This window comes from Cryptomeria japonica, chromosome 11 (assembly GCF_030272615.1).
Source record: "Cryptomeria japonica chromosome 11, Sugi_1.0, whole genome shotgun sequence".
Taxonomy (NCBI): Eukaryota; Viridiplantae; Streptophyta; class Pinopsida; order Cupressales; family Cupressaceae; genus Cryptomeria; species Cryptomeria japonica.
Window position 1 is genome coordinate 656,756,807 of NC_081415.1, and position 72,089 is coordinate 656,828,895.

A 72,089-nucleotide genomic window follows, 5' to 3' on the forward strand; every position below is an offset into this window, starting at 1 on the left:
CAAGGAGTTTGGATTGAAAGACTTTCACCACATCAAAAGAGGCAAGATACACCAAGCCCTTAGTGGACTTTAAGATCTTACGACTTCAATGATAAGGTAAAAGGGAAGATTGCGAGAGAGAAAGAGAGAACCATGACTACAACTAGTAAGGTTCTCTTACTATGAGTCATCAAAAGAAAAATACCAAAAATTACAAAGCAAAGACAAACTTCGCTAAGTAACCTTAAGTATCAAGAGAGATAATCATGAGTAGAGTGTATGCCCCCATGTTAAAGTGATTGCACACGCCTTGTCAGGAGAAATTACTTTAAGGTAGGATACACCCAAAAAGACAAGCATGTTATCTCAATAATTTAACCCCCAAGAGAGGACAAATCAAAGGATAATGAACACAAAACACAAAGGACGAGGTGACTTCACTTAACTTTTGGGTCAGTATGCTTTTTATGATAACTCATGTATATCATGTATATATATGTGCACAAAATTATCCTAATCTCCCAAAGAAATAAAACCACCATGGAAGAAGGGAACACATGTGTCTTTTGAGTCAACATGGAAGAGACCAAAAGATTTCTCAATGCTTTGCATTGTCCTCAAGTAGACAACACTAGGGACAACAAATAGAAGAATAGGGAAAGAAGGATCACAAACAAAAAAGAGAGAGAGGGAAAGAGAATCCACAGTGTCAATGAAGCTAATCAAGCACGTCATCCTCCCCCTAATATTATCAACCATTGTTTCGGGAAGCTGGACAACACGCAAGAGGAGCCACATCGAGTACATAATATGGAGCTATTACAAATTCCAAACAAGGACCATGCTCTAATAATGAGTCACTTTGTTTGTTACTACGAGTTAGGATTAATGATTTTGAAAATTTTGCAAATAAATCATTGTCAACATCAACATATTCATATTCATCATCAGGAATATTAGGATCAAAATTTTTTTCATTAACAACATTTTCATCCATTTCTACATCAAGATTAATAAAAATAGGAGCTCTAATAGGAATAGAACTTGAACCATCATTTGTCTTAAGCATTTCACATCTTCTGGAATTAGGTTAAACATCTTGTTTAGGAGAAAATGGAATCATGTCGACACTTGTTGTTTTAGGAGAAGAAATGGTTTGGGAAGCAACTTCACGAGCCCTAGCACAATGCCTTCATCGACGTTCTCTCACACAACAGTTTCGTCTAGTTTTGACTAAAAGTTAAGGATGTTTAAGTTCATCAGGTGTAGGCTTCTTCTCTTCTTTTAGGGAAGGATGAATGGGTTGAGGTTTTTTAGGTTCGACAATAGGAGAGGTTGGTTGCTTCGGTTTGTAAGATGAAGGAGGAGGAACCACATTGTATAAAGGAGGAATATGAGGTGTAGGAAGGAGACCGAGTCCATCATGAGGAGGAGGAATAGGTCTACCCTTAGGAGGAATAGCTTGAAATTTAGGAGGAAGATCATTTTTATCCTTGGGAGGAAGAATGGACTCATATTTAGGAGAAGGAATAGATTTTTCCTTAGGAAGAAGAATATTTCTTTCCTTACGAGAAAGGATACTCTTCTCTTTAGGAGAAGAAATAGGTGCCTCTTTGGCAAGAAAATTATTTCTTTCCTTAGGAGGAACAATAATATTATCCTCAAGAAGGGGTATATGATCTTCAAGAGGAATGCTAAGCATTGGATTTCTAGGTTTACTCAATAACAAAATCATCTCATTTTTCCAGTTTTGATATGATCTAAAGAGAGCATCACTTCTAGGTTGAAGAGGCTGGAATTTTTTGGACCAAAAGTAATCAAGACAAACATCTCCATGCCTCACTACAGTTTGATACATGCTATGGTTAACAGTTATGATTTTATCATTATGAGGAAATTTCAAACACTTATGAATAGTAGAAGCAATTGCTTTCATGGAAGAGAGCCAAGGATGTCCCAACTTCACACAAAATTGATCGGATGTAGGAATGATAGAAAATTTAACATCTAAACATTTAGTGTTAACATAAATAGGAAGTGTGATAGAACCAATAGTAGGACAGAAGCCATCAAAAACTTTAACTACCACATCAGTATCATCATATATCACTTGATGCAATTGCATAGTATAAAGAAATTCTTCAGTTATCACATTAACCATGCAAGCAGGCTCAATAAGAACTCCTCTCAAAGGTATCCCTTTGATTTTTGCACTTATGTATAATGGGCCATCAAGTGCTTTAATGGTCTCACTAGGATAAAATGTGATGAGCAAGTCCTTAGGAGGTTCTTGTTGATCTACAAGGTTCACCATATTATTAGATTTAAGGCCAACATCATTGGGAGAGAAAGCAAGATGATCAGTCTCAATCACATTAGTGGAATGAGATGGTAAAGGATTAGTGAAAATAAAGGTTTTGATTAGGAGGAGCTACAAATTTGTTTCCTTTATCATTCACACTAGACACATATATAGTATTGTTATCAATCAAATCTTGAATCTTACTTCTCGATGAAAAACACTTTTAAGTGTCATGACTAGGTTGACGATGATATTGACAAAAGGATTTAGCATCAAAGTAAGGTGAATTTGTCTTAGATGGATCAATTGGTTTGATTGGGGGAAGTTTTAACACATTCCTTTGTAATAACTGAGACATAATGCTATGCAAAGATTCATTCAAAGGAGTAAATTATTTTTTTCTTTTAAATTATTTAGACAGAGGCACACCTATAGTGGTGGCTACTTGAATTTTGTTGTTGTTATCATTGAATTTTATGAATCCTTTATTTGGTTTGAACTTCACAAATGGTTTTTGAGCACTATCACCCTTATCACTTAAAGACATGGAAGGAGATTGCTCCAACTGACTCATAGTCAATTGATAATTGTGAAGTATTGTGCACAACTATGGAAAGGAAGTAAACTCAGTTAAGAGAAGTTTATCCCTAATTTATTTTTGCAAATTAGTAATAAAAATTCTTTGGATATCTTGATCAGGCACAAGAAGAGAAATTTGAAAATACAAATGCTTATATCTACTAATAAAATCAGTCACTTTTTCTTTAACACCTTGTTTACAATGCATCAAATCGGTCAAAGTAATTTTAAGACCAATGTTATTGTGAAATTGTTGAATAAAATAATTAGCCAATTTTTGAAAAGAGGTGATAGAATAAGGAGGCAAATAACAATACCATTGCAAAGCTTTAATCCCTTGATGTTCTAGAAAATAATTTCACTAACAATCTTTGATCATGAGCAAAGTCACTACACAAAGTTTGGAATGTTTTAACATGAGCTAAGGGATCACCTTTTCCATTATAAAAATCCAATTGAGGGACTTATACATGTTTGGGAGGGAGAACTCTAACAATTTCATTGGATAATGGACTCAATACATCAAGTGTGGGTACATTATACTTAGATTGATTCATAGACTCTATTTGTTGTTGTAAGGACGATATTGGTTTGAGCTAAATTATCGATGGTAACTTTGGTAGAAGGATTGAAATTTGACATGATGGATTCACAGGGAGGAGTAACATTGTTGAATGAAGGAAGAGATTTAGAATAAGGAGGTGGGACACTATGGTAGGTAGGTATTGGAGAAGATTGGGTAATAAATGGAAGACTCGTAGGAGGAATGAAGGAATTGTGATTGAAGGAGTTGCCCCCTTGAATAATATATATAGGTGGTGAAAGTGATTGGGTAACAAGGGGAACACTCATAGTAGGATAAATGAAAGAAGAGGGATTTCCCCCATGACTAACACTTGTAGGTATGACATTTTGTATAGAGGTAGCCATAATGTATGATGTAAAGGTGGGAACACTAGCCATAGGAGTTGTCAAAGGAATGGAATGATTAAGTTGACTAGGAGGTTGTGTAAAATGTATGGCTTCAACACAACTCTTCATGGGCATAATATTAGAATCAACAATATGAGCAATACCATGCAAGATATCAACACCATGTTTATCACTTTGAATCATTCTTTTTAATCTTTCAATCAATGGGAGAGCTTCACTTTCCGGGTATTCTTGACTCATCCATTGTTGAAGATTATTAAATTGATTGTCCATTTTCACCAATTGGTCAATGGATACCCTAGTGAGTGATTCATCCTCATCATGAGAATTATCAAGAGGATATACAGGGATATATGTAGGATTGAAAGAACCACCAATATCCTTATTGAAAAAGATAGCCAAATTAGGCTCCATCTCCTCGGTAATCAAACCTTGGACAACCTTAATTCTACAACTTCTTCTTACAAGGATACTATAGGTAGGACTAATAGTAGTAAAACTCATGCACTAAGGGAGGGAAATTGGAAATTTGAATTTAAAATTAGGGTTGTCCAAAACTAACCTCTTAATTTTAAATTTTAAAATTTTGAAATACTGAAATGTTGAAGAAATCAATTTAATTTTAAAAATTAGGGTGTATGTAATTAACCACATAATTTAAAATTTTTAATTTAAAAATTAAAATGTTGAAATTTAGATTTGATTTCGACCTTAGGGTGACCTAAATTCAATAAAATTTCACAAACCTCTGGAATTGAACAAAAAAATACAGTCAAAATAGGCTTCCGAAATTTGGGGACAAAAAGTCGGGAACAGGGAGCTAGCTACTTGGTTCAACCAACTTTTTACCAAATTTTAAGGGAAGCAAGATATTGTGATTTTAAGGCGAATTCCAAAAGGATATGAAAATTAGATATGTCTAGATATGTGAAATCAAGCCTTGAAGGTCAAAATAGGACACACTTAGGATGCGTAATAAGATGATTAATTGAAAGAATGAAACAAAAAAGGGCACACTTAAGGTTAAGGGCCAACTTTTATGATGTTTAGAAGGACAAAAGAAAACTTTAGATTTAACAAAATTTATTAAATTCTTAAAGACAAATTGGGAATTGCACAAGGTTAATTTAAATTTAAAAATTAGGGTTTGTTGCATAAACCACTAATTTAAAAAAATTAAATTTGAAAATTTGAATGTTGTAAGGTGGGATTGTGAATTTTGAAATCGAAGCAAGAACTCAAACCTGAAAATTAATTCAAGATCTACACAATCCACAAGTTCAATTTTAAAATTAAAAGCTAGGGTTTTTTTTATTTAACAACTTAATTTTTGAAATTTTGTTGAAAATTGAACATGTAAATGAAAATTTGAATTGTAAAGTTAAAGGGTTCTCAGATCTGAAATAATTAATCCAATTTAGAAAAATCACAAGGTCAATTTTGAATCTAAAAAATAGAGTTTTTTGTGAGTTTAAACTCTAAATTTTTTTAAATTGCAAGGAAATTAAACTTGTAATTGAAAATTTGAATTGCAAATTGCATAACACACAAATTTGAAAATGAAAATCAGAAGTAAGGATAAGATAAGTTGGGTTCACCAAAAATGTAAAGGGGAAAATTAGGTGACTTGGCAATTTGCAAGATAGAAGGAGAAATTGCCAAATCACCTATTTTCGCTTGGAATGGGGAGATGCCTTTACATTTAAAAGAGGGGGGGAAATCCACTAGAGATGCCTTTACATTCAAAAGAGGGGGGGAAATCCACTGGATTCAATCACTAATCAGATTAAGACTTAATACTAAGTGGATTTATTGAAATGGAATGTGTTTCACCCTCCTTTGTAAGTTGACTAGTTGAATTAAGACTAAGTACAATAAATGAAGACAAATTTGAGAAAATAGTGAGTTGTAAGTTCAAGATTCATCGTGCACCTAGATCTGAGAAGTATGAGATGATTTAAAGCTATTGTACAAAGACTGCCAAAAATAAAAAGGACCGTGTGCAGGGACCAGGACACCCCCTCTTGGTCCTCTGAGATTTTCGATTGCCGAAAGAGGGTTTTTCCGTCTCTATATCTGAAACTTATCTTGAGAGTTGCAACTGCACACCTATTTTTCTGCACACAAAAGGAAAGGGAAATGTGTTGGGGATAGGGGCTTGCCTTTAGGTCAAACCTTGGTTTTGAAATTAACCAAGTGGTTGAAATAATGTAATTGAAATGATTGAAAGTAGAAATCCTCCTCTTTGAGGGGATGCTGAATTGACTGAAAATGAAATGCTTATACCTCCTTGTGAATTTTTTCTTGCCTCCACATGGAATTAGGACTTCATGAAATAGGATGATGATCTCATCTTCAATGCTTGAAACCTTGACTCTATTGTTGCTCCAAGACTTGAACGAAGACTAAAAATGCTCAATTGCTCTTGAATGCTTGATCTCTTGGATGCTCAATGCTTGCTCATGAATGTCATCTAATGATCAAATAACAGAGGGAATCCTGTTGGAAATTGACACTCATTCAGTTTCTTATGTTGTCATTGATGGCAACATATTTTGGTTCACATTAACATCCGGCAGACACTTCACTGACATCAAGGATTTCAAAGGTAACCAAAAAACTAGGTACCGGTATGGGAAGCTGACATCACTTGGAGATCTGGCAAAGGGTAGTATCTGGCAAATTGTTTTATAATTCATATATATTTGTAATGAGATCACATGTATTATCATTTTGTATGTAAGATGACATATGGCATAAATGTTTGTAAGGGTATATAAGTTAGTCCATTAGGTCATTTTAAATATAGCATTGGTGATAAGATCAGAAATGTGAAGTTTATTTATGCGAGATCATTTGTATGCGAAAGCAATATTTTGGAATGATTTGTAGATGATTTATAAGGTACTCATAAGGTGTATGTTATTCTGGCAAGGGTTTAGGGTTTAAGAACCAAAACAGTCAGAGCCTTAACCAAAACTCAATCAAGCTTAGCAGATGCATTATATGAGTTCAGTTTTGCATTTTGGTATCAGAAAGTGATTGTAGTCAGTGAGACTCTTGGTGATGAGCAGTGTTCTCTAGGCAGTGTTCCTTCCTACATGTGCAGGTCCCTGCTGTGTGTAATATCTCTTCATATGGCCAATGAATTGATATTGTGGGTCACAAATCCCACCATGGTTTTTCCTTTTTGATTTTCCACGTATAAATTATATGTGTTATGGCATTTGTTTATGTGATTGCGTTATTTTTTTCAATTATATGTATTTATGTTTACCGGTTGATGAATGAATTCTTTGATAAGGCTAAAATCTTATATTCCGATAGAAAAGTGATTCACTCCCCTCCCTCTCAATGTTCTTGGATTCCAACAATTAGTATCAGAGCCTTATGCCTTGGCGGAAGCCTAACAGCTTGAGGGAAATCCTGAATCCAAAATCCATGGAGATGTGTTTGAGGCAGCAGCTTGAAGTTACTCTTGAAGATTTTGAAGCTAAAAAATTTCAGAACATAAAGCTAGAAGATGAACTTAGATCCGCAAAAGAATTCATTATCACTCTGCAAGAAAAGCTATCTAATGCTCAAGCCAAAAGGAAGAAACTGTGGGAACAATTGCAAGATCAAAATGATGAAGAAAATGATACTCTGAAGAACCTATGTCAGAAGCTAAATCAAGAAAATGATGTTATGGAGAATGAAACACAAGCCCTAACTATGAGGATGGAAAAATAAATTGAAGACAAAAAGAAAAAGGAGGAAGACCTTGCTAGATCACTGAAGGACAGATCTGAAGAATGCATCAGGTTGGCTCATGAAAATGATGTGTTGAGAACAATATTAGTGCAATTCCAAAACAATGAACAAGAACTTGAAAGACAGATGATAATCCTAAGAGATGATCTAACTATTGCAAATGAGTATAAGGACAAATTCAAGGCTAGTTTAACACAACTTAATGAATTATTAGAGAGCCAAAGGAAGAATAAAGACTGCAGAGGACTTGGATTTGAACAAGGTTAGAGCTTCAGTATTGCAAATGAAGATTAGACATCCAGTATGCAGAATGATTAGAACAGCTGGAACTAGAGGACACCGTTAAGGAAACTCAATGCTAACAAATTCAATGGTTGATACTTTGTTTGTAATAAATTTGGTCATATGGCTAGACAATGTAGAAATAGAGCAAATCAGAATTATAACTTTCTCCCTGGTTAATGTTCCAAATGCAATAAGTATGGTCATAGGACATAAGATTGTAGAATGAATGTAAAATGTCATGCATGTGGAAAGTTTGGACATATGGCTAATCAGTGTGGGTCAAGCAATTATCTCAAATATAGCATAGCAATTCAAATGAACAATGTTACATGCTATGCATGCAGCAAGATTGGACACATAGCCAAGTTTTATAGAAGCAAAAATCCACCTCTTAACAATAATGGATCAAATGATAAAGGAAAGCAAAAGATCAATAAGATCTGACATGATCATACCAAGAGATGGGTCAGGAAGTCTGATGATCAATCGGGAGATGAAACTACTCCAGTTACTCAATCGATAGAGTAGAATGTTCCTGTACCAGCAAGAAGCTCATCAAACAATTGAGGCAGATGCCTTAGGGGTAGGCAAATTTGATGGAAATCTTTCATATTCCCCAAGAAAGAGATCTGGAAGGAAGGTTCGGACATTTAAGAAGGTTTATCCAACATATATATGTTGAATCAAGATCCAGTATGTCTCACAGGAAGGCATTTATGTCGATGACAAATTAGGGTTTTTTTGAAGGATAAAATAAAGAATTCACTTCAGTATGAGTCAAAGGCAATTCAGAGCGATCCAGAGTGAGTCAAAGGCGATTCAGAGCCATCAAAAGCAACAATCAACAATTTCAACTACATTCAAAGGAGATATCTAGGGTTTGTCATTGATGAGTATTTCCAGGTATTTTTTGTAATTCAATCATTCAAAATGGAGGTTGGTTCTTCTTCTATCCCCACTTTCATTGGTAATCCCATTGTAGTAGAGGTTAAGGACAGTCTGAGACCAATATTCAAGAGATGGCCTCATATTGCAACTCTGAATGATTCGGTCGACGCTTTTTCGAGGGTTCTCGAAGGCATTGTTTATGTTGAGGATGTCAAAGTTTACATCCATTGCAATATAGAGGACTTGGGAACAACTGAAATCAAATCAATGTACATATTTGAACTGTTGAATGACTTTGAAATCATCAAGCCCGAATTCAAACATATTGCAAACCTAAGGTTAACCAAAATCTTGGATATTCCTGAGTTTGAGGATAGAATAATCTGGTACGTGTTGAGCATAATTCATGGTGAATTTATCTGGTTGGATAGACCCCACAAGATCACCAAGGAAGCAATCAGGGCTATCACCGGCTTACCTTAGATAGGTCAAAAACCAGAGAAGAAGATATCAAATTATCAAATCAACAAGCTCACAGGTGCAACCTGTTATAGTCGGTCAATGAGAGTCAATACCATTACTGACAAGGTTGTCAAATTCGTCAGCATGATTATAGGTTACAAGGTAACCCAATCTAACTGACTTAACTAAGTTTCTATCTCTTGCATTTTTTCAGCTTATCAAATGTTGAAGAAGGATTAAAAGCATGATCTGTGTGAATGGATGAAAGAAGAGTTGATTATGAACTTAGGCAAGATCAAGGGAGAAAAGAAAGGAGTTTTTCGGTATGGAAATCTGATAGTGTGCCTAATGTTTTTCTTTTTGAATGAGATACCAGGTTTGGGCAAAAGGCAATGGGCCTTCGATATACTAGTAGGCAGGCAAATTAAGGGTGTTATCAGTGATTTGGGGAACCAAAGAGATGAAAAAGTTTGGGGATACTTCAAATCATTTTAGAAAGCCATGAAGTCAAGGGAAAGAATTCCAAAGCACATAGTTGAGAAATACTCAATAGAAATCTATTTCATGGTGAAAAAGGATGAAACTCTTATGGAAGTTGTGATACCCGGAAAGATATGGATTGAAGAAATGGGTTATGAGGTAGATGCAAATATTTTGGATGCATATGCTAATATGCTTATAGATGCACTAGTAGATGAATCTGAAAAATCATTTGGAACTGCCAAGCAAAAAGAACTTGAAGTTAAAACAGAATTTAATCAGAAGAAGAGAGAGAGTCAGCAGAGAAAAGTAAGTCAATTTGTTGAAAAATTCTCAAAAGATATTAAGACTATAATTGAAGCCTCATTAGCCAAAGAAGTCAATAAGAGGAAACAACTTGAAGCTCTCATTGCACCAATTAATTTAGATACTGAGACTGAAGATGAAACTCCTCTATCTTTCAAGAGGGTGCAGAGAAAGAAGGTAGAAGACCCAAAGGAGAAAGTTGAGAAGACAAGGAAGCAAGTGGCAAGGAAGGTAACCTTTAAGATACCGACAAGTAAGTCAACTGAAAGGAAGCCTACTTAGAAGAAAGGCCAATAAAAGAAACTCCTGCATCATCTGGCAAAAAGGAGAAGAAGAGAGACATAGATGAAGCTATTGAAACCAGTAATGTAACTATTATTCCACCTATGTCTTGTCATGAGTTAATAGATGAGATAAAAAAGGATGGTATTTTAAATAACATTCAACATTATTATAAATATTTGGATTATGATGAGCAAAAAGAAATTGAGGAAGCAGTTTTGTTACACTTCGATATATATAAGAAGGCTTTATTAGAGATTGAAAAGCAAATACTGGCATAATTATATAATAATCTAAATACTAGAAGATTATTCATTCTAGAGGAAGACCGACACATAAAGATTCAAGGATTGTTAACTATTTCTGGTTCAATTACCCCAGAGGAGGTGAATATGCATCTTGAAACTGCTAATAAAACAATTTTCTGAAGCAGGCACAAGACAATTAGCCTTATGGCAGGTAGAGTTTGTTAGACCCAACTGGTGCTGAGAGGGGAGGGGTGAATCAACACTTAATCAAAATTTCACAATTTAACTTTTATCATAAATCTTCATTCATCTAAGATCCAACAATGTACTTAATCACTAAAGTAAAATATGCAAGCATGAAAAGTTGACAATGACACCAAGGAGTTGTCTCGTGGAAACCCAATAGGGAGAAAACCATGGTGTGAGTAGTAACTCACAAAATTTTCACTCTTCTAGAGTACGCCCAGTTAAGAGCCATCTCTGTTAGGAGATTACAAAGACATTCTTAGGTGCCACCCGGTTAAGGGATTTTGATCAAGGCCGATTAGTGCCTTTACCTTGTTAAAGGTAGCCTAGTTAGAGGACTTAGAACATCAGCTAAGATGTTACCCAGTTAAGGGATTTTACAATAGGGATTTATTAAAGTCCACCCAGTTAAGGGATTTATGTTGTAGTTGTTAGTAAGCAACAGATGGATGATCTGCTAAATTAGCTACTGATAGCTTGATCAGATCTCGATATGCATTCCACTCAATACACACTAGTTGTGTCTTCTCTGCACAACACCGGTTTCCTTCTTACACCTTCGACTATTCACTCAGTCCGTCACCTCTCCTTTGGCACTACACTTTGTCGGTCCTCTGACCTTTGGCTCTGCACTCTGCCAATTCTCTTTCCTTCGGCTTTGCACTCAGCCGGTTCTTTGTCCTTCAGCTCTACACTCAGCCAGTTCTCTATCTGTCGACTCTGCACTTAGTTGATCTTCCTCACACACACTGTGCTAACACCACTTAGCACTTCCTCTCACTCTTCTCTTCACCTTCAATCACCTTCAATAAGATTTCCTTGTTTCAAATTTCACTGTGCTAACACCACTTAGCACTTCCTCTCACTCTTCTCTTCACCTTCGTTCACCTTCAATAAGATTTCCTTGTTTCAAATTTCATGATCAAAACTTTCAGAAAGAGCTCTAGACCTCTTTATACATTTTTTGTCGACACCTACAAGCATATCCTCAATCACATCAATCAAGGATTTCATAAGATTTCAAATTCAAACTCTCCCACTCTTTCTCTACACGCCTTTCAGCAATTCCACTAGGTGTTCAACCAGTTCTGCCACCGTATCTCCCAAGGATAGAAACCTCTAAGTCATGTTCAGCCAAATAAATGCAAACTAGAGAATTTGCATGTAATCATGCTTGACTGCATGATAACTAAAAGTTAAATTTACCAACAAATTATTTGGCATAGAAACAAGCTTACCAACTCATTCTTTTCCACTGCAACTAAATGGTCGATCACTGCTCCGAGATTTATGGTGACCGCCTGTCTTCCTTCTGTCATACCGGTGTATCGGTATGTAACTGCACTTCTTGCTTTACTTGTTCATTCTTTGGTTGTCATTTTGTTGTGCTAACATCATGTCTCTCCCCTGTTTTCCAGTGAGTTACTGGTTGGTTGGAGAGAACAATTTTCCTTGCCTGAGTCATTTTTTGTGACTTTACCACCACCAAAGTGACCTATCTTCTTGAGTGATAGATTGATTGACTTAATTTATCTTTCCTTGAGCTGAAGTAACCTTTGGTCATTCAATACCAATGTTGTTTCCATTCACTATTGCTTACTGAACAACAACACCACTCTACCTTTACCACTTCACTGGTTAGTGTCTTCATCGGTAAGTGTTGGACATGAATGACAAACCTTAGCACATATACCGATTTTCTAGATTGATCAGTTTTGTCAATACCAACAATCCAATAGAGTTAAAGAAATAATCAGTGAAACCCACAAGGCATGGATCAAATTCTTTATTGACCACTCTAATTTCTTTACATCACCGGAAGCTAATCCTAAGTTTGACATCTCGGTTGATGTCAAAGGCAAAGGTGTAGTGGGCAGCTCATTCACAATTTTGAAAGACGCCAAGGAATTAAATGCAGAATCTCTGGAAAAAGAAAATATACAAGATAAAGAGGAGATATCGGTAGAACAAGCTAGTGTACATAATGAACAGGTTATAGATGTTGAGGACAATAGTCCTCCAGATCAAAATGAATAGGTTGTGGATACAACAAATGAGGTACCAACAATAGCAGATGTTGCACCAAGTGGCAAAGCCACTAGTGCAAAAGAAGATGATATTGAAGAAAATAAACCAGAGGAGAAGGATAAAGAGAAAAATCAGGAAGGAGAGAAGGAAAAGGAAGATCAAACTGAAATGAGTGTTTCTGCACAATCATCAGAGAAAAAGGGAGAGAAATCCGACAGAGAACTGACAACCAAAACTTCATTGTTGGTAATTAACACTGCAAATATTGAGTAGAAGAGAATAATAGAGATGAGTTCAACTGAACTCATGATGATTGTAGCTCAGGAAAATGATCAAGGAAGGGACTAAGGAAAAGCAAACAATTGATCATTATTCCAATTTTGCACCAGTTAGTCCCAGAATGCCAAATTGATAAGGGAGCAAGCCCATCCAGTAAGCTCAAAATGTTGACAAAGCATATTTCAAAAGAATTTCAATCACTATAGTAGATCTCTAACCAACATGCTCTAGACCGGTTTGCTCAGGCCAAAAGGGCCACTTTTGATCAGTTGATTGAATTGGACAAAGTACATATAGCAGATAGATTGAAAATGATAGATGATGCTTTGAGGCAATGTACAAATATTTACTGGGTATGTTGCAATTCAAGTTTACTTACAACAGGTATAGACAAAAGCATTAAAGATATTCAAAATATGATTGCAGGCATTGTAAATAACTTTGATGGAGTAAATTCTTTAACCACATTTGTAGATGGTCAAATTTTGTTGCTAGAAGTCCATATTTTAGCTCTTGAAAGAGACAGAGACAAAATCATATGAAGAGATAAAGAGCTCAGAGGGTTAGTGAGTCCTCGGTTGGACACACTGTATGTACATAAGAAGGAGTGTATCGATATGAGGGGAAAGCCCACACCAACAGAACTCAAAGAAAAATTATCTCATGCATATGTCCTAAATGGACTTGTGTCAATTTCGGGGACATTCAAATCTAGTTAGCACACATATTTAAAATTCTTGAAGAATGCTTACTTGGAAATCTTCAAGCTCATTCAACTCTAGTAAGTATTTTGAGAGACATTCCCCTATACAAAATTTCATTGATTTATTCATTCTTTGTACCGGTTTTTGGCATTGATGCCAAAGGGGGGGTGATGTATGTGAAAATAGAAAGGAGAAATATGGTATGGATCAGATTTCAGATGGTATATATAGCTCAGGGGGAGCAGAATCACATTCAAGGATCGACAAGGTAGATTGAAATCATTTTTCACATGAGTGTGAAAAATAGAAAGGAGAAATATGGTATGGATCATATTTCAGATGGTATATATAGCTCAGGGGGAGCAGAATCACATTCTAGGATTGACAGGGTAGGTTGAAACCATTTTTCACATGAGTGTTGCCATCAATGCCAAAGGGGGATATTGTTGGGAATTGACACTCATTCGGTTTCTTATGTTGTCATTGATGGCAACATATTTTGGTTCACATTAACATTCGACAGACACTTCACTAGCATCAAGGATTTCAAAGGTAACCGACAAACTAGGTACTAGTATGGGAAGCCGACATCACTTGGAGATCCGACAAAGGGTAGTATCCGGAAAATAATTTTATAATTCATATATATTTGTAATGAGACAACATGTATTATCATTTTGTATGTAAGCCATCATATGGCATAAAGGTTTATAAGGGTATATAAGTTAATCTATTAGGTCATTTTAAATATAACATTAGTGATAAGATCTTAAATGTGAAGTTTATGTATGCAAGATCATTTGTATGCAAAAGGAATATTTTGTAATGATCTATAGATGATTTCTAAGGTACTCATAAGATGTATGTTATTATGGTAAGGGTTTAGGGTTTAAGAACCGAAATAGTCAGAGACTTAACCGGAACTCAATCAGAAATGTCAGGGGGTCCAAAATAGGTTCCCATTAGGGAGGACCAGGGCATTTTGGGATAGGATCAAGGTGGCATGTGAATAGCACTTTTAGCTAGATGTTGTTTTTGGCATGTATGAGCATAATCAGGTCTTTGATCAGGCCAAGGGGCACAAACACTAAGGCGAAGTACCAAATGTGATCAAAAATTGCAAGGGCTACAATTTTAGGATGCTACAGTTGTCAACTAAAAATTGTTTCTAGGGGTAGCCAATTCCATGTTCCTTTCTCTTCTTGTTGCCTCTTATAAAGATTTTGGATCAAAATCCTTATCCCATCCTCTCACAAGCTCCATTGGTCCCTCATTAAAAAGGACTAAAACACTCCTCTTGATGATATCAAGAACCATGATTGAGAACATCTAAAATTTTGAGATGTGTGTGTTAAGGGAACCATATTATTTCAGCTATGGAAGCTCTCTAGTGTGCAATGGAAGATCTTTCTTATCAAACCTATCAATGTGTTTGTTTGTGAACATATCGTATGTGGTTATTAGGTTGTGCCCCAATGTATCCAATCCATAGTATCATCACTCATTAGTTTTCTTGTCCAAATGCAAAGTGGCAAACTTGATTGCTTCATCCTCTAACATAAGTCTAAGTGCCAAATATTTGTCTAGCTTTTGTAACCACACTATAGCTATGTATTTCTCACTCCCATCAAAATAAGCTAAAGTTACCTTATCCAATTCTTGCTAAAAATAACTTTCAATGGCTCATCCTCTCTATCCATCTCTACCACCTCCTCTTTTCTTCCTCTAGATTGGGTAATCATTCAAGGACAAATGATTCTTAATATCATTTTTAGTTTATGATACTCTTGATAACCAACTCTCACCTCATATACCAAAGGAAGTTGAACCTATGCAGTAACATGTGCCTCCTATTTGCATATGAAGGAGGACTCAAGTAGTCTAGGAATATATCATGACATTGTTGCCATTGCACGTTCTTTTTAGTACTATATTGGTTTGTAGCATTTGTTTCACCATTTTGAAAGTACCATGCGTATTATTTTGAGCTCCCTATGGCATATTTTGTTGAACAGTACCGGAGGCTATGAGTGGGGAGTGAATCATCATTCACAAAATATTACAAAATTAAAGTGATTGTATCTTCATCATTCATCCATATTAATGAGATGAAATTAAATAGCGATAACAAGAAAAATATCCACACAATGACACCAGATTTTTACATGGAAAAACCACAGTGAGAATTAACCTCACAATATATAGGGAGAGTTTTACAATAGACAAAGGCTTCCTTCCAAAAGAGCTTACTTTCCTAGACTTGTACACTGAGACACACAACCTCAAGCAAGCTACAAAAGAGTGACTTTATCAACTAAATATCACTTCTCTAGGGCAAGATACAAAACTGATCTCATAGAGAAATAAGAATAATAGATTGAAATGTGTACAAAAGCATATGTTAGAATGCAGATAATAGTTCTTTAAATATACTCATATGTTTTCTATGTACACCTCTGAACCGTTTCTCTTAGTCACTTCACATCTACTAGTCATTTATTTCTCTCTATCTATCCATCTCACACTCACATCACTTATTCTCATTTTTCTTCATCATCCATATCTAACATACCTAATATATATCAATCAGATCCAAAAGCAACCAACACTAGGTCGACCAAAGGAGTATGTAACGTGTACATAGCATCGACCAGAAAATATATTATCTAGAAGATAAAATGGATATGTACCAATTCAGCACTCCTTCCAATCAATATCAAAAACATTTTACACCCAACTGCTTGAACCAAAAAGCATAAACTGGTACAAAAACTTGTTCTGCGCGACACATTATTTATTCCAGACCAAAAACAATTAAAGAGATTCATCCAAGAGAATCATGACATCTGTCTCATCAAAATAGAAACTTATGATCTCCTAAGATATATCCAGTACAAAAACTTATTTTGGTCCATGATAAGTTTCTCTAGACAAACCAACAAAAGTACTTCAGCACCAAGTGAAGAACACCAATCCTTTGGAAACATATTGAAACATTGTTTCATATCTTCTCATCATCACAATGTGAACCTATAAATATTTCTGCATCATAACGTCAAGAGAGAAAACATCTAGACCACTATCTACACATGAAGTGATCCTATCCAAAATTTGGATGACCAATAACATTTGGGGCAATATGAGATCGGCAAAGGTTTGAGATCAATGACAACAATGTCATCCATATGTCTAGCAATCTCCCCCTTTGTAATTGATGGCAAAACAAAAAGATATTATGTCTCTCTCCCTAATACCATTTCTCCCCCTTTGACAATAGTGACAAAGGGTAAACACCTAAGTTAAACAGAAAAAACATAATAAACCAAAATTGCAACCTTCTTCAATAGAATAATTAAGAAAACAAAAAAGAAAGGAGAAATGCCAATCAAACATTTTCAAGCGAGATGTCCTTGAATTGATTCTTCAAACCAATAAATGATTAGTTACAAGAAAGCATAGTTGTAGACATGATCTTGTTTTGAGATTCACAATCAACACATAAATTTACTACAAGATCAAAGATATCATAATTAAACACACTCTGTTCAACTTTTTCTGCATCACCCAACAATCTAACAAACAGGGGCAGTCGCAATTCTATGACATCTTTAAGTCCACAAAATAATTTTGCATAGTCTTCTCTTTGCTTGTCTCATGGCCAACCAAGAATGAACATCCCAAGCCTTGGTTCTCATGGCATCGTTTGCATTTTTGTAAATATCAAAGGACAAGGCCAACTCTATATGTTGAAACTCAATAGAGTGTATCTAATATTTGAATTACTTCATAGCCACGGGCCATCTTAGACAATATCTATATAGCTAAGATGTAGTATCCAACATCTTCCTAAAATTAATCAAATTTAATTTGAGATCATGGTGTGCCTTCAAGCACCTTTTGGTCATCTTCTCCAATACATTATCTTCATTGAAAGGTTCGTTGGATTCATTTTCTTTTCTAACGATTGTAGTCATCCTCTCACTCAACAATTCTATTAATACCTTGGCAACATCAACAACATTCAAAGGAACAAGATTGTTCTGGAGCAAATATGTTTCACAAGCCTGCTCAATAGTGTCTTGATCATAGGACACAACCGTGAGATACAACTCACCAACTCTTTTAAAATCATCAGGCTTTGAGACGATTCAAGAACTTTATTTTCATCAAATATACCTTTAGGGTAGGCAATCACCAATTCCATAACTGAAGCACTATTTTGCACATTAGTCTTCTCCAAATATTCGTCATCACCCTCTATTGTAACAACTTTTGCAAATCTCTTTGCAATTCTTTTACCTTTTGACACTTTGGAGGAAGAAGCAGATGCTTCATCAAATGATCTTTTCATTTTCTTTCCTTTTGCCACCAATGCAGTTTTGCTAGGTCTTCTTCCGTCAAACTTGCCCAGAATCTCTTCAAAATTTCAAAATATTTTTGCATTCACATCCTTAGGCATCTTAAGGAAAATTTCTATAATGTTTAAAATCGTCTTCCAATACCTCATAAGGAAGCTTGTTAACCCATGAAGTTCTAGAAATAACAACCCCAATAAAACAGTTGTCTTTATCCACTAGTAAAGTAATATCCTCTTTGTACCACTTGACAATATTTGGAGGAATTTGATTCCTCAAAATTAACTCTTTCCGAATATCCAAAAATAATTTATGATAGGCAACATCACAATCATTCAAGTTATCAAAATATCCTTTTATCCAAACACAAACCGAAACATCTCTTATCCAAGCTATATTGTTCATTCTAGGTAAAGCATTAAGAAAGTAAAATACTAAACACACAATGAATGATCCATAGTAGAAGGGATATAAGTCGATCTCCATTAGTCAAAGATTATCCAGCAATTGATGCCTCAATAATTAACACAAATCATAGTCAACATTCTCCTTTACCATCTTATGTGATAATTTTCCAAGATCTAGAGTCAAATTGATAACACAAACAAGAGAGAATAAAATGTGACAATAAAAAAAAATGGCATTCCTATCAATGATGCAAAATACCCAACTGACTGAGTTGTTTGAAATTGAATGGATTACATACAATGTAAATAACCCTGCTTATAAAGGCAAGGCCATATGGATATGTGAGTACACAATAATGACATGTGGCTCAATGAGAAATAAGGGTAGGTAAGGGTAGGTAGGAGAAATAATAAAATATTCCATAAGAGGTGGATCACCCACTGAAGGTGGAATGTAACAACAAGATGAGACCACAAAAGGTGTAATTTCTCCTACATACATCATCCCTATGTGTACACTTGCCTAAGTGTCTCATATCCAAACTACTATGAAATGCATTACCCTAAGTCAACTTAAGTAAAGTGTAATTATGAGACATAATTTACACCAACAATCTTGTAATCTACATACACATCAGTAGAGGAACTTGAATGTTCCCAATTCCTATAGTACACTTTGTACATGAAATACCCATGTTTGCATATTTGACAACCAGTTCATCAATGGTGTAAATTTGTAGGGCTCTTTTATCAGACACAACAACAATTAGCTTGTTCACTTCATTATTATTGACAAAATTCAAAGCAAACACGGTTCTAAGTGAATATAAACAAGTCAAGTCACTTAGGGATAATTTTGAAGTTTGATGTGGTTAAATTAGCCACAAAAAATCCTCGTGAATTCTACTCAAAACTATCTTTATAATCTCCTCACAATGAAATATAGGATAGTCACTCATGCATCCAAAACCTTTTGCCCTAAAATAGCATGCTCAACCCTAAATCCTTATGTTTCATCTACTAGATGAATTTTCTTGAAATCCCTAACCATGCTATGATCATATTCTTCCAAAGGAACATGAATATAATTGAAAATATCTTCCTTGCATACCACATTGTTGTGAATAGCAAAAAATACTCCAATTTGATCGCTTGATGCTGAAATAAATTTTCTAAATTTTGAACTAGGTTGAGCCTTTTTGTTGTTACTAATAATTTTAGGATTTGACATCTGAGAAAGTTTCAAACAAGAGAAATTCCTTGAACAGTTCTTCTTCACTTATCCTTGTGCTCTACTACCCTTCTATCTTATTTGCACAAATTACTTTTGAATAAGAAATATATTATCTTCAATTAGGGTTTTTACAAAAAGATGATACACTGTACAACCATAACTCCCAAAAATATTTTGAAACACAATAGTTACTTAAAATCCACTAGAAAACACTTCCACACATCCATAGTGTTGAGAGAAACCCAACACCAATCCAAGAGGGGATGAAAGATATGCTTTTAAGGTCTCCCCCTCAAACACAATTGCTTGAGATAATTACCAGAAGAAGGATCTTCACCCACAGAAGGTGTGGATCCATCCTTAGTCTTTTGTTTTTGTAGCATCCTAAAATTGCGACACTTGCAATTTCGACCGCATTTGGGTCTTCACGATGGCGACACAACACTGAACCTGAATGGAGACCCCGAAACTTGTTCATGGCATCAAAAACTGCATTTTTCAGTACCCTGGCCTGATCCTCCTTGCACCCTGTTGTCCCTAGAGGTGGGACCATGGCGCCCAGCGCCCTGGTCCTTCAGGACTAGGGCGCCCAGCGCCCTGGTCCTTCAGGACTAGGGCTCCCAGTGCCCTGGTCCCCCAGGACCATGGCGCCCAACGCCCTGGTCCCTGGCCCTATTTTGGGCCCAGTCTCTTAAGGGGCTTCGGGTCTTTTAGTTTGCAAATTGGAAAATAAGGTTGCTATGTCGGCCCAAGGTCGGAAAAATCAGTCTTTCAACCCTAATTAACAAGTATATAAACTACATTTCCTCTCCCATTTTGAAGAGGAAGGACATATGTGTACAAGACACGGAAATGATATTCAAACATTCAAGCATTCAAGCATTCAAGCATTCCTTCAAGCAATTGATCATTCTAAGTCTCCATTCAAGGCTAAGTGTTGCATTCAAGACAAGGATTCAACCATTGAAGAGGAGATCACTTACAACATACAACAACAATTACACCTTCGCATGTAAGAATACAAACATTCTTACAACAAGGTGTTGGTACTTTATTACATTACAATCATTTACATTTGCAGCATTTCTCATTTCTTGGTTAACTCCAAAACCGGGGTTTGACCTAAGGGCAAACCCCTAATCCCTAACACCCCAATCGTCCTCTCTTTTCTATGTGTAGGTTGCAGGTACGCGGCTGTAATTGAAGATCTGGAATCCTTGTGCAGAGACGAATAGATCCCCCTTCGTTTCGCGGATTTTTCGGAGGACCGTGTGCACGCCGGGCACCATCGTCCCATCAACTTTCGCTCAAATTTGCAAGACAGCGTCGTCTCGACATTTTACTGCTAATTCCAGGTTCGCAGCTTCATCCCATATTCCTATCTCTGTTTATAAGTGAATCTTTCTCACTTTCTATGCATTCCTAGCTTAATCCTTCTATCTACATTCTTTACAAAAGAGGGTAGCCTTGTTGTCACAACCCTTGAAACTCATTTAGAATCCAATCTTGCATTGTGTGGGATTGGATCTTGTGGGTTTCGACCCCTCTTTTGAATGTAAAGTCTCCCCTAAGTGAAAACCGTCAACCCTAGTGACCCCCTTTCTCTCTCCTTGGAGTGGTGGGGGGAACACTTAGGGTTCGATCATGATTTTCCGCTTTACAGTTTTGTCTCAACATCTAACTTCTTCACCCATTTCATCTTTATCTTCTCCTTTTCCTTATCGATGTCAATTTTCCTTTCTGGACCATTAGATCTTTATGTTCCACTTCTGTAGTTTCTCGCAATATGACCCATCTTATTACAATTATGACATTTTAGACCTTTATGAGGTTGTCTACCATTCATCCTAATGTTCCCAAAGTTAATGTTTTTCCTACACTTAACACCTTTGTGTCCATATGTTTTGCAAGCATAGTATATTCCATAAAAATTATTAACATATTTCAAATTTTGGTTTCTATTCCTCATTATCGTACTTTAGCAAATGATGACCTTATGTCCAAACTTGTTGCAAGAAAAAATTCTCATACCAATTGACTAGTTTTTGTTCTGAAATATGCAATCACTAGCTCTATGCCCAAATCCATTACAAGAAAAACAATTACCATTAAAAGAAGAATACATGATAGGAACAGGAGGAGCTCTCTAAACATTTCTTGAATTTATAGAGCTTTAATTATTTTGATCTTTATCTTTATCCTTAACCTTGTATTTTCCTTTGTCCTTTCTTGAGCATTCGCCTTCCTTAAAGCCAAGTCCACTCTTATCTTTATTCTATCTTTGAGAATTTAGAACATCTAATACTTCACTGCCACGTTTGAGCTTTAACCCATTATCAATCTGGTCTCTTGCAATTTTTAATTCCTCCTTAAGTTTAACAACTTCTTCAACAAGATCTTCACATTCCCTGGTCTTCTCATCGAGCTTAGTTTCAAATTCATCAATAACCTTTATTCCTCTATCCAACAAAGTTCTTAAAAAAGAAATCTTTTCAACTGCCTTCTTATTCTTTTATCTACTATCATCTAGATCTATCAAAGACAAACTCAGTTCACCTTTTATGACAACTATATCATCCATATCATTTCATCCTATCTAATCCATATCATCTATGCCATTCAATTCTTTTTCAAACATACTATTCAAAATACAAGATCTACCTCAACAGTTAAGCTAACTCTTCAGGAACCAGAGCTCTCATACCAATTTTTGAACACTATCGGAGGTTGAGAAGGGGGGTCAATTGTAAGGAAAGTAGAGTGCGGAAAATGCCTTCCTAATGTCAATTTATTAGAGAAGTAAAATAGATGTGTGTTTCAATTCAAATTATAACAATTAAGATACACAATACAAGATAAATTGAGTACATGAAAAACATAAACACAGAGATGTACACCAAATTTCACGTGGGAAAACCCTTACGAGAGAAAAACCCACACACCAAAGTAACCCGTTGTATTACAGTAAAAACAATTACATACAAGTTCCATATATTTGATCCGATCTCTATTCAATGAGCAGTACAGAAGATTATAATCTTAATCGACTTTTCAATTCAGCTTTTACAGAATTACCAATCGATTGCTACAATCCTCTTTTCAGAGTGATAGAAATCATCATCACACAATCCAACATTTTGCAACTATTTTTCAAACGTTTTTATATGTCTTTGTTGAAAACAGTTTATTTCAGTTGCCCAACTATCAAACTTCCCAAACTGTCAATAACATGCATGTTGTCTCCATCGCTTCCTCTGAGTCGTTCTAGTTTCCACCAATCATCAACAAACAACTCAACAAGTCAAATGAGTCCATCGTGGTCCCCACCAAATCTCAAAGGTTATTGACATATCGACACCTGATGGAAGTGTAACTCATTAGTTCTTCATGCTTTGTTCCACCTAATCTTCGATCCATGATAGTGGGTCCTTCACAAGTCTCTTATCAATTGATCATTGCCTGATGGAAGTGTAACTTTCATTATCATCAAGTTTGTTCCACTCGATCTGCGATCCGCGATAGTGGGTCCCTCACAAGTCTTTATTGGTCGATCACACTTTGTCATAAAAGTGACTTTGGCTACCGAAAACCCATGTTCGATCGATAACACTTTTGCATGATATCAAAAAAATCGATAATAGTATTTATCACCACAGAATGAGACTTTCGTTTCCTCCTTTAGCCAGTCTTACCAAAGCCCCAAGTTACATGGAAATGGTCTTTTTCACCCAAACCACTCTAAAATCTTCCTGACATTGTATCTCATCGGAGAAACAAAGTGACTTTGACCAACTGCTTGGAGTATCTAGTGACATCAAATGTCACGTTGAAACTGCTTCATGTCAACTATCTCCCCAACATCAGTAAGAGCAGTGACTTCTCTGAACTGCCTGGTGGAGTCTTACCGAACTCAGATGCTATACCGAAATCACTGCTTCTCCAATCGAGTGCATAACATGAAGTTTCTCAACTACTAAATGAATAACACAAAGGTTATTCGGATTGAACTACTCATTCCAGAGACCAAGTGCCATCTGTTCGAGATTTCAACCAGTAAGTTTGAGACACTCATTCTCAACATCAATCAACATTCACAAAATATTACCAAATTAAAGTGATTCTATCTTCATCATTCATCCATATGAATGAGCTAAAAGTAAATAGAAGTAACAAAAAAATATCTACATAAAGACCCTGATTTTTAGAAGGAAAACCCAAACTGAGAAAAAGCACGGTGAGAATCAAACTCACAATATATAGCAACAGTTTTACAATAGACAAAGGCTTCCTGCCAAAAAGAGCTTATTGCTTCGGACTTGCAAACTAAGACACACAACCTCAAGAAAGATACAAAAGAGAGACTTGCTAAGCTAAAGATCACTTCTCCAGGGCAAGATACAAAATTGATCTCATAAAACAATAAGAATAATAGATTGAACTATATACAAAAGCATCTATTAGAATGTAGATAACATTTCTTTAAATATACTCATCTATCTACTTTGTACACCTTTGAACCACTTCTCTTACTCACTTTGCATCTACCAATCATTTATTTCACTCTATCTATCGATCTCACACTCACATCACTTCTTATTTTTCTTCATCATCCATATCTAACATACCCAATATGTATCAATCGAATCCAAAAACAACCACCACTAGGTCAGCCAAAGGAGCATGTAACGTGTACAAAGCATAGACCTAAAAATATATTATTTGAAAGGTAAAAAGGATATGTACCAAGTTGGCACTCCTTCAAATCAATATGAAAAACATTTTACACTCAACCACTCCAACCAAAAAGCATAAATCAATACTGTAGCGTCGTAAAATTGTGACACTTGCAATTTCGACTGCATTTGGGTCTTCATGATGGCGGCGCAACGTTGAACCTGAATGGAGACCCTAAAACCTGTTTACAACATCAAAAACTGCATCTTTCTACACCTCAGCCTGATCCTCCTTGCACCCTGTTGTCCCGGGAGGTGGGACCATGGCGCCCAGCGCCCTGGTCCCTGGCCCTATTTTGGGCCTGGTCTCTTATTGGGCATCGGGTCTTTAAGTTTGCAATTTGGAAAATAATGCTCCTAGGTTGGCCTAAGGTCAGAAAAATCAGTCTCCTAACCCTAATTGACAAGTATATAAACTACATTTCCCCTCCCAAAAGGAGGAGGAAAAACATATGTGTGCAAGAGGCGGAAGCGATAGGCAAACATTCAAACATTCAAACATTCAAACGTTCAAGCATTCCTTCAAGCAATTGAGCATTCTAGGTCTCCATTCAAGGCTAGGTGTTGCATTCAAGACAAGGATTCAACCATTGAAGAGGAGATCACCTACAACATACAACCCACAACATACAACATCATTACACCTTCACATGTAAGAATACAAACATTCTTACAACAAGGAAGCAGTACTTGATTACATTACAAACATTTACATTTACAGCATTCTCATTTCTTGGTTAATTCCAAAACCGGGGTTTGACCTGAAGGCAAACCCCTAATCCCTAACCCCCCAATCGTCCTCTCTTTTCTGTGTGTAGGTTGCAGGTACGCGGCTGTAATTGAAGATCTGGAATCCTTGTGCAAAGACAAACAGATCCCCCTTCGTTTTGCGGATTTTTCGGAGGACCGTGTGCACTCCGGGTGCCATCGTCCCGTCAACTTTCGCTCAAACTTGCAGGACAGCATCGTCTCGACATTTTACTGCTAATTTCACGTCCATAGCTTCATCCCGTGTCCCTATCTCTGTCTACAAGCGAATCTTTCTTACTTTACATACACTCCTAGTTCAATCCTTCTATCTACATTCTTTACAAAAGAGGTTATCCTTGTTGTCTCAACCCTTGAAACTCATTTAGAATTCAATCTTGCATTGTGTGGGATTGGATCTTGTGAGTTTCAACCCCTCTTTTGAATGTAAAGTCTCTCCTAAGTGAAAACCGTCAATCCTAGTGACCTCCTTTCTCTCTCCTTGGAGTGGGGGAACACCTAGGGTTCAATTTTCCGCTTTACAAATACAAAAACTTGTCCTACACAACACATTGTTTATTCCAAACCAAAAATAATTAAAGCAGTTCATCCAAGAGAACCATGAAATCTATCCCATCAAAATAGAAACTTATAATCTCCTAAGACATCCGGTACAAAAACTTATTCCAATCCATGATAAGTTTCTATAGATAAATCAATAAAATTACTTCCGGACAAGGTGAGGAACACCAATCCTCTGGAAACATACTGAAAAATCATTTCATATCTTCTCGTCAACATAATGTGAACCTGTAAAAAAATTTGCACCATAATGTCAAGAGAGAAAACATCCAAGCCACTATTTGCACATCAACGGATCCTATCCAAAATCTGGATCACCAATAACATTCGAGACAATATGCTATTGACAAAGATTTGATAACGATGACAACAATGACATCCATATGTGTAATATATTTTGATTAAAAATTGCTAATATTTGGGATATCATGTCTAACATGGTATCAAATTTTCTCTCAACTCTTCAATCAAGACTGACTAAACCAACTATTCTCTTTCCTTTCTCAACCATGGATTAAGGTGGATTTTGATTTTTAGAATGTGTAGAACTACCCTTGTCACTAGAAAAACCCCCTTATGATATTTAATCTATTGAGAGAGGATCAATAGCTTGTGTTTGTTGGATTTTTTTCTCCTCTATTTTTTGTTCTTTGGTGTAATATCTTATTTTGTTGTCACACATAGATGATATGCAAGCTACAACCAAGATTTATAAGCATAGACTAACATGAAAACCAACTCTAATACCACTATAACAACCACCTCTATTTTTTATTTTTATTTTCCAATATAATATTACATGTTTTCTCAAATAAACAATCCACTACTGTCATAACTATGATATGTTATTTCAAGGTGTAAGACATTGTCGATACAAATTTCTTAATGAATAAACATTTCAATAAGTACTTCAATACATGTAATGGACAATTTCGTGAAAAAAAAAACATGAAATGCCTTATGATTGATACAGGAACAAGTATTATAGATCTGAGATTGAATATATAATGTTGTTGCAGTCCAAAAAATATAAATAATCAATCCATTAGACTTCTTATACATTACCTACTCCTTCTAAGGGCCAAAATTGAAGTTGCACCCCAAATAATCACCTCCAAACACCTTGCACGACTAGTTGCAATAAATGAGGAAAGGTTTGATAAACATTTATGAGGCACAAGGTAGGTTTGTATTGGCTTGGAAAAGTAAGCACAAAGACTTGTATGACTCAAAAATGGCTTCATATGGCCTCCAACACACTTTATACATCTTTTATAGCTTTTAAACTCATTGGATACACCAAACAATTGTGAAAATATAATAAAAAGGACTCAAAACATGCCCTTCAATGCCCAAGTTTATCTACCATGGTATGACCAATTGAGTGTAGTGGTATAGCCCCCAAAAAACCTCCCTTAATCTCATAAAAAAATAATGTCAAAGTTCATATAATATTCTTTTCTCACATAAATTCCCTCAAAGTGCAACAATTTAGTTTCTTATTCCAACACCATGGTTACTAAGGCTCTTGCAATCTATATGACCTCACCTTGGGATTTGAGACAACCTAATGATAGAGAAAATATCCTCCAAAATACTCTTAATCAAATTGACCAAGTAGAAGTTAACCTAAACAAACCTCAGATTTTTTGATCACTTAACACAATTTCCCAAGCATGAAAAATGGTACATTTTTGCTACTACTTCACTTGGAAATCATAATCTAATGGCCAATCATAGGGATTATGAAAAAAAAATCTGAAATACTACCAAAAAGCTCAAGAAAAATATCAAACATCAATCTCAAAACCCTACAATCAAAGACTTTCTAAATATTCATCTTTTCTCAAAACCCTTGTCTAAAACTCTATAAATATCAATAGTGAACCTTGTGTGGAATCATTATAACTAGCTATGAACCATCTCTAAGATATAATGATAATAATTTGATGAGTGTTTCCATCCTCAATTAGTCTTTGGAAGAACTATTTGGTTCAATTTGATAACATCATGTTATGTGTGCTCTTTGAATCATGGAAATGATAGCCCAAGACCTCCTTTTATTTTGTAGATGAAGGAAATAGAATCTAAATCAAAGATTCAAATTTGTTCTATCATCATAACAATGGAGTACCTGTCAAATAAAACACATGCAAAACAAAATAACTATCTAACACACACATGCATTCAATGGATTTCTGACTCCATTGCCCTCCTATCAACCAAGATCCTATGTTTGAAAATTTTCTCCAATAGTACTATGCACAAGAAGCTACCGAGAATGAAGAAGTGTAGGGGAAAAAGTGAGATTGGGTATGGAAACCCTAATCCCACTCTCATACACACTCATGGAATACGAAAGAGCCTAGGGAGGTGACACACTTCGGGCTACTTCTTGTGTGGAAGAGAGAGTCAAGGATCACCTCTTAGGTTTTCTATTCCTTTGTTGTAAATGAGAGGAATGATTCAAAAATGCAATCTAACCTAGAATGCAAGTAAGCAAGCAAACCCTAATCTAGAAATGCAGATCAAAGGACAATTGATATACTGCTGAAAAGTATAGATTAGGAGGAAAAATAAGAGGTGCACCTGTGTTTGAAATTTGAGCAGAAATGTTTGGGACCAGGGTGCCACGCCACTGTCCTGATTTTGCAAGTCTGGAGCTGAAACTGACAAAATAGGTTCTGGAGCCTACAAGACACTGTTCTACCAAATCCTGTTGACAGAGGGCAGGACCAAGGCGCCACGCCCTTGTCCTAGACAAGACCAGGGTGCCATGCCCCTATCCTTAGGGTTTCTGATGAGATCTACACCTAAGAACTATCTTTGTGCACTCTTCCAGTCCTAAAACTTGTAGCAATGCTCGGATCCAAACTCGTACCTGAAGCTACAAAATAGGGTTTTGGGTGGCCATATAGGGTTTTGCCTTAGTCAAACCCCCGTGTTGGTGATTTCCACCTCCATAAATAGCTGATAATGTACTGAAAATGTGTGTGCAAGATCCTAAAATGAAAGCAAACAATCTAGATCAACCCTAAAGAGTAAACCCTAATTGCTTATAATTGACAAAGTAAATGCTCTAAATCTGTGATGCAAAGTGATCTAAAGCATGCATATGAATCAAAATGAAGCTTATGCAAAGACATGAAAACAACATGAAACCATACCCAACCCCAAGGGAGAGGTACAAGCCAATCTTTAGTCGGTAATCTCCTATTGTTCTCCTATATCTTCAAAAGCCCCCAATTGATGAAATGATGATTGATGAATTCTTGATGGATGAATGTTGAATGTTGTTGAAGACTTCAAAGATCTACTCTTTCACTACAAAGAAGGTTCTTTATGCTCCAAAAACCTGCTCTTAGATTCTTAGAAGAAGACCCCTTCAAATGAAGAAAGAGAGCTCTTAAGTATGAAACCCTAGATCTTAATTTTGTCTTTAGGCCGACCTAGGATTTGAATTTCCCACCAATATTTTGGGGTTAAGTGTTATTATATCATAGGATTATGCTCCCAAAAATTCAGGAAAAAACCGAGGACCATGTGCATTCCTGCCACGGTCCGAATGACTTTTCACCAAATTTATGGGGTCATTAGATATGATGATATTAGAGCGCATCCCAAAGTTACAGTTGATTTATAGATGTTTTGATATGCGAAATCGAGCCTTAAAGGTCGAAATATGACACAATTAGGGTTTATGATTAAATGATTTATTGAAGGAGTAAAATGGAAAGGGGCATGCTTAGGGTAAAGGGCCCAACTTTATAATATGTAAAGTGATAAAACATGACTTTATATTTAATTTAATTAATTAATTAAATGCTTAAAGGGAAATTAGAAATGCAAGATGCAAGACACACTAAGGTGGGTGCTAAATTAAGTGTGAAATTGTACCACCCTAGCAAGGGTGTACAATTTACAACACTACAAAAGATTTAAATGATGAATGAAAAATGATGCGAAAAAAAATTGAAAACAAATCAAAGCATGAGAAAGAAAGAGAATGCAAAAGCAAGATTGCAAGAATGCAAGAGATATCTCAAAAGATGCCAAGCCTAGAAATGAGAGGGGAAATTGATTTTATAGATGTCATGAAAGGGTGGATCCAAATATCGAAATGAATGTGGGAGAAAACAAGTGTATGGAGCTATAAATGTTTATCCCACATTTACTAAGTGGATGTAGCTAGTGAAGGTGGAACAAGATAAATAGAGGATAAAGTTGATATGAGAGGGATTAGGGATAATATGCATTTAATGGAATAATGGTAAAATATATGTTATTTAATGGATTTAATGAATTAATGGAGAATAATAGAATATATTATTAAATGGATTTAATGGAATAATGAAGAATTAATATTATAAAATAATCAAGAATAGGAATATTATAAAATAATAGAAAATAAGATTATTGAATAAGGATATGGATTCATTTGACAAATGGAAAAATTGAGATTAATTTAAGAGGACAATTTTTACATGTCTACAATTTTATTGGGGGGAGGGCATAATCTAATTTGAATTTAAAATAAAAAAAATTCCATCTAAACACCTTTCTAAAATGTTGAAACATCTTAAGTGCTAGTCCCCTTCCCCAAGGTGTCCACTTTAGGGGGACACAACGTTACTTTATAGGACTAAAATACTAAAGTACTATGAGTCTTATAACTTCAATACATAATTTAAATATTCCTCACCAAGATATGAAAATCATGGTCGAGTTACCCAAATTTGATATTAACCATGCTAGAAAGAAACTAAAGTTGAGGAATGATGACAGATGCTAAAACAAGAACTTACTAACAATTGACATATTTTCTAAGAAGTGTGGAGAACAACCCAAGAGGACAAAAATATTTCATAGAGAATCACAACAATCTAAATCACAAACTGAGCACAACACCACAAATGGAAGTTAAGAAAACTGAAACTAAGATCTCTAAGAATAATGTATTCTCCTAACCACCACCAATTAGCCTACAAGAACTCAAGAATAGGCTAATGATCATGTCTACTAAATGGGTCCAAGAAGCGGGCATCACATTAAGACATTGTTGGATTTTTGTTTATATCATAAGAAAATTAATGCATTTATGATGACTGGCCAATGAGCACAAAATACATGTTTGGGGCAACTCACAAGAGAGTCTTGGAAACTATGAACAACATATTGCATGTGAAGTGACAAAATGTAGGAAATAGGAAAATATTAAAAAAGAAAGGTGTTGTTGATCATCAATCTCCTCCTAAGGTCTTAGCTAAATATGTGGAGTTGGCTCTAGATGTAGCTAATGAGGAAGAAAGTTTGACAAAGAAGGAAAATTCTTCAAGGTTTGAAGGTATTTTAGGTTGTGATCACCTTGATATTTCTAAAGAATAAAAGAATGTTGATTAGTTAGAGGCTTGCATAGATAAGGGAAGGACATCATTTGGACCAATAAGAAATGAATAAACAAGAATTACAACAATCTAGTGAGGGAGAAAATTTGATTTTAAAGGAGGTTCCTTTGGAGACCCAAGGTAAGGAAGGGGAAGTGGAAAGAATATACAAGAAATTTAAGTAGAAAGTGTTTTAAATCATAATGACTCTTCAACAAAGGACAATCTTGTAAACAATTTGGATGTTTAATCTAATACACATAAGGAAAGGAAAGATATCAAGTCTATGCAGAAACGTGAAATTGTTTTTCTTACTAGAGGAATTGAAGAATCTCTAACTTTTTTAGGATTTGGGGTAGGTTCTCTCCCTTCCCCAAGTGGAACTTAGAGAAAAATATTGAGGTAGAATGAAACCTTGGTAAAAGTACAAAGTTGTGTCACACTTCTGTCCAACTTATCAACACAAGTACATTTAAGCAGTTGTAACTAAAAAATGATTTTGGACAAACACATGATCTAGCTAGATTCATTCTAGCTAAGTTAGATATACCCACAATGTTTCCAAATAAAAGTTTTCACTAAATACAAATGTAGCACCACTTTGAGGTCAATTTAGTTGGTGTTTCAACAACTCCTCATTTAATTAACATATTTTTTAAAATATAAAAATACCCTTTGTAGATCTATAAGTGTAGCTTTCAATAAAAAAATTATTATTTATATTTTATATTTTACTTTTACTAAAAGTAGGCTATTAGCAGTAGAATATAAGGTCGGTTGTCATGTCAAGGAAAAACAATATAGCTTATTTAGAAATTTGAAAAAACTATGATGCACTAGATAAAAGATTCTATGTCAAGATGGTATAATTTTTTTTCAATTTTAGATAGATAATTAAAAAAAGATGGCATCCCATGAAAATAGTTGCATTTTCAATTCATGCACATTTTAATATTGATTTGAAAAAATGTAATTACCAAAATTGAGGAAAAACATATTTTATAAAGAATGGCATCTCATGTAACTTCGAATTGCAACATTTATTGTGAACTAAATTATAAAGTCAAATTTATAATGTGTGTGTGTGTGTGTGTAATTTTTCATTAAAAAAATCATAAAATACAGTCAAATATATATATTTTATTAGTTTACATCATATCAAAATTCAAAACATATGTCACTCTTTAGTGATTCAAGTTTAAAACTTTGATCACTATTGTTTGTTTCATTTATAAAAGTGTGACACAACTTTGTACTCTTCCCCGTGTTAATGGAAAATAGAGAAAAAAGAAAACAAGATGTGAAAGGGGATAATAAGCAAGGAAGGTCTTCTCAAAGGGAAACTAGAGCTAGAGAAACTACAAGAGTAGTGCCTATGGGGAAGCAAAAGACCCTAGATAATCTTTCAGGGCCTAGGAAACAAAACAAAGAAGTGGAGAGGGAGGATGGGGATGTTTCCCCATTTTTTGGTCAATTGAGTGTTTCAATTAAAGATTGATTTGATGTTTGTTTTTTTGTCATTTTTTTTTCTAATGAGAATTCTCTCTTGAAATATTTGTGGACTCAATGGTCCTTATAAACAACATCGCATTAAGAGAAAATTATGAATAATAAATTTGATATCTTTATTATTTCAGAAAGTAAAGATAACAGAAACAATTTATTTTCAAATTGCTAAGAATGTGTGGCCTTTTGTTGATTTTTGTGTTAGCCCTACTGAATGTGCTTTGGGGGGTACTGTTGCTCTAGAATTTGGGCATATTTGTGGGAAAGAAAGTTAATCAATGTAAGAATATTTTAATTGTTAATTTATAGATCTACAAATAATGAGAAGTGGAATCTTATCAATATATATGCTCCTAACTCCAAGTTTGATAGAAAATAGTTATGAGAAATTCTTTGATAGCTACTCTAATGATCTGATTGATCTTGTTGATTTTGTATCCTATACTAGCCTTATTGATATTGAGCTCTAGGGTACTAATTTTGCTTGGTCTAATAGAAGATAAGGAAGTAATCTTATACAGGGTAAATTGGATAGATTTATGATTTCTAATGGATGGAACATTCTTCTAGATTTATCTCTTCAAGCTCTTCTTAAAGTAGCACCTTATTGTAACTCTCTTGTTTTGCAATGGGGTGATGCTACTAGAAAAGGTATATTCCCCTTCAAAAATGAAATAATGTGGGCTACTCACCCATATTTTAGAGATTTGTTTGAGAAGTGGTGGAACACTCGAGTGCAAGGAACCCTTATGTAAAAGGGTGGAATACAATGTCCTTTGGCAATATTTTTCATAAAAAGAACAAGACTTTAAAATATCTTAAATATATTCAAGATGGAATGGAGAAGGGTGATAGTGAATTGAACACTTTTATTGAAGAAAAATATTTAAGAGATGAATGGCAGAGACTTATGAGGAGTGAGGAGATTTTTTGGAAATAAAAATCCAAGATTCAGTGGTTGACTAAAGGTGATAGGATTACTAAATTCTTCCATCGGTCCACTCTAAAACATGGGAGGGGTAATACTATTAGAAGCTTAACCCTTCAAGATGACTCCATTCTTACCTCAGAGGAAGATATTGCTAATGTTTTTGTTTCTTTCTTTAAATAAACCTTTGTTAACAATAATCAAGACCTTAGTAGATTTCAAGAAGTATTGGAGGTTATTCCAAATGTGTTGGAAGAAAGAGAGAATGTTAAAATGGGTAAGGTCGTTTCCCTGGAGGAAGGTAAAGTTATTTTTTTGTTTTGGTCCCTTTAAGGCCATGGGTCCTAGTAGGTCTCCCCTTTCATTATTTCAAGAGTTTTGATAAATTGTTTCCTAAGATGTTCTTTTGGCTGCTAAAGATTTCTTCAAAATGGATAAGCTCTTGAAACAACTTAATTTCACTTTTATTGTTTTGGTCCAAAAAGAGAAAGTGGATGCTACTATAATGGATTATAGGCCTATTAACCTTTGTAATACAATATATTAAATTTTATCTAAGTTGATTGTCAATATAATTAAATCTCTCCTTCATTGGTTGATCTCTAATAATAAAAAATGGTTTATTCCAAGTAGGCAAATTCTTGATGTTGTTCTTACTACACATGAATACATAAACTCAATGGAAAATAATTAAAAATATAATTTGGTTCTTAAGCTTGATATCTATAAATCTTATAATTGAGGGTCTTGGCCTTTCCTTATAGTTGTTCTTCAAAAGTTTTGCTTCCAAGGAAGAATTTCTTAAACTTGATCAAGGCTTGTGTGACTACTCCTAAATATTTTATTTTGGTGAATGGTATTTTCGGTGATTCTTCTCTTGTGGTAGAGGTTTAAGACAAGGGGATCCTCTTTCCTCTATCTATTTATTATTGTTGCTAAGGTTCTTAGAAAAAAATAATAGTTTGATTTATTATAAAACTCTAATATGGGTTGAAGATGCTTCCTATTTATCCCCTCCTTCCATCAACATTTTGTGGATAATACAGATCTTTTTGGTGTTACTTCAATTATGCAAGCTAGACATTGGAAGATTTTATTGGATGATTATTCTATGGTTTCAAGGCAATACATAAATTGTAATAAGAGTGGTGTGCATTTCTTCAATACTAATGTTACTCTACAAAATATGATGTTGAATTTTTTTGGGTGTCAATTGGTTGCCTTTCTTGCTACATATTTAGGGCTTCCTGTATCAATGAATAAATTTTCAAACAATTATTGGAACAACATTGTGGAAAGGGTGTAGAAAAATTGTTCTATTGGGAAGGTAAGCTTTTGAGTCAAGCTCAAAACTATTAGTTATTGAAAGCTTCTTTGCAAAAATTCATGTAAATATTACCTCTCTTTATTTAAGTTTCTTGTAGCTTTTATAGTTGACTAAATATAGCAAAGACAAAGAAAGTTTATGTGGACATGAGTAGAAGAGAAATCCAGAATTGCTCTAATAAATTGGGAAAACATTTGAAAACCTAAAAATAAGGGAGGTCTTGGTTTTAGAAAACTACAGTTATTCAATAAAGTTTTTATGTATAAAATTGGATGGAACCTTCTTGAAAGAAATAAGGACTACACTCATATCTTTAAAGCTAAGTATTTGGTGAACAAAGTTTAATGTTATTTTTTATCTTCTCCTTCTCTTCCTCGGGTTTTAGTTATTGGAATAATTTTTTGAGGATAAAAAATGTGATTAAAAAAGACATTTTTTTGGAAGATGGGTAATAGTAAAACTTTTGTAGTGATAAATGAAAAGAGGGACTTTTTCTATCTTGGTTCACAAATTTTCTCAAATTAGAGACACTATGATAGGTCTATATGGAGAAAAAATATATGGGTATATTATTGGAATGGACCGCAACCTAAATGGAAAGACTTTGGAAAACAAGTGATTAGGGGAAGACATGGTGGTTTGAGGAAGAGTTAAAGAAATTATTTGAACAAATTGGGAATTGTCTTTTTTATTCTTTGGACAAAAAGATGAATGTATTTGGTTTCCTAATCCTTTGGGGGACTTTTTTGTAATTTCTACTTATGGTTTTATATTGGGATAATGGAGGTCGTTCATTTAATTGGAGGCAGGTTTTGAACAAAAGGATGATCCCTAAGATCAATTTCTTATGGTGGTTTTCCCTTCACAATAGTATTCTTTCCATGGACAACCTCAAAGGGAGGGAATTTCAATCTATTAATAGGTGCAATTTATGCTATATGGCATAATAAATAGTGGATCACCTATTCTTTCATTGCGATTTTGCTAGAGGAATATAGGAGGAGATTTTGAACAATCTTAAGGTTAACCGAATCTTCTCTTTGGGCCTAAAGAATTTTTTAGTAGCTAGAATCACTTTTATCCTTTTGGTCACCTAATCATTAAGGAGATTTGGATACAAGCCCTTCTCTTTGTGGCTTGGTGTGTCTAAAGAGAGAGAAATAATACAATTTTAGAGATCAAAAAAGGAATAACATTGAAGTATACATAAGTATTATAAAATTATTCAAGAGAATATTAATGTGTTGAAATTTGGATATGCAAAAGTAATGCCTTCTTACATTGAGTTAAGGGTTAAACAAAGTTGGGGGGTTACTCAAAATCTAACTAGCATCAATTGAGCTAAGATCCTCTTAAGAAAGAGTGTGAAGTGGAGGACCCCTGAGAAGGGGTGGGTCAAACTAAACTTTGATGGTTGTTCAAAGGGAAATCCTAAAGATGTTGCTACTAGGGGGTGATAAGAGATAAGAAAGATTGTTTGATAGAAGAATATACTAAAAATATAGAATGAAGATAAAATAGTGAAGCTAAGGCAAAGGCAATTTGGTGGGGGGTGAAAAGACTAAGGTTTTTAGTTTTCCAAAAGGTGGAAATTGAGGGAGACTATAGAATTATAATTTATTTATTACAAAGTAATCAATCTCCCTTTTGGAAGATTAGGAATATAATAGAAAAATGTATATATACTGTCTAGAGCTTTACTAAATTTCATATAAGGCATATAAATCTCTTCTCATTATCAAATCATCTACTCACTTTGGCCATGAGAATTGTCCTAATTATTGTATTTGTTTTCTTTTTTCTACATAATTCCACTTGATTGCATCTCATCAATATTATCAAATGTGTTATTCATTGTATGACATGTGTTACTATTGTTTGAAGTGTTTTACAACTCTCTTATGATATTGCTATCAGGGTTCAATTGTGTAGTTTGACTTGAACCCTGATAGCAATATCATAGTTTGACTTGCTGTGAAAAATACCTCCTACTTATCAACTCTCCTATTTCATATATTGATCGCCAAACTTTAAATTCTCTTTCAAAAGGAAAACTTTGGATATCATATGTATCTAGTTGTAAACATCTTCAAATTATTTAAAACTTTTGTCAAGCTCATTTCTAATCTTTTATTTCAAGAATCTTAATGCATTAAAAAACTCTCTCATCTTTCATTGATCCCACTATCAAGATTTGGCATAGAATGAAAAGTTTGAAATATTATGATATTGAATCATGTATATTTTACTTTGACTTAATATTGCCCATTTAGCTTTGGTATATATCAATCTTGGAAGGGATTGTCCATGATTTTAAACTATTTGATCATTGATGTTGCAAAATAGGACTACTTTATAAACTTTTATTTATTTATTTTATAATTCCTCCCAGATGTTTTCCATAGAATTTTAAACTTCTAGGAAACTAATTGGTCAATTTTTTTATCTTGTTATGAAAATCAAATGGTTGATGATTTATCTAGTATTGAGGATACACAATAGACATGACTTTAAACAATTCATCTCAAGGGAATCAATCTCTATTTTTTGGCAAAAGATATCTCACAATAACATTTAAAGTAGCACTTGCATAGTTAACAATTTTGGTATTATGCCTAACCCTAAGAAATAGTGCATTGGTATTTTATCCCTATATAACTTAGATATGACTCCTCATTTGCATTAAACTATAAAAATAACAGTAGTATTGTCCATATTTTTGAACAAGTGTCATCTTTAAATAAATCTTGAACTTACGAATTATTGTTTTGGTAGAAATAGATTATCAATGAGTCACACATCATTTAACGTAGTTTTGTATGTTTTTAAATATAGATAATTCATTCTTAGGTTTTTTCACAAGAATGTTCATTTTATTCAACATAAAAAAAATATTAGATAAATTTAGAAGTGTATTTATGTCACTTAACCTAAATAAGAGGTCAAGAGATTTATCTATTGTCAGACAGTGATTATACATTACTCTAGTTAAAAATTGATATTTTAAAAAAAAAATTGTTCTAGCACTTGCAAAGGAGATCCATCCATTATCAACATCCTTCAGAAGCTTATTTCCTATAGTTATTCTCTTAGAGAAATGTAAGATTTATTGAAATTATTTGATTTGGAAAATATATGAGTGAAGCTCATGGATTAGACCATCAAATTTTGATACTATAGAGAACTTGCTCACAATTTTTAATGTTAAATTTGTTTTGCAGGTCGTGCGGTGAATGATATTCATGTATGGTGAATGTGATGTTTGTAACTTTACAAAAAAAAAATGTTTCTACAACCTTGCATTATTGAAACTTCATCCACCTCCACACAAACCAATTGTTTAGCAATTATGTAGGTTTCCCCCCTAATTTCATTCAAAATTGTCTTAACTAATTTATATAAATTATATGATGTTTCATTTAGCTTCATTTTATGAACAAAGACTAGATGAGATTGGTAGAAATGATATTGTATTGCATACACATGCATACATGCCCAAGAAGTATTATCTAAGATAATGCAAAACAATTGACTATTTTATTTTTATTTTTTTTCAATACGCCAAGGGTATCCCGGCGACCTAGTCCAGCGACCCAACCTGCCTTACCTTGGGCTTAAGTTGACTATTTAATTTTATCATAAACATCTTATTTTTCCACCTAAGCAAAATAACTTGTCCATTCTCGTGCATTATTTTTTGACCAATTTGTATTAAGATAGAAATGCGTATAATATTCAATAAACTAGTATATTCTTGGTATTTTATCACATGATGCCCTCTACTCAAAATATGAAAAAACAAGTTAACTGAACAATATTTTCTGTTTGCGATGCTCCCATCATCTTTCCAAATTGGGTTTTAAATGTATCTTCACACATAAAAATATTTGTATTATTTTGAATATGCTCCTCAAATTCCATGGCATACTTAACATGAAGGTTGTCTTCTTCTTTTGTTCATCTTATCACCAGCGTATCCTTTATTGACTATGATTTATTTTTCACAAACTTTACAAAGATGTTTTTTATGGTGTCAACTTTTAGCTACAAATTTATTTCCCTAAAATATTTCCAATAGCAAATCTTACACTTAGAAGGTTCATTTTTATTTTCATGCCCACCGGTTTAGTGAATGGTACTTCGACACCTAATCAATCTAAATTATTTTTGACAAATCGGACATGTAAGCCATTTTTTATTTTTCTTTTATTTTCCCTTATATGCACAATCTACATTTTCATCATCACTCATTGGGGTTGGCTTGTTAATATTATTATTCTTGCTATGATGGAGATCTTTTGGAACATCATCTCTAGCATTGTCACATGACTTGTTACAGTTTCTTGTGAGGTATTCTTTTGTTTGTTAATAAATGATACAAATCTTAGAGTTGAAGGTTATTTTTATGGACCACAAACATTGCCAAAGTATGGCATTACGTTTTTACACTTTTATGAGAATTGTTTATTACTTTGAAGAAAGTGGCTCCTACTTGACATCTCTCATGAATAAGAAAGTGCAAACAATGTGCTTGTGTTTAAAGTTCACAACACAATGCTCAATATGATCTATAATAATGATCTAACCCATTTTGTATGAATATGGAGAATTATATATTAAAAAAATATCATTTGTCTTTCACTAGCTTTGGGCATTGAAGAAACCAAAGAAAGGAGTCCAAAGAAATATTCTTAAAAGGATGTAAAGGTTCAATAAATAATTAAAGAAAAATTGAAAGAAAAATAAGTTTGTAAAGAAATTCAAAATTTTAATTATGTTTATATGCATTCACATTTGGTAAATCTCACACAATTTAAAAATGGAGCAAAAATTTGATAAATCTCACATGATTATAAAATAGTTGATATAAATGTCGGAGTAATTTAGATCATGATCTAAAATATATTTTGTAATTTTTAAGGCAATTATCTTTGTATGACTAGAATGGCATTGGTAAAATTGGTCCCCCAATAAATGATGAAATTTTTATCTTATTGGCAAATATATTGATAAATTTTAACTATCCCTAAAAATTAAAGGCAAATTGTCATCGTAAATGCATAGTTTATGGTGGAAAAAGTATTAATTATAAATGTCTCATGAATAATTTATGGAAATTTAACATTTGCTTGATTGATTTGGATCTCATATAGTTCCATTATAGTTGCAAAATTGAATTAGGTAAATGTGAATTATTCAGAAATTGGTGATTTGTCACTAAAACAATTGTTTATTTGGAGAATTTTGACATAACAATAACTTAGTATGAAGTCTCCATATCAAGTACTCTATATACAGGAGAAACAATACATGAAAACGTCAATAGATAATTAGGAAATAATGAGCTAAAAGTGTAGAAAATGTGGTGTCACAATTTTTAATTATAATTCAATGCTCAAATTCCAACAATTTATAAGAACTAACTTTTAATTTAAGAAGCAAATTAAACTCTTTTTTTAAACAAATTAAACATTATTATCTATATGATCATAATCAACTTCAAATAAATTCTTGTCCTACACCAAAATTGATCTTTAAAACCTTTAAAATAACATATTTTATGTTTTTATACATAATTTTTTACCTTAATTTTTAAATTGTTTTATTTACAATTATCTTTCTTAAAAATTAAATAATTTGATAATAAAAATAATATTTACTATTTTAAATTAACAAACTATTTAATACTTGAAATATTAAAAGCACCATGTCTCTACTTTGAATATCAGTATTTTAAGAGTAAAATAAACTAAAAACCTTTATTATGTTAATAGAACATTTCAAAAGTATTCATTCCTCTAGTGCTTGCCAAACAATAAGGAGATCACAACTATAGTACAAACAAGAATGGCCGTTGTGGGGGCCTGTTATAAATCAGCTTGATCAAAATCTGGCCCACTTATGGTAAAGCAAAGTTTATTCAGAAAGTTTTTCATTAAAAATTGAATTTAATTTAAAAATTATCTTTTTATAAATATAATGTGATGATTAAATTGTCGTGTTATTATTTTTCTCATAGAGATTAAAATCACAGTTGTTGAAATATTATTATTGAAAGTCCTGAAATCCTCTGTAACTCCAAATCAAAAATATTTATCTTCACAAAAAGAATGCCTTGTCCATCTGTTAAACAAAATATAATTCAAACATTGAGCTTTCCACACCCATTTCAAGCTGAAAACAACTTTCAACCCCACATAATTTATCATATTCGAAAATATGACTGTTAAAGCAATTGAGTGGTCTGGTCTGGTTGTCACCCATCAAAGTAAAATTTGAAAATTACTCCCTCCTTCCCACTCAACTCAACGATCAACTTACACACCATTCATAAACCCATTCTCCTTTCTCACAATTCCCCCACTGCTGCACATCAACAAACAAAGTTCATGGAGTCCAAGGGATTCGAATTTAACACCGGAGACGACAACTGCGAGAACTTCAATGGCAATGGAATGCCATGTTTTTCACCACTGTCAACAACATTCTACCGCTGGCCTCTGCGTGATATCTCTAATCTGTTTTGCTTTGAAGTAAGCTACTTTGTTGATTCATGATAAAATTCAAGCTCTGGGTTTCGAACCTGAGACGAGGCCCAATTTGTTTTACCCTTTGGGCTTTCCTTACTGTTTGTTTTCGCCTGTGCAGGTTGGAGATATTCTTGAGCCACGTGTAACGAACACTCCAGCTCGGCGTACCGACGGGGGCACTTCACTTGCCACATCAGCACGAACGAATGTCATCGTCAGCCCCTCGATGTCCAACTCCCACAAGCTTAGAAAGGGCTTTAGGTGATTCGTCTTCCTTGTCCTACGCCAGCTCAGCAGATGATTCTTTTGTTTGGGCCAAGTCAGCATTTTTTAAACTTATTAATTAATTATTTGGGATTAATTCAATATGGGGATGAGTTTGACAATGTAGTTTGATTGATTGAGTGAAATAACTGGGTGTGCATGTTCAGTATAATTTGTGACAGAAAAAATGGAGGTGGTTGATCACACCCCATAGTGATAAGCCATTTGTAAGCCATTAGTGTGATTGGATCATACATATTTGTTAATATATGATTGGTTTCTTCATTGATTAACAGGCTTAGTTAAAATTATTCACTTCTTTGATTATTACTCACTTTACTCGAGGGATTGCATTTTCATCTATAAAATAAAATTTTGGTTTTGTTGCTGAATGGCGGCCATTTGATTTAAGGATTTTGCTTTCTTATTGGGTATTAGTAAAATTTAGATCACAGAAAAAAAAAATTAGCTACAATCTGTTTGAAATATGAATGATTTTGATCTCTTGTGGAATGTCAGATACATCTTCATACGTTAGAATTCTCAAATATTCAAATTTAAAATACATCTTGATACATTAGAATTCTCAGACATTCAATCCTTCTAATTTGAATGTTGTTTCCAGAGAGTGCTCTGTTAATAAACTGCATTTTGCAGTATCTCAAGGCATTGTACATAAAAAAAAAATTGTATGCAAATAATTACATAACTTTCAAATCTTTCATAAAAAAAAATTCTAAATTCCTTTATGTTTTGAACAGACTTCTTATCACAAAAAGGTAATTTCCTTCCGAATTTCATAACTGTGCCATACATTAACTTATTGATCAACTATCTACCTTTCTTTTGAGTTATGATTGATTGCAATCAACTAAATTTCTCTAAATTGTTTGTATATTATTTAATGTTATATACCTCTTCAAAATAAAATAAACAAAAATATATCTTAAATCCATCCATCTAAAAAGTCTGAAAGAAATAGAGTCTCAAGATGCCTACTACGACATCATTTAAATAAATATATTTAAGATATCTTTGATAGTCCACACTTCAACACTGGCATCTACACGTCATGGCATCAATCATGCCTCAGAAAATATTGCTAGTTGAATTTTTTTCTTAGACCTAATATGAGCATCATAGTAAGCCATGATAAAATGGACCCACAACAGGCAGCACAACCATCTACAAAGCTAACTAGGCGCGGGGTAGAAAAAAATCTAAGCAATCACCTCAGAGAAGGCGAAATGAATGGGATCACATGTTTAATTGTCTGGGAAATAAGTCATAGTAAACTATATAACCAAAGGGAGGGAGTTCCAAGCAAATCTGAAATGCACCGTGGCAAGCTCCTCTTGCTTCTAGTAAATTGATTCCATAGGTTTGGAAATCATAGCAGAGCACTTGTCTTCCCCCTTTTCATGTTCACATCCTGAACAACATTTCTTATCTAGTTGTAATTTGCATGTGTGTTAATGGACCAAACTTTGTAGCGTTCACCATTTCACTAGAAATTGAGTACCACCCCAACATAGATTGTTCAATTTTGTAATATAAAGTTCCTTTTTACTTTATCCTAAACATGACTTTTTGTGGAATTGATTCATGGCAACAATCAATTACAATACAAGATATACAACGTTTTGTTGTTACACTCTCTCTATTGTTGAACACCAGTACACTTAAATTGAAAGCCAGTGCTTTGAGAACATCATCAACTTTGCAGATCATCAATAGAAAACAAGCATCCAATTTGCATGGCATACCCTATTAAGTGTGACCATGTCATTAGAAATCAAATGTAAATGTCACATTCTCTCATCTTGACCCTTAAATGTTTCTGATTAACTATAATATGGAGATGGTTATTAGTTCTGCATTTGGAAAATGGAAGTACTGGCAGAATTAGTAAAAATAAAGTTTCTGCTGTTGGTTTTCATTGAAGAGATTGTATCTCCAGACATTCTGCATGGTTCATTAGGTGGCGTTTACAGCTTGATGACAATATCCATTGGTGATTTTACCATTGTCTCAGTCAGAAACTGCTAATTGACAAACTAGCTATTATTGTGTCAGGTTAGAGTAGTTGAGATGAATTGTTATTCTTTTAAACAACAATTCAATTTGAAATGCACAGGTGCAAGCATGATGAATTATGCTACATGATATACAGCCAAGTCTAAATATATAATTAATTTGGTTATATAGAAGCTAGCAGACCAATGATCCATCAAATGTATAGGCATCCCTCTACTTCACGGAAGTGTTGATCAATGAATCATGTTCTACTGAGAAAACGTGAAGAGTTATATTATTCATATTCTGTCTCTATAGAGGTACATCACTTGGGTAATCTTCTTTATGTCGTGCAACCATTTCACGGAGGTCTTTTTCTTGTTCCTGGAGATTTAATGGAACTTTATCATACACATCAGAGAAAAGATTTTCTATGCCTGGCTTTTCCATGCGCTCAGCAACCTGAATGGCCTGTAAAATCTGATCAGACAGAAAATGTGAGTTTTACAAAGTTAGGTGATAGAATTGAGAATAACTAAAAGACAAGCAAAAGAACAAAACCAAGGTCTAAAAGCAGTTATAGAACATTGAAAACTGTAAAATTCTTTAGATAGAGTATGTAAACTCCTCAGATTTACCTTGTTTCGTATTTCATTCCTAAGTTCTAATTCATCCTTCTCATTCCACCAATTATTTCGATTCAGCCACTTTCTAAACCTTGAAACAGGATCATGTTTTATCTTCCAGTGCTCAATTTCATCTATTCTACGATATTTGGTTGAATCATCAGATGTTGAATGGTGACCCACTCGATATGTAAGTGCCTGAGCACATAATTGCAATAATCTGTTAGAGGTTTCTGGGCATATGTTTTCTTGTTTTCTACCATGTTTTCTACCATCTAGGTGACAAATTGCAACTTTAAATTCAAATGCACACATTAAGCTTTAGGCTTGTCTGCACTTGCAGACAATTATGATTCAGCACAAGTACAAAACACATTGAGTAAAAAGGATGTGAAATAGAGCAAAAATTTGTACCTCTATTAATACAGGTTTGCACTCGTTGATTGCAATTTGTCGCGCCATTCTAACTGCGGAGTACATGGCAAGTGCATCATTGCCGTCTACTCGAATGCTTCTAATCCCATAAGCATGCCCTCTAACAACAATACCATCACCTAAAAATTGTTGAACAGGAAGACAACCGGGAAACAAATAATAAATTAAATCAAGAGGAGGCTCTCAAAATAGATGCAATAATTTTAACAATTGACTATAAATCCACAGTTCAAAAATCAGAGCTGCGAGTTACTTCTAAACTGTTCTGAAGATGGGGTGCTGATTGCCCATCCATTGTTTCGGCAAATAAATATAACTGGAGCTTCTAGAACTGCTGCAAAGTTCAATGCAGCATGACAATCTCCCTGGTAGAAAAAGGAAGAGTAAGACACAATGAAAACAAAAATTGAAATAATTGGGCATTCATTTGATTGAAACTAATTGTGCGTGTAAAAACAGATAAAGTTTGAGTCTGACCTCACTAGATCCACCATCACCAAAATAAGTTACTGCACAAGCTTGTTTCTTGTCCATTTTTAGTGAATATGCTGCACCTACTGCCTGAGGAATCTGTGTTCTGGCAAGCATAAGGATAAAATGAGATTTGGAACCGGTCGTGCTAGTTATTCATAGCATGATGTGATGAAACAGTATTCATCTAGTAACTAGTGTAGTAAAAAACTGCCAAAAGTCCACAGCACTATCAAGGAAAAAGTCAAAATAAATAATGCAATTGCATAATTAGTCCATAAAAATAATCATCATTTGAGTAAACAAGATCCTTACGCTATAGGTGAAGATATAGTAAAATAATTTAATGCATTAGATCCATAATGTATAGGCATCTGCCGGCCCTTGCCATAATCAGCCGCATTCCCAAAGCACTGGTTTGCAAATTCTTGTAATGTAAAACCACGCCACAGGAGAACACCTGGCTCCCTATACTGTACATAACACAGACAAGGTCCAGCTGAGTAGAGGCCCCCCTTAATGCATGAGTGATGTTACAGTATTTTCAGCAATAGAAACAAGTAAATAACAATTCCAGAGGAATAAACAATATACAACTCAATCTGCTTCTTAAAGTGATTTCGTAAAAATATAAAAAAATCTTTCTAAAAATGTAAAAAAATTAATGTGTGAAAACAATCCTGGCTTAAGAAAAGATATACCACTGGAATTTCATGCTTTTTGAAGCCTTATGAACCCAACCGACAAAAAATTCTAAATCTAGATATAACTAGTTAATATCAAGGCAAATGAGTTATTTACCTGAGGAAAAATAACATCATCAATACTCAAAGCAGCTGCTGATGAAATATTGATAGCCTCTTCCCCAATAGATGTTAGATAAAAAGAAATTCTGCCTTGTCTTTGAGCTTCATAAAAGATGATGTCCATTACCTGAAGAGTTACCATACTATCGTACATTTTCAATGCCAATTCTTTGTTAACCTGCCATAGTGTAAAATCCTGTAGATGAGACGTAATTCATTTCCAATAAATTTCATATCTTTTGAGTATTTCATGTCATATGTAACCTATTCAGCATTGATAATATCTTCATCAAATTACTCCACATAACATGTAAAAGATTCTCGTAAAAATTCTTAAAAGTCTTCACCTCATATATACCATCAGTTGCAATCTGATGTCCATAATTATCCAGAATTCTGTAGCAAGGTACACGAGTATTTGAAGACTCTGATATGAAGCTCATTTCAGAAGTAAATTGAACTTTCCCACCTGGAAACTCCAGAAACTGTCCATTCAAAAAAAAGGCATGTAAAGTAGTGCTCTACTTTAAAGCCATCCACTTTCTAGGATTAAAAAATTGAATTCATATTCAGCAAATAAAAAATATCTTCTCTGAATGGCCTTGGTTCTGTATTTTGATACAGGCCTCATACTCAATAATGAATATCAAACAGAATCAATAGTTTTAAACAACATTATTATGAAATATGTTGGGGTGTTATTCACACCTTCTCCCAAATGAACCACATTAGTGAATTGCAATTTCCGAGTTGAGAATTAAGATTGCTGTTCAGATTGTTTTAAATGACATCAATTAATCTTTTAGATGTTAAGGAACATCCAAGTTTGTAAGTGGATTGTGAAGCTATTTCTTTCACATTTTGATGTTACGTCGCATGCTTAGGATGGAATATGAACCCAGGTACACCCCCTAGCCAATGGGCTATTGCACTTCTAAGCTACATGTCCTTTCATGACAGACCTAGAGTGTGGACTGACACCCCCAACACTGCATATATCAGGCTGCACTTGGATAGATACCAACAGTGACTAGCCAAACTTTTAATTGTTTAGTCGCTCACAGGAAATTACTACAACCGAAAAAATGGGGGTTCTAAAGTTTCAGGGGTAAGAAAATTTTTAAGTTTGTCATCATTAAAAAATTTCAAAATCTTAATTATCTTCATAAAAAATACAGTCATTCAACTATTTACAGGTACAAAAGTATATATATCATCTTGAGCTTGAAACTTAACAAATAACAACCAATGATGTTCACCCAGGGTAACTATGGTAATTACTACATAATTTTACTTTCCACAGATGGTATCCTTCATTCAGAATTAAAATGTAGAGTATCTTTGGAAGACTGATTAAAAAAATGTATGTCCGAATACATGATTTCATATGACAGACCAAAAGACAGAAATTATGACAAATTTCAATATTAGTTTTTCAAATGTTTGTTTTTTCTGATTTGGCAAACGATTGTTGCAGAGAATAAAGAGCCTAATTAGCACAACTTCCTTGATAAACAAGTTTAGGCGTGACAGCCCTAGGTTATTTGCCTTTCGGTAACATTGTATAGGAATGCCGTATTAAGCTCTGCAACAATTTCTATCATGCGTGCAAAGGACTTTACTATATGGGAATGAAAGTAATCCATGACTCTAGTTTAGCATTTGACACTACCCAAAACTATATCTACCCCAGAGGATGCCTAACTCCATATGGGGTTCCTACGCTTACTCCCTTGCCATATGGAGGCACTACTTGATGGTAGCCTGGAAACGTATTGAGCATTATTTCTCTTTAGAAAATGAAAATACTATGAATATATGCTCCCTTCTGCAACAAACACAAATTTTAGCATTTTAGCAGTTTAATACCTTCGAACCTTTTTAATCAACAGGGATTTCTTGTCATGTTACCAAAAGACAGATAACCAGAATGATAATAGACTAAAATTTCACACTTATTCCAATTTCCAGAAAACAGACCTGGTTTTCGCCATCATCTTCCGAAGCAAGCTCTTGGCTGGAATACTCAGCCACACCTTTCTCTGCTTCAGTTCTAATCCCACAATGCCTCCACCCACAATGCACCGATTTGCCGGAAGATTGTAAAGCTTCATGGACCAAATGCTTTTGAATTGGGTTCTGCTTTTGGGTTACAAAATTCCGGCTTTGTGTTCCAGAATCCCATCTTTGTGCACCCAAAGGTCTCAAAAAACTATAGGGCCCTGGCCCATTACAGACACCATCAGAATTATTTGATATCCTCTGCAACAAACGACTTTGCACAAGCGAATTCCACCATACTCTGGAAAAGGAATTTGATGGAAAAGACATCCCAAGGCAATTTAGTTACACGCAAAACCAGGAAGAGAAATATACTGGTTTTGAAAACCCAATGCGGAGCACTCCCAGAAGGCAATTAATTAAATAACTAACACATTACAGTATGTACATTTTAACTTCCCTCCTCTTGGCTTGTTATAAACAAGAAGCGCTTATATTAAACTTTCTAGTTACTATTAAATGGGGATAAGATCTATGAATCCGACAATGCATATCGAGGAAAAAGATAGATTCCAATGAAAATACCCAATTCTGACACCGTAGTGTACAACGTTTTCCTCCCGCCCAGTTCTTTGGAATGATTCCAATGAAAATACCCAATTCTGACACCGTAGTGTACAACGTTTTCCTCCCGCCCAGTTCTTTGGAATGATGCATTCGCCTATCATCTTTCCAATAACCCCCAAATAATGATAAGGCAACTCCATTAAAAATGCCCAGTTCTTTGGAATGATGGATTGCTTATCAACATCCCATAACTACCAAAAAAAAATAATAATAATTGAGATTTGATGGAACAATGTGGGATAGAGTTTATGACACAGCAATTTTGAGTCCCCACGGTATTTCCCATCTTATCTTTCAGGGTATAATCGCAATCATGAAAATTGAAAAAGTGAGTCAGCGGATTCAATTAACAAGTGTTGCTCACAAATTTGGTTTTTTTTTATATTTTAAAACATAAATCAGTAACAGGGTATTTTGGTTTGTAATGGGTATGTCCAAAACGTGTGAAAGGTGAATTAGTAATATTTTATTTATTTTTATATATTTATGTAGTGATTTGATCAATTGGTATAGGATTAAGCAAATCGTATTCTATGTGAGGGTTTCAATGGACAATGATAGCTTTGAATTGATTATGCGATGGACAACGATAGCTATGAATTGATAATGAATTCATATATATTAACTTTATATATTACCTAATCTTTTTAAATTTAGCCTCCTAAGAGTGGCATCTTTGGAATACAAAACAAAACAAATAAAGAGTCTTTTTTTTTGGAAATATGCAATTATATTAATAAAATAAATAATATACAAAAGAGATGTCTTTCAAGAAAAATACCTTAAAAGAGCAATAAAAAAATTGACTACAACTAAGTTATTATATATAAAAATACCCTCTTTTTGTATATCTCTCTCAACCTCTCTTTATGTCTCTCTCAACCTCTCTCTCCCTCACTCCTATCTCTCTTCTCTATCTTGGATATAAAGAGTGAAATGAGTTTATGTGCCAAGTGCCATCAATTAGATGTACATTCATAATGCGTAGACCAATTGATTGCATGTTAGTAGTGTAAACTCCACATCTTCATAACTTCTTACAATTGATGAACAGAGTCCTTAGTATATGACATTTGAATATTTGCTAGTATATGAGTATATCATGTAGACACCTAAAATTGCTAGCACCTATGATGCAAAACTTTACTAACTTTCTTCAATTATTTAATTAATCTAGGCTTTATTCCTTTATTTGAATTCAAAATCAAAATTTCCCTCTAATCCTGTATTATCTAATTTTTCTCTAATCTTAATTAACTAATTTTATCATTATTTAGTCAATCTTCTCTTATCCATTTTAATTAAACAATCTTTATTATTTAATTAAAATTTCTATTACCCTCACACAATTAAATAATTATTCCAAACTATTTAATTTACCAATTATGTCCTCTACAATTAAATAAACTATATAATTGTCCATCCCTTTTCAAAAATCAGTTTCTCCTAAAATAAATAAAATGTTTATTTTTGTATTCTCCTACAACACATGTTTAAAATGGTTAATTATCCCCTCTTTCTAACTGCCACTGACTTCCACTTTGACTCCCTATCAACTTTTTTTTTACTGAATTTGTCAATCCACCTCACTCCCAATCAATTCAGTTAATAGTCTAGTTATCTCTCTTGATGGATCAATCAACCAATTTCAGTCACACGAGCAATAATCTCTCAATCAACTTGTTTCAACAATCCTCAACCATTGCTCTTCCTACTTAACTTTCAATTTGAATTGTCAATCAAAATTCCAAAAATTTGTAAAAGAAACCTCAATCTCCTATCATCAACAACCACAATCTTCAAATTCTTGTGCTTTCATGTTGAGGAAAGGTGCTAAAATTTTGAGAGCCACCATCATCTACAACACAAGGAGAAGAAGAGCAATGGAGGCACTTGAATAAATTCATCATTATTAGTTTGTATATAGTTATTTCATTTATTGCTTTTGTTGAATTTGATCACTTCCTCTATCGATTGCATTTGAGAATTTTATAATAGGTTTGGGTTTATGGTTATTACAGTTTCCCGATTTTCAACATGAACTAATGCCTTAATTAAAAAAAAATTGTGTTCTCAAATTGTTGTAGGTTACGGGTTTCACGTGTCGCATTCATGGAATTTGCACCACATTCACAAAATTATTTACACTTACATCTTAATTGCTAACGCATTTGTAGCTTCCTATAACTGCATGTGTAGAACAGAATACCACATACACATAACAGAATACCACACAAGCAAGGTAGAATACCGCATCTGTAGAAATTGGTGACGCATACGTTGTGATCTGTTATGCATTCGTGGTAATCAATACCACAATTGAATGTCTAAATTAGAAGGTAAAATTCATGTTTTTTAGTCATTTCCATTTTTATTTTCAAATCAAAGGTTTCTATTTTTTTTGTTATTTTCTAGCTCATAAGGTATAGGTTTCTAGTTCTTAATTGATTGTTGTAGCATTGTGGTGAGGAAAGTGCAAAGATCTCTAAATTGAAAAATCTAGCACATGAGCATTGAAGATGGATCTTTACTAGAACCTTAAGTTCTTGTGATTTTCAGAGCAAATAACATTTCATTTCTTAAGGTAAATTTACAATTATTTTTCATGTATTGTGTACTTGCACTTCTATAGGGTGGTCCCGAACTGTTGGATGCATATCCTCTTCCCTTGCCCTCATGGATCTTAGGTGCAAGAGAAACATGTAATGACACCCAATGCATGGAAATTTCATCACCTTAGGTTTGACCTCAAGCACACAACTCCAATGGGCTATATAAAGGGACGAAAGCAAAAGCTCAAGTCCAAACCTAGCATGTATCTAGCATATGTGTCCATGTGTTCCATGGTGATGGAGGACACATTTGGGTGAGGACCTAGGTTTGGTTATCACAATCAAACATATCCTAGGTCTCCACATGTATAAAAGCTCAAGTGCAAGTGTTCTTAGAGCCCATACTACAAACCTTTTTTTATGTAGAAGTTGAGTCTGATGGTATGATGAAAGAATAAGTATCTGGTAGATTACTAAGAGGGGGGGTTGAATCAGTAAATAGAAAAACTAATACAAACTTTCCCAATCTTAATCTCAATCACACAAAGTAAACTTATCAATGAAATACCACTGTCATGATAAATACTCATAAGAAAATTGGTTGACTGTTATAGCAACTTAACAGTAAACAACATTAAACTTGTAAACATCCAAATGCTTTATCATATGTCAACATACTTCATTTCTCAATGCTTCTGGTTATCATGCCTTATCAGAAATAGTTAAGTAGTTAATCAAATCAACCATAAGATCGTAACCACAAAAACATTCACCACATGACACAAGTATTTTTGATGTGGAAACCCAAATAGGTAAAAACCATGGTGAGATGGGACTCACAAGATAATATATGAACTCTTCTGAAGTTCACCCTATTAGGAGCCAAGCCTGTTAAAGCTTTTACAAAAGTCCTGTTAAGAATTAATCCTATTAGGAATCACCCAGTTAAGGGCTTGACTACAAATGCCTTGTTAGAAGCAAGTACCCTATTATGAGTAACCTCAGTAGAGGATTTGAAAATCCAATCCAATGGACCACCTTGTTAGAGGATTTAATAAGTAACCAAGCTTGTTAGAGCTTACCTGATTAGGGGATTTCAATTTTGTTGTAATTGTTAGAAAACGACAAGAGTTTGTTTGATCTATCTGAATAGCACTACACTTGCTTGATCATATCCTTTTAAGCTCCTATCTGCCTTTACTCAAACTGCAAACTCATTATCTGGTTTGGCAACCACGCACTCAACTAATCTCTGCCAACTCTACAACTCTTTCAGCTGAACATCATCATCAACCTTATAAACAAATCAATTAGGTCGCTAACATAACAAAAACCTAATTCTCTCATAGAGATTACAAACAAGTCGGTTCAAGTACGACCGTTGGATTACATAGCAATCTCTACACATCAATCAAGAAAACCTCAACCGCTCCTTGATTACTACTCCATTGAGCTCAGTAACTCATCAGGCGCTTTGCATTAGATGCAATACACTTTGCTCATTCCCTAGACAAACAAACGTGCCAAAACATTTTGAGCTTGTCTTCATACAATGACCATACGTGTCACCATCATTACCGCTCAACATCATATCATAAACCAACATAACCAATTCAACAACCTTAATCGGTTAGGGTTTAACAAAAATAACTGGTAGGGTTTACCGGTTACATTACATATATAGGGTTTAACCTTTTACACCAGTTACCGGTTTAACTCACAAACTTACATACTGGTTTACAATATCCTTCACAAAGTTCTTCCTCGTACAGGTTACAAGACAATATCAATAATAACAACAATATCAGCAATATCATTACCAGTTAATTGACATCAATGACAACATAACATATCATTAATGCAATCTTCATGCAAATGCCAACAGAGTCCTTGTAATCACTCAATTGGTTTAGGGTGTGCAAATGATACCCCATAGATACTCCTCATGTACCTGTCATACTAAGACAACAATTCCTCGGTTCATAAGGTCTTTAGACCTTTGAGGTAAGAGGAAAGGTGAGCAAGTGTTAGTTGAGCTTATGCTACCAAGCTCGTGCCACTGGACCTCTCTTTGTCAATTGTGGATGGGTATTTTATTGCAACGGAAACTCTAATCAAGTAGTATTGACCCTTGAGTACTAGGTTATACATGCTAATGATTGTTTTCAATGTGGATACAAGTGCTTTTTTATAAATATGGTATAATATAGGCCCCCTAGTCAAACTCTGGATTTCAAAGTGTTAGAGGTTACATCCAACCGTATTTTGTGTTTTCTAATTGTCTGTGAAAGTCACATTGATCAAAAATTGAGCCAAAACCTAGGAAAAGCTAGAGTTATGCATGCTTGAAATCTTCATCACATATGTTCTAATCTTTATCGCATGTGTCCAAATTGGTATCACATACATCTATCATTGTGTCGCATTTGATTTAATCTATTGTGCATTTCCTAGTGCCTATGATGCATTTGATTGACAAGATTAGGGAGTCCAAAATTCATAACAAAACCTTCAATCTAGATTTGTGTCAAACTTTTGAGACCACTAAGACTTTCTTTTGTGTCTCATTTAGGCATTAAACTCTTTAGGGTTATGTCTTTTAGGACTTGCATTAGTCAAGCCTTTTCACATAATAAATTTTAATCCAATTCGCATCATTAATCTTTCAGTCACCAATATAGGATTGGTCATTTAGCTATTTTTATCCAAATCAATCCTGCATATCTTAATCTTAAGTTTGCACATGTTAGCTTAAACCAATTTTGGAGACCTAGGAAGTAAGTTTTGGATCAATACCATAGTCATTGTTAGGATATTTTGACCTTATCAAACCTCTTTTATCTTTTTCCAATAATAGTCGAACCCCTAAGGTCATTAATCTAGTGAAGGGCAAGACTTTATCAATCCTATAACATGTCACTAATTCCATACTTAAAATAAAATAGATTACTATCTATATAAGATGATGTTAATAATCTTATCATTGATTTCAAAAGGATGTTGTATACACATAAAAATGGCTATGAGCGATTAAATAAATATTTTATATTTATTTAATGTTTATTCTTCTATTAAATAGTTAATTTGAAAAGATTAATTTATTTAATTCATTTTCGTGTCTTTCTATTAGTTAATTTAATTGAAATAATTTATTAATTAATTCATCTATTCTATTCCTCTAAATAATTAAATATCTAATATTTAATGGTTATTCTCCTATCCTATAGTCTCGAATATTAAACGATTTCCTAAATTATTTAATCCCCCTTTTCCAACTCACCTTCCATCTCCACTTCATCTTCCCCTTTGCCAACTCATCAAACATGTGGCTAAGGAAATTAATATTTCTTAAATATTAATTCATCATTTATCTTCAACCTCCAAACTTAATGAATATTGTATACGCACACATATTTCATAACCTCCTTATATATTCTCTCCAACACCCCCTACATCTTAGGAAGGACTTGAGTCCACTTGTCCTATCATGCCTAAATCTTCTCCAACCATCCTTAGATTCCCTCAATCAACAACCCAGTCAAGGTGAGATGAGTGACACTTGTCTTCTCCTTCCCCCTTTCTCTCAACCTTCACCTTTGCTCACAACCATCCAAATCTGCAGATCTGATCATGATCGTTGATCTAAGCCACATCATCTCATCCTCTCAAGGTTTATAAAATCAAGAGCTTCAATTGAGAGAGAGTTAGTCTTCAAGTTGTTTTTCAAAGCTAAATCATTTGTAAAACTTATGCATCTGTGAGTTTTAATCTTGAAGCAAATAGCAATTAGCATTTTAGCATAATCATGTAGTATTGCATATCATAGTATTTGTGAACTATCAGTTATCAGTCCATTCTTCATATGCCATCTTGGAAGCTATCAGTGCTCGTCTGAGAGCACACCATCTGCAACCAGGAATAGTGGAGTTAGGACACAATGAGACATAAACCATGAAGGTAAAATTAATATTTTTATTTTATATGTATTTCATGTAGTTTCATTGGTTGAGATTGGATTTCCTGTAACATTTCCATTGGTATTTTGTGAAACTAACATGTTGCAGGTAGCATTCTGAGGATGAAATTCAAGTCGACACATTTTGGCGCCCACCGTGGGGCTCATGGACCTCGCATATACCTTTAAAAATCTTGAAAAAGTAAAATTAACGCATTTGTAATGCAGATTCACGCATGTGTGAATTCTGACAACGTTTTTATTCAATAGGTTAGCACATTTGCATCACAGGTTAGCACATTTGCATTGCAGGTTAACGCATATGTCATGTAGGTTAGCGCTTTTGTTTGAAAAATCTGCGCATTTGCATTACAGGTTAACACTTTTTTCCTTTAGGTTAGCGCACTTGTTAAATAAATCACGCTTTTGAGTCCATAGAGTAGCGCTTTTGTAGTGCAGGTTAGTGCTTTTTCTTTGCAGATTAGTGCTTTTGAGGTGAAAGATAGCGCATGTGTTAGAATAGCGCTTTTGTTTGCAACTAACAAAATTTTCTTGCAAGTCCGAATGTCCAAGAACTTAAATTTTTCAAACTACTGACATGCATGTGCAGGATTGTGTTTAAGGCAAATTTTATGCATTTCCTCACCTAGTTCATTAAAAGCCTTATTTTGGGAACTAATATATATCATGTCTTGCTCATTTAGTCTAACTAAGGGGATAAATTGATAGCATGCAACTTGCATTTTGAGTAACTTCTCTAAGATAGTTGCACGTAGACTTTTAAAAAGGCTAAAATAAATACCATGCTTGTTGGAGCAACATCTCCAAATAGAAGATAGATCACATTGCTATGGAAAGTTTAAAAGAACACTTATACTCTGTGTCTCGAAAGTGGTAGGCATATGCTCTCCCCTTAATTGGGTGACCAAAAAGCCAAACCCACTCTTTTATGCTTTCTTTACTTTTAAGCATTAAATCCTTTAAAGGGCCTACCTTCCAGAAGCCTCAAAAGGGCTAGTGAGAAGGGTACGACCCAAGTGGGCAACGACTTTATCACCAAGTTTACCAACCCACTATAATCAAATGTGGAGGCTGATGAAAATCTCCTCCAACAAAAGTGTGCATTTGATAGCCTTCCCTAGTATCCTTGTGATACAAAAAGCCTTTGTTTTAAAGGTTGGGAAGCCTCTTAATTGAGTTTATCATTTGTCGCGTTGAATGAAATCCTTACTATGAACCATAGAAGTAGAAGATTGGAGCCGAGTCAGTTGCCATACATTGACAATATCATAGTGCAAGGGTGGGGAAGAATCCACCCCCAAGATTACTCACCATATATCTCCCAAGATAACTACCCAACTGTGAAGCAATTCACTTTGGGTTAATTTCTGGCAAAAGGCAAAAAACTAGGCACCCTCTAGGGAGTGATAAGGTTGTTTGAGCTAGCAAAGTATCGAGACTAATGGGCTATGATATTGTTGATGACCTTTAAATAAAGTGTCTATCTGATGTGTCCTTTATTGTAAATCAAACCAGTGAAAACATTGAGGATTTGAAAATATCCTCACAAAAACATATACTCAATGTTTAGCATAGGGATGATCATTGTTTTCATGTGTGCTATGTTTTCTTGTTATGAATATTAAAATGTCTTGCAAATCAACCAATACAACAATCAATTCAAAACAAAGAGAAAAGAGCAACCTTAGAGAGAAAAGAATTTCCAAATCCAACAAAGCACTTTTTTGAGGTGGTTATCAATTTTTCAACTATCTTTAGGCAAGACTTTCATCCAATAAGATTAGGGGAGTATCAAACCAAGTGATCAAGAGTTTATCATCCAATTATCTCAACAACAACAATACCTAGCTAGGTATTCAAGTTAGTCAAATCAAGTTTCCATATCAAGAGACTTTATCCATATCATTTGACGTACTTTGTCATAGGGGCCTATCAAACAAACCCTCTATTCGACTTAGTGAGCTTGAGTATCTAAAATGAAGTATCCATCAATTCAACAACATCAACCTATCTAAACTGAAACTTTGATCACTCATGTGACCATCCCTTATTGCTTGAAAAAGAAGAATCTTAATCAAAGGAAATGAGTCCTATCCTAAATCAAGATCAAGATATCATGGCTCTCCAATCTAATCCCATTTTTTATCAAGATCCTACCTATCAAGAATCTTATGATGATCCCCTAAAATTTTGGTATTCCATCCACGATGATCCCCTTTTATCTCAAGAGCAGAGTCCCATTCAACATCCACCTCCTAAGGAAGAGCATGGTATCCCTTCCATTTCCTTCACTAATCTAATTCAAAATCAAGTGAAAAACACAAAATCAAATGATCCTACTCCAAGTCAAGATCAAGATCAAGAAAACTCTTCATCCTCCAAATCCATCTTAGGTCCTTCTGTTCCAAAGTCAAACTCTTCATCCTCCAAATACATTATAGTTCCTTTCATTCCAAAGTCAAACTCTTCATCCTCCAAATCCATTTTAGGTCCTTTTGTTCGAAATTCAAACTCTTCATCCTCCAAATCCATTTTAGGTCCTTTCATTCCAAAGTCAAAATCTTCATCCTCCAAATCCATTTTAGGTCCTTTCATTCCAAAGGCAAACTCTCTATCCCTTCCATCCATCTTGGGTCCTTACTTCCCTCCATCCACCATTCCATCACCTCAAATGATCCATAAGAAAGATCAAAAAAGGCACGCACCTTTGAAATTCTTTAAAACAACTATCTAAACATCTTTTCAAAACTATTCTTCCATCATTTTCTTTATCTATTTTGGGTTCTTATGTCCCAAAATTCAATTTTGTTCCATCTTTTCATCACTTCTTAAGTTGTGTACCAACACTCATCTTGAATACATTTCCATCTATCCTCGCACAAATCTTCAAACATTCTATCTATTATCTAGCACATCTTTTCTATCCTTCCATCCCTTTCACTCAATCCTTTTCATAAATTCATCATCTGTGAAATAGGCATTTGTGTCATTTTGTCACATGCTTGCCCATGCTCGAATCTCATGTTCAGTACATTTCCTAGATATCTATTCATGATACACTTCAGAATCTGAGGTTATTCCTCTTTAACATTATCTTTTGGTTGGGATAGACACTCAATCCAGAAAAGAACCACTTATCGTATCTTTGTATTGACATCTTTTGATTACTATATCTCATACACTTAATCAATTGCTCTAAATCATTGTGATCTCTTAGTCGAAGACATGGCTAGTGAAAAATCTAAAATCTTGCTTCAGCGCCACTGTAATTATCAAACCCATGTAAGTTTAATTACTTACAAGCCAATGCAATCAAAATAAGAAAAGAAAAAGACAATATCAAAAAATCCAAAGCATGATTAGGAAAAGAAATATCTAAAAGAAGAAAAAATGAAATATCAAAAGTTTTGCTATGGGAATATGTGAGTAACTCCATTGGGGCTATGGACGCTTGGCTAGAAATGGAGCAATATTTGTGATATTAGAACAATAACCTCATTAGAGCTATGGATGCTTGCTGGCATCAAGGCTCTATCCAGGATGCTTTTGAAGTCAGGGTAACTCATGTAGCCAGCCACGTTGGATTCTGAAGATTACAATGATCATATGAGCCAGAATGAACTCAATTACACACACGTGGGTAATCAAAGACTAAGTACCTTGATCCAGTTTGGGATTCTTCTTCCCTTTTGAGTCTACTTCCTAGTTGCTAGATATGTTTGGTTGAATTTTTTGGAGGTTCTAAGTGTGGGTTGGGTCTCTATCTTTGAAAAGTTCAGGAAAACTTATTCAAGTGGCGCTAAATACTATGACAATCTTACATATCACCTCTTTACATATGGAGACCTCTATACTTGGGATCAAAGTTTCATCCACTCTATTCTTCATACCACATCTCCCATTATCCTTCCTCCAATATCCATTACTCTATCTAAATTCATCCAGTGTTATCTACGATCTTGCTTCATGCTAATCTATATCATATATCCTAACTATTCATTTCTTCCATCATCTATCACTATCTATGACCTTGTTTCTCATATCCATATCCTATCTCTATCCATATCCCCTTTTCCATCCTTGATCTCGATCAAAACTAAGGACAAAAACATGATTTCAAAAAATCTCTTGACGTGTCTCCTCATAAGCTACCTCCATCTTTCACCCATTCATCTTTAGCTCAATAATTCATCCATTCCTTGTCTTTCTATACATTGGGGCAACCAAATACATCTTTCTTCTAATCCAAAAAGCTCCAAAAATAAAAAATATCTGAAAAACTAAAAATTGACAAAATCAAATACAAAATTGAAAATCAAAGCATGAGCGCATGGCCCATCCATCAAATCAACAACAGGAAAACTATCGAAGTCTACAATCAAACTGATCAGATGTATTTTTAATCAATTCATCACTCAAAATCTATCAACATCAACATGTCTTATATAGGGATAGGTACACTCGAAACCAAATAGGTCGGTCTTATACGGGGTACTCACTCTTTGAAACCAAATATTATTATCAATCGTCGAACAAATCAAAACAATGACATAGATTAGTATGACTCCTGGATTTTTTTCTGGTTAGTCTTATCTTTATCAATTGATGGCAGGACATGTTTCATCTCTCAAAAATCATGAAAGACAAGAAAAAAAAATCAAAAACAAATCAAAATATGAAAAAAAAACAATGCAATAAATTTAGATAGTGAAAACCTGGTAAACGGGTGCTATCCACAAAGTAAGTTCCTCCATCTATGAGATCGCTTTGCGCACTTATCCACTCCATCATATCCAATCTATCGCTTCCTAGCTTATCCATTCCATCTTTAGCATCCATTTCTCTGAACCATTAGCAGAAAATATGCAACTTACCAACAATTATCAATCTTTGACATACTTGTCACAGTCATTGTCTTAGATTTTATCAGAATCAATCGATCTGCATTTGTATCCCGCCATGGTTTGGATCTTGATCAATTCATACATCCATAATAAATTTTTGTTTCCGCTGGGGGGAAAAATCCTAATTCCTTTTGCTAAGGTGATCTTTTGAATCTTTGAAAATCCAAAACATTCGGAAAACTTAGAAAAACCAAAAACACCTAGGCTTTTGAAACAGATAATGAGCAACAAAGCAACAAAAATCAAGGCATTTCATCGACAACTGAATCGTGAAACTCATAAAATGAAGAATCAACCAACAAGTAATAAACGATTATCAAAGATCATCCATCAAGATGATTATAACAGTTAATGACCATAAGAACATGTGAATCGCATACAAGATTCAGTGTTTATATCCTGATTTTATTGCTAATCATGTACTCTATGCGACTCAAGGATGTCCATGACTAGAGAAGCTATGATGGGGCATGATTATTTTCTTTGATTGTTGTATGTGGTTTATCTCTTACTAAAGTATGCACTTGTCTCAGGATATGATCGGCAAAATATCAAGGAGGACGTTCCAAGTCATGCATGAAAGGAGATAATCCTTGTTTGTTCTGCAAGCAATACTCAAGTCAACTTGATCCATTATATCAAGTTGCTTGTATTAACTTGCTATATCAAAATCCATGTAAGAAATACTCAAGTCATCTTGAATCTTTATGTCAAGTTGCTTGTATTTTCTTACAACATTTTAAAGCTCAATTATGAAATCAAGCATTGTTGTAAGATAGCATATGAACAATGATAGTATGATTTTTAGTTGGATCATTTTAGATTAGCTCATTATTCATCTGCATTATAAGCATTCATTGTCAGTTGCATTATAAGCATATCATTTCATTAACGGATCAACGATCATAAATAAAGATTGAGTATACTTGGACAAACAAAAATAATTTGCATTTGACCATCATAGGTGCATTCATCTTTAGAATCATTTCAAATCATTTAGTTGCATTTCAAAAACTGCATTAATTTGCATTCATCATAAGTGCATTTCATTAATCATGTAGTCTATCATCATTATTATTTGCATTATCATTCCATTTCATTTAGTTGCATCTTTGCACTTAGATTCATAATCATTATAAGCATTACATATAATAAAAAAAACATTTGAATAGCATAGTGCATAATCATTCATTTGCATTCCCATATAGATCATTGTATTTGCATCATTTAAGTTAGTAATCATTTTCAGTTGCATCAAAATCAAAAAAAAAAAAAACATTTATCATTGCATCATGTAGATCATTATCATAAAGCAAGGAAAGACAATCATCATCATATCATCATCTATCTAATCAATGCATATAGATCATAAAATAGAGTAACATGCATAATAAAGATCATCATCATATAGAGTCCATGTCTGCATATAGATCAACATAAAATAATAAGTCCAAGTATAGAATGATATCAGATAAACAATACAAGTGCCTCCAAATCAAGTCACGGTTGTCCTATATCACTACCACCTAACTCTATCCATCTCTATGGCTGTGGGTGAGAAGATCCTCCAGATTCCTGTCTCCCATGATCACCACTCCTCTGAGGAGCTCCCATGACTCCACCACTGCTAGTATCCATCAACACGGTGGTATGATAACTACCTGCTTTTTGGCTCTCTGTGACTACCTCCTCATATAGTTGTCACCAATGGGAAGTCTCCTTCCTGACCCGAACTAGTACTCTAATAGTGTCAGCTGAGAGAGTACCCGATCCAACCTGTTGAATATGATCAAGAAGGCCCTGAGTATGATGATGTCTCCTAACAACTCTATCCCTCTTAGCTATGAAAGTCTGTACTTGTGCTCGAAGCTGATCAATCTGTTCTCTAAGACTATCAATGGTCTCCTGCTCTAGTAAATCCACATGAACCCCAATCAACTCCTCACCACCTCCATGTCCACCTACTGGAATCTCAGTCCGAGTAGCTCTCAGAACTCGTCGTCTAATAAGTGGAACATGATCTTCTGGATTCTCATCCTCTCCACCATGAGCTGCAATAACCCTAGGGTCTGGTTGAATCTGACCAAAATCAATGCCTCTCCCGCAACCCCATCCACTCCACTCATCCTGCCTCCTCCTGTCAATGGCAACCCTCTCGGTGATCTCATCCCTGCCCTGCCAGTATCCCTCCCAATCCATCCAACATCTCTCCCACCCATAGGATGTGGTCTCCCAATCCTGCCCACTGGTCCAAATGGTCCTCCACGGACTCTCAATTGACCTCCTCTCTGTCCAGGTCTCCTACCACCCCCACCTCCATCCCCACCCTCATCTCCATCTCCCCCGGCCTCTTGAGAAACTCTAAGCTCTCATCTCCGTCTCTGTCTCCTGACACCTGGATCATCTGAATCATCATCCTCATCCCCTGAGCTAGGAGGAGGATCTACTGGAACAGTAATATGAGGACATGGATGTGCTAGTATATACTGAGCATACTCTGCAGTAACACTAGGATCAAGAATGTGCAATCTCATATCATAAGCCACTCTCGGAGTAGCAAGAAACTTTGTGTGAGCAATCTCAAATGACAAAGAAGGTCCCCAATCTCACCTATCTTTGTACCGTCGATCATATATCGTCACACCAGTAGGAATAGGCTGAATGATACCAAACTGTTTAAGAATGCGGCTAATCAACTATCGCTCAATAATGTAAGGAGTCTGACCAATGAGATATCTACTCTGCATAATAAATGGTAATGTCTGTGCATCATCCATCCATGGCTCACAATCAACATATGGTCTCCAAGTGATACTATCTAATGAATTAAGCACCCAACGCCAATACTACATCTTACCCAGCTTATGCTGAGTAAGGATACCTGCATATAGATACACATATGGTTGCCTCTCTCCATGAACTTTGTGATGGATAGGCTGACTAATAGCAATGTGCTCCCAGCACCAAATTTGCAATAGTTTGCATCATGTAGACAAACTAGCACTCTCATCATACACCACCTGATGAAGATCGTGATATAAATAAGCCAGCATACAAACACCCCAAGAATATCAAGTCTGATGTTGCATCATACTCTGAAGAATCTCACCCCATCAAACAGCAAAACCTCGCGATCGCCTATTAGGACAAATGAATCCTCCAATCAAACCAGCAAGAATCACAGGGAGAGTCTCGTAATACATAACCATATCCTCCCATTGGATCTCTCCTATAGAGATGCTCTCATCAGCAAAAACAGCTCTACAAGCCTCTATCCCAACATGATCATGAACATCATACTGCACTAACTCGTCGATCACTGGGATGTGCAGAATCCTATAGACATCCTCAAGCGTCACACTAATCTCACCCGTGGGCAAGTGGAAAGTGTTATGCTCATTGTGCCATCTCTCGGCTAACACTATCAACAATCCTCTATTATGGGTAATCTCAGGCATATATAATAGATGGCATAAACCACAGGCATCTATATGTCTCACCTCTGCTTGTGTCAACTCTGGCACTAAATGATGTATCATCGGGAATTTCTCCCGACACTGGAGAACATCAAGTTTCTCTTATTTACCAAGAGAATTAGATCAATCATCACTTATCTATCTATGAAATCAATCAAATGAAACTGAAGCAACTTATGCTATCAAATCAATCAAATCAAACTGAAGCAACTTACATTATCAAATCAATCAAATCATTTTCAAACCTATCAATCATGGTTTTCTATCAATCACTGAGTTCAATCAAAACTCTGCTAAGCTCTTACATCAGAAACTAAATCGGTTTCTTAGAGCTAATCTATCCAATGAAATCAAATCGATCTATCAAATGACATCAATCAATCAATCAAATCCCTATTCATCATACATGCGCATCAAACACGTTAAATCTAATCAACACAGTGATTTTTTTGGCTTTTGCATCTATCAAAAACATTCATTTAAAGCATATGCACTATCCTATTGAACATAAGCGCTAAACAAAGCATATGCACTAACTTTTTCAACAAACACGCTAACCCTAAGCACGTATGCACGAAACTTGCAAATGCGCTAACACACAATGCATATGCGCTAACAAATGAAACATAAGCGCTAACCGATGCATATGCGCTAACATCTTTATCATATGCGCTAACAAAATGAGCATAAGCGCTATCATAAGCAAAAGTGTTAAACCTAATTGCATATGCACTATATCTAAATGCAAAAGCGCTAACCTAATACCGAAAATCGCAAAAAAAATTTAAAAATTCAAAAAACGTGCCTAAAACCATGAAAAGTTGTACAACAAGTTGAAAACAAAGCTCGGGATAAGATACATACTGGCAACCCATACTCAGGTGGTCGCTGATATCGTCGAACACACTCAAATCGATGGTTCTCCACAGGAATCACCATTTCGCCACCTCACCAAGACAATTTTCTTTACAAGCTGACAAGGATAACAATGAAATTAAAATTAACCTTGGTTAATTTTATATTTACTATTTGAAAGAGTAATTAATGCTATTCAATGGGGCAATTTAATTTGTTTTTTTCTTACAAATGAATTTAATTGACGAAACTTATCAATTATCATGAGCTCAATCGTTCAAACCAAAGTTTTCAACAATTTCACGATCAATCTCCTCAGGGGGCACACAATCAAGATTTTTATCTCCATCAAGCGCACTATTGAGACTTGATTTAATCTTTGAAACAATGTTGTCTTGATATTATTTCAAAGATGAGCAAAATGTATACACGTAAAAATGGCTATGAGCGATTAAATAAATATTTTATATTTATTTAATGTTTATTCTTTTATTAAATAGTTAATTTGAAAAGATTAATTTATTTAATTCATTTTCGTGTCTTTCTATTAATTAATTTAATTGAAATAATTTATTAATTAATTCATCTATTCTATTCCTCTAAATAATTAAATATCTAATATTTAATTATCCTTTTAACCAAGTTAATTAAATATCTAATATTTAATTATCTCCTCCAAACAATTAAATATATAATATTTCATGGTTATTCTCCTATCCTATAGTCTCGAATATTAAATGATTTCCTAAATTATTTAATCCCCCTTTTCCTACTCACCTTCCATCTCCACTTCATCTTCCCCCTTTGCCAACTCATCAAACATGTGGCTAAGGAAATTAATATTTCTTAAATATTAATTCATCATTTATCTTCAACCTCCAAACTTAATGAATATTGTGTACATACACATATTTCATAGCCTCCTTCTATATTCTCTTTAACACCCCCTACATCTTAGGAAGGACTTGAGTCCACTTGCCTTATCATGCCTAAATATTCTCCAACCACCCCTAGATTCCCTCAGTCAGCAACCCAGTCAAGGTGAGATGAGTGACACTTGTCTTCTCCTTCCCCCTTTCTCTCAACCTTCACCTTTGCTCACAGCCATCCAAATCTATAGAACTGATCATGACCGTTGATCTGAGCCACATCATCTCATCCTCTCAAGGTCTATAAAATCAAGAGCTTCAGTTGAGAGAGAGTTAGTCTTCAAGTTGTTTTTCAAAGCTAAATCATTTGTAAAACTTATGCATCCATGAGTTTTAATCTTGAAGCAAATAGCAATTAGCATTTTAGCATAATCATGTAGTATTGCATATCATAGCATTTGTGAACTATCAGTTATCAGTCCATTCTTCATATGCCATCTTGGAAGCTATCAGTGCTTGTCTGAGAGCACACCATCTAAAACCAGGAACAGTGGAGTTAGGACACAATGAGACATAAACCATGAAGGTAAAAATAATGTTTTTATTTTATATGTATTTCATGTAGTTTCATTGGTTGAGATTGGATTACCTGTAGCATTTCCATTGGTATTTTGTGAAACTAACATGTTGCAGGTAGCATTCTGAGGATGAAATTCAAGTTGACACACGTGTCTTTGAGATGTAAAATGGTATGCACCTTTGAGCAAAACAAATAGTTTATGTGCATAGGGAAACAAACTATGAATAATGGTCTTGACCATTTACCCCACATTAGTAGTATGGCAGCAATATCAAGTTTTTTTATAAACTAGTGAGAATAGGTTAAGCAAGCAATAGCTTGCATGTTTTTGCTACCCGACTTGGAGCGTGTGTTGAGGTGACATAAACTACCAAGTGCAAGATCACAACCATCATAACAGACCATTAGAAGAGGCTATGAAGTTGCAATGGAACCATAAGAGTTAAGATGAAGTGTTAGGTGCAAGATCACAACGATCAAGACAGACCACCAAGGGAGGTTGTGATGTTGTAATGGAATGTCAAGCACGTGATTGCAGCGATTAGGGTTAACTGCCAGAGGTGGCTGCGATGTTGTGATTAAACCATAAATAGTCACAACAAATATTGAGTTGCATCCTCGCGGCTTGGAGGTAATAGTGGAATGTTAGCCCACGATGTGGCGAGAGATTGTCACGCATTGTGCTAGGGCCCATACAGCTAGAAGGATAGAAGAAAGTACAGCTTCACAAGGTGTGATGATGTAAACAAAAGTCAAATCGCGATATTGCAACGCAGCACCATGTATCCCTGGTAGTTGAGGTAAAGTGAAACTGACTCTCTGGAATATGATATAGATGAAGACCCAAGGAGATTGTGTAGGATGTAATGTGATGTGGCGCATGGAATTGCCATAGTGGCAACAATGACCAAATATTTTTGGTCAAACCAAGTGGATCAATGATCCAAATTTAAAGGATCTAGAGGAACTTGTTTTGGTGTGATAACTAAGCATTCTGGGAACTTGCACAAGTCGACTTTCACAGCTATCTATTGAATGCAATTGGACAATTACAAAATGTGATGGATTCTCTATGTTATGATGGTAAGAACAGACTGCAAATTGACTAAATAAATGATCCTATTGTAACATAGAAAAATTGTACATATCATATTGCATGAAAATGATGAAATTAGTTGCTTGTATGATCTGTTATGTGGTATTGACCAACTTTTTGGAGGTTAATACAGAGCATATAAATAGAATGAAAATCGATACAAAATTTGTTGCAATGAGAAGAAAGATTGAGGAGTTATAGAGAAGCAAAACGAAGTGAGAGCTGATATTATTTTATCAATCTAAGCACCAGAGAAGAAGAGTTGCAGATCTGAAAGAGTGTGAACCAAACTTCTGAAGAGGTAGATCAGAACTACAAAGGTTCATATTTATTCATTCTTCTTGTATTATATCAAGATTATAGTCTTATATGCTAGTCTGGAGGATTATTGTCTCCTGAAGGTTAGTGCCTTCAAATTAAGTAATTGTAAGGGGGTTAGTGCTCCTTTGGATTGGTGTCCATAAACTATAGGGTTTGGTGTTCCTTTGGATTGGTGTCCATAAAGTCTAGGGATTGGTGTCTCCTAAAGGTTGGTGCCTTCGATTAATAATAATTATTTGACACATTTGTGAGGCTAGATCTAGATAGTAGCTCCAAGCAACATTTTCTCACCGTGGTTTTTCCCATCTTGGGTTGTCCATGTATATCTCGGTGTTGTGTGTTTTGTTATTGATCTACAAATTCTTCTGCATTATTGAAGTAGTCACCGATGAGGAGGGACCTCAAAGAGATCAATCTGGACCGATCAGGAAGAGTAACACAACGGAAACACAAAGATATGATGGAGGCAATGTTGAACAAAAAAAATTATTGCATGAAAATTGATTACAACCAATCGGTAACAACCGGGTTACAGCATAATCGGCTCACCGGCCTGGTAGAATATATAGAATAGGTCACTACCGGGACCTTGAATCTTAAGATCTATCTTCTATGCATAGTCTCACTACTTCATTCTTGATTGATTGCATTCTAATGCGCAATTACAATTATATATACGATCCAAAGGATCCGGTCAGTTCAAAAAAGGATCAAAACCCGAAGAACAAGACCTAACATGTAAAATAAACAAGGTCGGCCCCCACCAAGAGATTCCTCTGAAAAATCCCAAGGATGAAATGTAGATCATGATAAAAGGTCAGCCACACACGCCAAGGAACATCAAAATCAACACCCAAGGATCTGCAAGCTTCAGAAGGGGTTCTGGTAGATCACCAAAATAGGTCCAGGCAACTAGTAACAAGAACTGTCAATCGGTAACAGGAAACTGTCAAGGAAACTGATAGCAATAACTTGCTGGAAAATGATCCAAATGCAATGTGGTTTAGAAATAAGAAAGATGATCAAGTCTTCAAGTAGAATGCAACTCCACAGGATCCAGTGAGCCAAAACCGGGACACAGAGAAAGAAAAGTTGAAACTGCAAATGAAAAGCAAAACATAAAGAAAATATTTTTGGTTGATGCAAGATTACTATGAACTGGGGATGCTCCTGCATCAATTATATGGTTAATTACTTGTGAATGTTGAAAAGTGGCTTTAGAATTATTTAAAAATACATTGATTAAACCCCCCTTCTCAATGTATTATTGTGTTCAACAGATAAAACATTGGGCATTTCACAATAAAACATAACTACTTTAGCTAAAATTGAAAACTAATTAGCTAACTGCTCTTTACCATAATAAGAATCTAACTAATTCAACTGAAAGTAAGGTAGTCTTCTAGATGAACTAAAACATGGACCATGATCTATTATGCAATCATTAAGGAAAGTTAATTAATATGATCATTTCATTTTTCAAAAGAAAGAGAATAAAGTTCAGAAATTACAAATCTTTAAGCTTTCTAACTAGAATTTTTCTTTATCAAGCCTCAACATGGTCTAAAAGAGTGAGAGCATCATCAAGGGCTTTACCTCCAACCATATACCTAGCAGTCTCCCACACACATTACAACTAGAAGTAGCCCTACCCTTCACGAGGGTGAAAACTAAGGACTAGATCTAGTTGTCATCTTGACATTTGAGCCTAGTGTTTAGAACCTACACAAATCTAGTCGGTCTCACACTATAGGTACCCCCTTACTAGTTGATCTTCTGACTAGTAGGTGTATCTGATTCATGTGAACTGACAACTCCATGCATAGATAAGCTCCACCTTGGCCAAATTTTCAAATTCAAGCATATTAAATGCGGTATCAATATTCACCACCCTTAATCGACTTGTACAAACTAGAGTTCAACTAAATCTTTAGATGCTTAAAATTTGGGTGCAACTATCACATTGGTTCTCTAACCAATTAGTTATTTAATTTATATCATGACTACTATCATTAATGGTCTACAATGACCACATTCACCTCGCACATGTGGCATCAAACTCTCAAGTCCAATCTCTCTCCCATGATGTCTCCCACTCAAAAGTTTTCAAATTCTCAAGTCCAGTCTCTCTCCCATGATGTCTCTCGCTCGCGTCATGTCCTCTGTTATGTTCGTTGCATATGGTGACAATGCTCAAAAGGCGTTTGGTGTGGATCCTCACGCTGAGGGGGCATCTTCTAATTCTAGGGATGATGCCTCTCGGCTGTCGGCCGCCCTTGCAGGGGATCTGGATGCCAAGGGATCCTCCTCAGTGATTGATTCCTCTCGTCCCAGTGTTGCTAGTGTGCGACCTGGTGGGCATGGTGTGACTTGAAACCCACGGCCTAGATACTAGTTGGTGGGTTTGTTCTGATAACTAATGTCATATCCGTCAATTTGAAAGATGATACAGCAAAAGATATTGTTTATAATTCTTCTATCCTCTCTTTACATGGTACGATCTGTCGGTTTAAGGGGTTTTGGCCTTCTCTTCCTCAGCTGCACGCTTGGATATCTTAACATTGGGAGCCTCTTATCATAGATAAAGTTCATATTTTCCCCATGGCTAAGGGGTTTTTCATTTCAAAGTTTGATAATGCTCAAGATAGAAACAAAATTTTATGTGATCATTTTTTAGCTGGGAGGATAAATTTTTGTTGATGATTAAGCTTCGGTACTCTGATTTTAACCCTTCTATTGAAATGTTTAATAAGGTTCTGACCTAGGTTCAGCTTCCTAATATCCCACTTCATTTATGGAATGATTCCCTTTTAGAGGAAGTGGGAGATGCCCTTGGTGATTTTTTGATGGTGGACGTTGAATCCTCTGATATTTTCCACTCCACCTTTGCCTACATACTTGTTGATCTGGATATTTCAAATGGGCCGCCTGCTTAAATTTTACTTAAATCTTCAAAGGGTTCTTGGGTCCAATATTTGGACTCTGAAGGGATTCCCTTTCCCTGTAGAAGATGTTATAAAACTAGGCATGCTGCTGAGCATTGCGGTTTTGAGAAAAAGGCAACTAAGGCCACATGGTGGAAAGGCACTTCTGTACAACATTATACAGTTTCGAAGATATCCGATCAACCTAGGAGTTTTTTTGAGGTGGTTGCTTTGGAACCACAAGATCTTGGGGAATCCCCTCCGGTTGTCTCTCTTGGTGGGGCTACTGAAACTATGCAAGTGTCTCCTTATGTTTCCTGAGTGAATGGGACTTGGGAGGCTTCTTCTCGTGATAACGATTTGGCTATCATTCCTGGCATCTCTTCTGAAAATACCAAATTTGTTGACTCTTTTGATATGGCCTTGTCTGTTTTGTCGCCTGCTGATGTTGGGGTTTTGTCGCCTGTTGGTTCTGGTGCAGTCGTGTCTGTCGAGCTGAGGCGGACTGGTGATGATGGGGTTTTTCCTTTATCGTCTGTTGGTTCCGATGAGGCTGAGACAGTGGCTGCTGAGATTCATTCTTAGGATTTTGGTGCGCTGGATTGGCATGTTAAGGCAGCGCAAGTGGAAGAGGGATGGATTTTTGTTAAGGGCAAGAAAGCTAAGTTCTCTAAGCCTTCTTTTGACATGACTCTTTGATCCCATAAGAGCAATTCTAAATGTAAATATTGATGGTTCTTGGGTGGGGGATGGTTTTAGGTTGGTTGTTGGTTGTTCTTTTTGTAGCTTTGTTTTAGGTTATGGGGGCCTATTTTTTTAAAAACCCATGTTTTTGGTTATGGGTGTCCTTTTTACCCATGGTTGTCTGGTGCTTTCTTGTTCCTTTTGTTTGGACAACTTTCTGGTTGAGGGTTCCAGATCCTCTCAAAATCTATTTGTAAAGGGTTTCGAGTCCCTTCAAAACCTATTTTTACTCTAATAAAAAATGGTCTACAACAACCTTCATGGGATTTTGACATCTTGGGACTAGTCAACCACTTGCTATCCCCTGACCCAATCAAACTCTACTACCCACCTAGGTGAAACATCCATGGTTTCCAACTTTTTAGCTTAACTTAGATTTACATCTAGGGCTTGACTGCAACTCAATATTTAATATCACAATAAATATTTATTTGATGCAGACCCAAAAGATAAATAATTGATGAATGTAGTTAATTGATATATGCAATTGATTGATATTCAAAGGTTTAAAAGGATCTATGACTTAGATCAATATTGACTATGAAATGCATAGACAAAAAACCAACTCCTAGTTTTTATTTCTTATCATATCATAAATGATCAATCTTGACTTGCTCTGAGATTCCTTCTCATGGTTGTTCCTAAATTATAATATGAATAATTATACAAACATGATGATCCATAGTCAAGTTTTTTACTCGGTATTTAATGCTTCTAAAAAATTGAAATCTATGCTACACATTTTATCATAACACTCTTATTCATTTTCCTTTATCAACTATAGTAATGCACTCCAATACATGATGCTACTGAAACATGATATGATTGTTTGTCTCAGCTAATAAAATAAACAGAATGAAAAACATGCATGAAAATCAACGATGTTGAAGATGGAAGCCTTCACCTGATGAATACAACACTTCAATACACCTTGCAGACACTTAATGCAATGCAGACCATCCCAATAACTCAACAGATATCAATCGTATTCCCCTTGAACAATGATAGCATACTATGATTATTTTTGTAGAGAGAGTGTGGATAGTTTTGTATGCATAT

The 72,089-nt window shown here is 34.8% G+C and overlaps 1 protein-coding gene across 1 annotated transcript; it reads right to left on the reverse strand.

The window, feature by feature from the left end:
• Positions 1–43,914: 43,914 nt before the first annotated feature.
• LOC131041197 (2-oxoisovalerate dehydrogenase subunit alpha 2, mitochondrial) lies at positions 43,915–48,912 on the reverse strand. The gene is made up of 9 exons (XM_057974210.2): positions 48,086–48,912; positions 46,453–46,590; positions 46,101–46,283; positions 45,615–45,772; positions 45,306–45,405; positions 45,082–45,193; positions 44,808–44,947; positions 44,406–44,591; positions 43,915–44,247 (listed from the first exon to the last, which is right to left on the reverse strand). Exons 1-9 carry the CDS (start codon positions 48,434–48,436, stop codon positions 44,080–44,082), a joined length of 1,536 nt encoding a protein of 511 aa, XP_057830193.1. The 5' UTR covers positions 48,437–48,912; the 3' UTR covers positions 43,915–44,079.
• Between the last annotated feature and the right edge of the window lie 23,177 nt (positions 48,913–72,089).

Excerpts from the sequence above, each read along its gene's own strand:
- LOC131041197 (XM_057974210.2), bottom strand. The coding sequence starts at position 48,436 with ATGTCTTTTCCATCAAATTCCTTTTCCAGAGTATGGTGGAATTCGCTT. Across the intron at positions 45,194-45,305 it reads GTGATGGTGGATCTAGTGAG|GGAGATTGTCATGCTGCATT; the intron begins GTCAGACTCAAA and ends TTTTTCTACCAG. Across the intron at positions 44,948-45,081 it reads ATCTTCAGAACAGTTTAGAA|GTGATGGTATTGTTGTTAGA; the intron begins GTAACTCGCAGC and ends AACAATTTTTAG.